Here is a 71,119-nt window from a genome sequence, read left to right as displayed (position 1 = left end):
TCCAACTGGGACGACCTGGTCCAAGCCTTCACCGGCAACTTCCAAGGCACGTACGTGCGCCCTGGGAACTCCTGGGATCTCCGAAGCTGCCGCCAGCAGCCGGGAGAGTCTCTCCAGGACTACATCCGGCGATTCTCGAAGCAGCGCACCGAGCTGCCCAACGTCACCAACTCGGACGTCATCGGCGCGTTCCTCGCTGGCACTTAATCCCGAGAAGTGCGTCTTCGGAGTCCCCCGAGGCATGCTCTTGAGGTTCTGAAAGGGAATTAGGCTTACACCTAGTTCCTAAAGAATTTTGGTGGTTGAATTGCCCAACACAAATAATTGGACTAACTAGTTTGCTCTAGTGTATAAGCTATACAGGTGTAAAAGGTTCACACTTAGCCAATCAAAAGATCAAATATTGGATTCAACAAAGGAGCAAAGGGCCAACCGAAGGCACCCTAGACTGGTGCACCGGACTGTCCGGTGCACCACCGGACATGTTCGGTGCACCAGGGAAGACCGACTGCAAACTCTTCACCTTCGGGAATTTCCAGAGGCAACTCCGCTATAACTCACCGGACTGTCCGGTGTACACCGGACATGTCCGGTGCTCCAAAGAAGAGCTGCCTCAGGAACTCGTCAGCCTCGGGAAATCGGAACGTCTGCTCCGCTATAATTCACCGGACATGTCCGGTGTACACCGGACTGTCCGGTGCATCCACGGAGCAACGGCTACTTCGCGCCAACGGACACCTGCAGGCGCATTCAATGCGCGCCAGAAGCGCGCAGAAGTCAGGCACGCCCATACTGGCGCACCGGACATTGAACAGTACATGTCCGGTGTGCACCGGACACCCAGGCGGGCCCAGAAGACAGAAGCTCCAACGGTCGGAATCCAACGGCTTTGGTGACGTGGCTGTCGCACCGGACATGTCCGGTGTGCACCGGACTGTCCGGTGCGCCATCGAGCAGACAGCCTCACCAAACGGCTAGTTTGGTGGTTGGGGCTATAAATACCCCCAACCACCCACCATTCATTGTATCCAAGTTTTCCACTTCCCAACTACTTACAAGAGCTCTAGCATTCAATTCTAGACACACCAAAGAGATCAAATCCTCTCCAAATTCCACACAACGCCCTAGTGATTAGAGAGAGAGATTTGCTTGTGTTCTTTCGAGCTCTTGCGCTTGGATTGCTTTCTTCTTTCTTGGTTCTTTCATTGCGATCAAAATCACTTGTAATTGAGGCAAGAGACACCAAACTTGTGGTGGTCCTTGTGGGAACTTTGTGTTACAAGTGATTGAGAAGAGAAAGCTCATTCGGTCCGAGGGACCGTTTGAGAGAGGGAAGGGTTGAAAGAGACCCGGCCTTTGTGGCCTCCTCAACGGGGAGTAGGTTTGAGAGAACCGAACCTCGGTAAAACAAATCCGCGTGTCTCACTTCATTATTCGCTTGCGATTTGTTTTGCACCCTCTCTCGCGAACTCTATTATATTTCTAACGCTAACCCGGCTTGTAGTTGTGATTATTTTTGTGAATTTCAGTTTCGCCCTATTCACCCCCCCCCTCTAGGCGACTTTCAATTGGTATCAGAGCCCGGTGCTTCATTAGAGCCTAACCGCTCGAAGTGATGTCGGGAGATCACACCAAGAGGGAGATGGAGACCGGCGACAAGCCCACTACGAGCCAAGGGAGCACTTCATCGGAAGAGTCCCGCACCAAGAGGAAGGAGAAGAAGAAGGACTCCTCCAAACGGAAGGAGAAAAGATCTTCTTCTTCTCACCACAAAGAGAAGAAGGAAAGATCTTCTTCCCACAAGTCGCATCGGAAAGGCGACAAGCACAAGAAGATGAGGAAAGTGGTCTACTACGAGACCGACACTTCATCAACATCGACCTCCGACTCCGATGCACAGTCCGTAACTTCTAAGCGCCAAGAGCGCAAGAAGTTTAGTAAGATCCCCTTACACTATCCTCGTACATCTAGACATACTCCATTACTTTCCGTTCCATTAGGCAAACCGCCAACCTTTAATGGCGAAGATTATGCTATGTGGAGTGATTTAATGAAATTTCATCTAACCTCACTCCACAAAAGTATATGGAATGTTGTTGAGTTTGGAGCACAGGTACCATCCATAGGGGATGAAAATTATGACTCGGACGAAGTGGCACAAATCGAGCACTTCAACTCTCAAGCTACAACCATACTCCTCGCCTCTCTAAGCAAGGAGGAATACAACAAAGTGCAAGGGTTGAAGAATGCAAAGGAGATTTGGGACCTTCTCAAGACCGCGCACGAGGGTGATGAACTCACCAAGATCACCAAGCGGGAAACGATCGAGGGGGAGCTCGGTCGTTTTCGTCTTCGCCAAGGGGAGGAGCCGCAAGATATGTACAACCGGCTCAAAACCTTGGTAAACCAAGTGCGCAACCTCGGGAGCAAGAAATGGGATGACCACGAGGTGGTTAAGGTTATTCTAAGATCTCTCATTTTCCTTAACCCCACTCAAGTTCAATTAATTCGTGGTAATCCTAGATACCCACTAATGACCCCCGAGGAAGTTATCGGGAATTTTGTGAGCTTTGAATGTATGATCAAGGGATCAAGGAAGATCAACGAGCTTGATGAAACCTCCACGTCCGAAGCACAACCGGTGGCATTCAAGGCAACGGAGGAAAAGAAGGAGGAGTCTACACCGAGTAGACAACCAATTGACGCCTCCAAGCTCGACAATGAGGAGATGGCCCTAATCATCAAAAGCTTTCGGCAAATCCTCAAGCAACGGAAGGGGAAGGATTACAAATCCTGTTCCAAGAAGGTTTGCTACAAGTGTGGTAAGCCCGGTCATTTTATTGCAAAATGTCCTATGTCTAGTGACAGTGACAGGGGCGACGACAAGAAGGGAAAGAGGAGAGAAAAGAAGAAGTACTACAAGAAGAAGGGCAGCGATGCCCATGTTTGCCGGGAGTGGGACTCCGACGAGAGCTCCACCGAGTCCTCCTCCGACGAGGACGCCGCCAACATCGCCGTCACCAAGGGACTCCTCTTCCCCAACGTCGGCCACAAGTGCCTCATGGCAAAGGACGGCAAAAGGAAGAAGGTTAAATCTAAATCCTCCACTAAATATGAATCCTCTAGTGATGATAATGATAGTGATGAGGAAAATAATTTGCGAACCCTTTTTGCCGATCTTAACATGCAACAAAAGGAAAAATTAAATGAATTGATTAGTGCTATTCATGAGAAGGATGATCTCTTGGACTCTCAAGAGGACTTCCTTATTAAGGAAAACAAAAAGCATGTTAAGGTTAAAGATGCTTATGCTCTAGAGGTAGAAAAATGTAACAAATTATCTAGTGAGCTAAGTACATGCCATGACACTATAGACAACCTTAGAAATGAAAATGCTAGATTAATTGCTAAGGTTGATTATCATGTTTATGATGCTTCAAATCCCAATCTTAGAAATGATAATGATGATTTGCTTGCTAAGATTAAGGAATTGAATGATTCTCTTGCTAGCCTTAGAATAGAAAATGAAAATTTGATTGCTAAGGCTAAGGATTTTGATGTTTGCAATACTACTATTTCCGACCTTAGAACTAAGAATGATATGTTGCATGCTAAGGTTGTAGAACTAAAATCTTGCAAACCCTCTACATCTAATGTTGAGCATGTTTCTATTTGTACTAGATGTAGAGATATTGATATCAATGCTATTCATGATCACATGGCTTTAATTAAACAACAAAATGATCATATAGCAATGTTAGATGCTAAAATTGCCGAGCATAACTTAGAAAATGAAAAGTTTAAATTTGCTAGAAGTATGCTCTATAATGGGAGACGCCCTGGCATCAAGGATGGCATTGGCTTCCAAAGGGGAGACAATGTCAAACTTAATGCCCCTCCTAAGAACTTGTCTAACTTTGTTAAGGGCAAGGCTCCCCTGCCTCAGGATAACGAGGGTTACATTTTGTACCCTGCCGGTTATCCCGAGAGCAAAATTAGGAGAACTCATTCTAGGAAGTCTCACTCTGGCCCTAACCATGCTTTTATGTATAAGGGTGAGACATCTAGCTCTAGGCAACCAACCCGTGCCAAATCGCCTAGAAAGTAAACTCCTATTGCATCAAATGATCATAGCATTTCATTTAAAACTTTTGATGCATCTTATGTTTTGACTAACAAATCCGGCAAAGTAGTTGCCAAGTTTGTTGGGGGCAAACACAAGGGCTCCAAGACTTGTGTTTGGGTACCCAAAGTTCTTGTTTCTAATGCCAAAGGACCCAAAACCGTTTGGGTACCTAAAGTCAAGAACTAAAATTGTTTTGTAGGTTTATGCATCCGGGGGCTCAAGTTGGATACTCGACAGCGGGTGCACAAACCACATGACAGGGGAGAAGAAGATGTTCTCCTCATATGAGAAAAACCAAGATCCCCAACGAGCTATCACATTCGGGGATGGAAATCAAGGTTTGGTCAAAGGATTGGGTAAAATTGTTATATCACCTGACCATACTATTTCCAATATTTTTCTTGTAGATTCTTTAGATTACAATTTGCTTTCCGTATCCCAATTATGTCAAATGGGCTACAACTGTCTATTTACTGATGTAGGTGTTACTGTCTTTAGAAGAAGTGATGATTCAATAGCATTTAAGGGAGTGTTAGAGGGTCAGCTATACTTGGTAGATTTTGATAGAGCTGAACTCAACACTTGCTTATTGCTAAGACTAACTTGGGTTGGCTCTGGCATCGCCGACTAGCCCATGTTGGAATGAAGAATCTTCATAAGCTTCTAAAGGGAGAGCACATTTTAGGACTAACAAATGTTCATTTTGAGAAAGACAGGATTTGTAGCGCATGCCAAGCCGGGAAGCAAGTTGGCACCCATCATCCACACAAGAACATCATGACTAGTGACAAGCCACTGGAGCTCCTACACATGGATTTATTCGGCCCGATCGCTTACATAAGCATCGGCGGGAGTAAGTATTGTCTAGTTATTGTGGATGACTATTCTCGCTTCACTTGGGTGTTCTTTTTACAGGAAAAATCTCATACCCAAGAGACCTTAAAGGGATTCTTGAGACAGGCTCAAAATGAGTTCGGCTTAAGGATCAAGAAAATTAGAAGCGACAACGGAACGGAGTCCAAGAACTCTCAAATTGAAGGCTTTCTTGAGAAAGAGGGCATCAAGCATGAGTTCTCTTCTCCCTACACCCCACAACAAAATGGTGTAGTGGAGAGGAAGAATCGAACTCTATTGGACATGGCAAGAACCATGCTTGATGAGTACAAGACACCGGATCGGTTTTGGGCCGAGGCGGTCAACACCGCCTGCTACGCCATCAACCGGTTATATTTACACTGAATCCTCAAGAAGACATCCTATGAACTCCTAACCGGTAAAAAGCCCAATATTTCATATTTTAGAGTTTTTGGTAGCAAATGCTTTATTCTTGTTAAAAGAGGTAGAAAATCTAAATTTGCTCCTAAAACTGTAGAAGGCTTTTTACTAGGATATGACTCAAACACAAGGGCATATAGAGTCTTTAACAAGTCCTCAGGGCTAGTTGAAGTTTCTTGTGACGTTGTGTTTGATGAGACTAACGGCTCTCAAGTAGAGCAAGTTGATCTTGATGAGATAGGTGAAGAACAGGCTCCATGCATAGCGCTAAGGAACATGTCCATTAGGGATGTGTGTCCTAAGGAATCCGAAGAGCCTCCACATGCACAAGATCAACCATCCTCCTCCACGCAAGCATCTCCGCCAACCCAAAATGAGGACGAGGCTCAAGTTGATGAAGGAGAAGATCAAAGAGATGAGCCCCCTCAAGATGACGGCAACAATCAAGGGGGAGATGCAAATGATCAAGACAAGGAGGATGAACAACAAAAGCCGCCACACCCAAGAGTCCACCAAGCAATACAACGAGATCACCCCGTCGACACCATCCTCGGCGATATTCATAAGGGGGTAACCACTCGATCTCGTGTTGCACATTTTTGTGAGCATTACTCTTTTGTTTCCTCTATTGAGCCACACAGGGTAGAGGAAGCACTTCAAGATTCGGATTGGGTGATGGCGATGCAAGAGGAGCTCAATAACTTCACAAGGAACGAGGTATGGCATTTAGTTCCACGTCCTAACCAAAATGTTGTAGGAACCAAGTGGGTCTTCCGCAACAAGCAAGATGAGCATGGTGTGGTGACAAGGAACAAAGCTCGACTCGTGGCCAAGGGATATTCACAAGTCGAAGGTTTGGATTTTGGTGAAACCTATGCACCCGTAGCTAGGCTTGAGTCAATTCGTATATTATTGGCCTATGCTACTTACCATGGCTTCAAGCTTTACCAAATGGACGTGAAGAGTGCCTTCCTCAACGGACCAATCAAGGAGGAGGTCTATGTTGAGCAACCTCCCGGCTTTGAAGATAGTGAGTACCCTAACCATGTCTATAGGCTCTCTAAGGCACTTTATGGGCTCAAGCAAGCCCCAAGAGCATGGTATGAATGCCTTAGAGATTTCCTTATTGCTAATGGCTTCAAAGTCGGCAAGGCCGATCCTACTTTATTCACTAAAACTCTTGACAATGATTTGTTTGTATGCCAAATTTATGTTGATGATATTATATTTGGGTCTACTAACGAATCTACATGTGAAGAATTTAGTAGGATCATGACACAGAAATTCGAGATGTCTATGATGGGGGAGTTGAAGTATTTTCTAGGATTCCAAGTCAAGCAACTCCAAGAGGGCACCTTCATTTGCCAAACGAAGTACACTCAAGACATTCTAACCAAGTTTGGAATGAAGGATGCCAAGCCCATCAAGACACCCATGGGAACAAATGGGCATCTCGACCTCGACACGGTAGGTAAATCCGTCGATCAAAAGGTATACCGGTCGATGATTGGTTCATTGCTTTATTTATGCGCATCTCGACCGGACATTATGCTTTCCGTTTGCATGTGTGCAAGATTCCAAGCCGACCCTAAGGAATCACACCTTACGGCTGTAAAACGAATCTTGAGATATTTGGCTTATACTCCTAAGTTTGGGCTTTGGTACCCTCGGGGATCCACATTTGATTTGATTGGTTATTCGGATGCCGATTGGGCGGGGTGTAAGATTAATAGGAAGAGCAATCGGGGACTTGCCAGTTCTTGGGAAGATCCTTGGTGTCTTGGGCTTCAAAGAAGCAAAATTCGGTTGCTCTTTCTACCGCCGAAGCCGAGTATATTGCCGCAAGCCATTGTTGCGCGCAATTGCTTTGGATGAGGCAAACCCTGCGGGACTACGGTTACAAACTAACCAAAGTTCCTCTTCTATGTGATAATGAGAGTGCAATCCGCATGGCGGATAATCCCGTTGAGCATAGCCGCACTAAACACATAGCCATTCGGTATCATTTTCTTCGGGATCACCAACAACAGGGGGATATCGAGATTTCTTACATTAACACTAAAGATCAATTAGCCGATATCTTTACCAAGCCTCTTGATGAACAAACTTTTACCAAACTTAGGCATGAGCTCAATATTCTTGATTCTAGGAACTTCTTTTGCTAATTTGCACACATAGCACACAAGTATACCTTTGATCATATCTCTTTTATATATGCTATGACTAATGTGTTTTCAAGTGTATTTCAAACCAAGTCATAGGTATATTGAAAGGGAATTGGAGTCTTCGGCGAAGACAAAGGCTTCCACTCCACTCTACTACTCATCCTTCGCCGTCACTCCGAGTATCTCTCCAACTTTGGTATAATCTTCACTCATTTATTTTATGACCAAAGGAGGAGAAAGTACTTCGTAGGGCTCTAATGATTCCGTTTTTGGCGATTCATGCCAAAGGGGGAGAAAGCATGAGCCCAAAGCAAAAGGACCGCACCACCACCTAATTTTTAAAATTTGGAGATTTTCAATTGGTCAATTTCAAATTGGTATCTTATTATGTTCTAAAGGGGGAGGAAGTAGTATTTAAAAATGATAAATCAAAACCCTCTTGAACACTAAGAGGAGGATCTCATTTAGGGGGAGTTTTGTTAAGTCAAAGGAAAAGTATTTGAAACAAGTGGAGAAAATTTTCAAAACTTGAAAATGCTTTGCAAAAATCCTATTCATCTACCTTTGACTATGTTGCAAAAGGACTTTAAAAAGGATTTACAAAAAGAATTTGCAAAAACAAAACATGTGGTGCAAGCGTGGTCCAATATGTTAAAAACAAAGAAACAATCCATGAACATCATGTAAGTATTTATATTGGCTAAATTCCAAGCAACCTTTGCACTTACATTATGCAAACTAGTTCAATTTATGCACTTCTATATTTGCTTTGGTTTGTGTTGGCATCAATCACCAAAAAGGGGGAGATTGAAAGGGAATTAGGCTTACACCTAGTTCCTAAAGAATTTTGGTGGTTGAATTGCCCAACACAAATAATTGGACTAACTAGTTTGCTCTAGTGTATAAGCTATACAGGTGTAAAAGGTTCACACTTAGCCAATCAAAAGATCAAATATTGGATTCAACAAAGGAGCAAAGGGCCAACCGAAGGCACCCTGGACTGGTGCACCGGACTGTCCGGTGCACCACCGGACATGTTCGGTGCACCAGGGAAGACCGACTTCAAACTCTTCACCTTCGGGAATTTCCAGAGGCAACTCCGCTATAACTCACCGGACTGTCCGGTGTACACCGGACATGTCCGGTGCTCCAAAGAAGAGCTGCCTCAGGAACTCGTCAGCCTCGGGAAATCGGAACGTCTGCTCCGCTATAATTCACCGGACATGTCCGGTGTACACCGGACTGTCCGGTGCATCCACGGAGCAACGGCTACTTCGCGCCAACGGACACCTGCAGGCGCATTCAATGCGCGCCAGAAGCGCGCAGAAGTCAGGCACGCCCATACTGGCGCACCGGACATTGAACAGTACATGTCCGGTGTGCACCGGACACCCAGGCGGGCCCAGAAGACAGAAGCTCCAACGGTCGGAATCCAACGGCTTTGGTGACGTGGCTGTCGCACCGGACATGTCCGGTGTGCACCGGACTGTCCGGTGTGCACCGGACTGTCCGGTGCGCCATCGAGCAGACAGCCTCACCAAACGGCTAGTTTGGTGGTTGGGGCTATAAATACCCCCAACCACCCACCATTCATTGTATCCAAGTTTTCCACTTCCCAACTACTTACAAGAGCTCTAGCATTCAATTCTAGACACACCAAAGAGATCAAGTCCTCTCCAAATTCCACACAACGCCCTAGTGATTAGAGAGAGAGATTTGCTTGTGTTCTTTCGAGCTCTTGCGCTTGGATTGCTTTCTTCTTTCTTGGTTCTTTCATTGCGATCAAACTCACTTGTAATTGAGGCAAGAGACACCAAACTTGTGGTGGTCCTTGTGGGAACTTTGTGTTACAAGTGATTGAGAAGAGAAAGCTCATTCGGTCCGAGGGACCGTTTGAGAGAGGGAAGGGTTGAAAGAGACCCGGCCTTTGTGGCCTCCTCAACGGGGAGTAGGTTTGAGAGAACCGAACCTCGGTAAAACAAATCCGTGTGTATCACTTCATTATTCGCTTGCGATTTGTTTTGCACCCTCTCTCGCGGACTCTATTATATTTTTAACGCTAACCCGGCTTGTAGTTGTGATTATTTTTGTGAATTTCAGTTTCGCCCTATTCACCCCCCCCCCTCTAGGCGACTTTCAGGTTCATCGTCTCCGAGCGGGGCATCGAGGCCAACCCGGAGAAAATCGCGGCCATCACCAAAATGGGGCCCATCAAGGACTTGAAAGGCGTACAGAGGGTCATGGGATGCCTTGCGGCTCTGAGCCACTTCATCTCGCGCCTCGGCGAAAGAGGCCTACCTCTGTACCGCCTCTTAAGGAAGACCGAGTGCTTCACTTGGACCCCCGAGGCCGAGGAAGCCCTCGGGAACCTGAAGGCGCTCCTTACGAACGCACCCATCTTGGTGCCCCCCGCCGACGGAGAAGCCCTCTTGATCTACGTCGCCGCTACCACTCAGGTGGTCAGCGCTGCGATCGTGGTTGAGAGACGAGAAGAGGGGCATGCATTGCCCGTCCAGAGGCCGGTCTACTTCATCAGTGAGGTACTGTCCGAGACAAAGATCCGCTACCCACAAATTCAGAAGCTGCTGTACGCAGTAATCCTGACGCGGCGGAAGTTGCGACACTACTTCGAGTCTCATCCGGTGACTGTGGTGTCATCCTTCCCCCTGGGGGAGATCATCCAGTGCCGGGAGGCCTCGGGTAGGATTGCAAAGTGGGCGGTGGAAATCATGGGCGAGACAATCTCGTTCGCCCCTCAGAAGGCCATCAAGTCCCAAGTCTTGGCGAACTTTGTGGCTGAATGGGTTGACACCCAGCTTCCAGCAGCTCCGATCCAACCGGAACTCTGGACCATGTTTTTTGACGGGTCGCTGATGAAAACGGGAGCGGGCGTGGGCCTGCTCTTCATCTCGCCCCTCGGGAAGCACCTCCGCTACGCGCTGCGCCTCCATTTCCCGGCGTCCAACAACGTGGCTGAGTACGAGGCTCTGGTCAACGGGTTGCGCATCGCAATCGAGCTAGGGGTCTAACGCCTCGATGCTTGCGGTGACTCGCAGCTTGTCATCGACCAAGTCATGAAGAACTCCCACTGCCGCGACCCGAAGATGGAAGCCTACTGCGACGAGGTTCGGCGCCTGGAAGACAAGTTCTACGGGCTCGAGCTCAACCACGTCGCCCAATGATACAACGAGACTGCGGACGAGCTGGCTAAGATAGCCTCGGGGCGAACAACGGTTCCCCCGGATGTCTTCTCCCGAGACCTACATCAACCCTCAGTCAAGACCGACGACACGCCCGAGCCCGAGAAGGCCTCGGCCCAGCCCGAGGCACCCTCGGCCCCCGAGGGTGAGGCACTGCGCGTCGAGGAAGAGCGGAGCGGGGTCACGCCTAATCGAAACTGGCAGACCCCGTACCTGCAATATCTCCACCGAGGAGAGCTGCCCCTCGACCGAGCCGAAGCTCGGCGACTGGCGCGGCGCGCCAAGTCGTTCGTCTTGCTGGGGGATGGGAAGGAGCTCTACCACCGCAGCCCCTCAGGCATCCTCCAGCGATGCATATCCATCGCCGAAGGCCAGGAGCTCTTACAAGAAATACACTCGGGGGCTTGCGGTCACCACGCAACGCCTCGAGCCCTTGTCGGAAACGCTTTCCGACAAGGTTTCTACTGGCCGACCGCGGTGGTCGACGCCACTAGAATTGTCCGCACCTGCCAAGGGTGTCAATTCTATGCAAGGCAGACCCACCTGCCCGCTCAGGCTCTGCAGACAATATCCATCACCTGGCCGTTTGTTGTGTGGGGTCTGGACCTCGTCGGTCCCTTGCAGAAGGCACCCGGGGGCTACACGCACCTGCTGGTCGCCATCGACAAATTCTCCAAGTGGATCGAGGTCCGACCCCTAAACGGCATCAGGTCCGAATAGGCGGTGGCGTTCTTCACCAACATCATCCATCGCTTTGGGGTCCCGAACTCCATCATCACCGACAACGGCACCCAGTTCACCGGCAGAAAGTTCCTGGACTTCTGCGAGGATCACCACATCCGGGTGGACTAGGCCGCCGTGGCTCACCCCATGATGAATGGGCAAGTAGAGCGTGCCAACGGCATGATTCTGCAAGGACTCAAGCCGAGGATCTACAATGACCTCAACAAGTTCGGCAAGTGATGGATGAAGGAGGTCCCCTAGGTGGCCTGGAGTCTGAGGACGACGCCGAGCCGAGCCACGGGCTTCACATCATTCTTTCTAGTCTATGGGGCCGAGGCCATCATGCCCATAGACTTAGAATACGGTTCCTCGAGGGCGAGGGCCTACGACGACCAAAGCAATCGAACAAACCGAGAAGACTCACTGGACCAGCTGGAAGAGGCTCGAGACATGGCCTTACTACACTCGGCGCGGTACCAGCAGTCCCTGCGACGCTACCACGCCCGAGGGGTTCGGTCCCGAGACCTCCAGGTGGGCGACTTGGTGCTTCGGCTGTGACAAGACGCCCGAGGGCGGCACAAGCTCACGCCTCCTTGGGAAGGGCCGTTCGTCATCGCCAAGGTTCTGAAGCCCGGGACATACAAGCTGGCCAAAAGTCAAGGCGAGGTCTACAACAACGCTTGGAACATCCGACAGCTACGTCGCTTTTACCCTTAAGATGCTTTCAAGTCGTTCGTACACCTCGTTCACATACAAAGTCTAACCATCAAGGAAGGGTCAGCCTTGCCTCGGCAAAGCCCGACCCTCCCTTGGGGGCTAGAAGGGGGGAACCCCCTCCGCGTCAAAATTTTCCTCAGAAAAGGTCTTTTCTGCCAGAACGTCTTTCGTGCCTTTCGACTACTTCGAAAGTGGGATCCTGAAAACGACGGAGTACACGTAAGCAGCCAAGGCTGACCGAGCCGAGGGACTCCTACGCCTCCGAGATACGGATACCTCACTCATCACCTTCTGCGATAAGTAACTCACGCTCGGATAAGCGATTCCGCGGCCCGAACAAGTCTTAGCGCTCGAAAACTCTTCTGCCGAAACGATTTTTCGTGCCTTCTCGACTATATCGATAGTAGAATCCTACGGACGAGTAAGAGTACACGTAAGCGGCGAGGCCGACCGAGCCGAGGGACTCCTACGCCTCCGGGATACGGATACCTCACTCATCACCTTTCGTGAAAAGTAACTCTTGCTCGGACAAACAATTCTGTTACCGACAAATAAGGCCAGATACTCGAAACAAGAGGAAAAGAAATGCAGCTTTACAACACGACGATAGTATGTTTGGGCCTCGGCGGCCGCAGAAAACATACGCACACTACAAGAAGAACCGATCCTACAGGCTCAGACGTCGACAGAGGGGGAGCAGCAGCACCCTCGGTGTCAACTCCACCTTCGGCGAAGTCCGACCGAGCCTCGAACGGCAACACGGTCGGAGGATCTCCGCTCCGAAGGACGACATCGGCACCGCGCCTGGGCCATCGCCGCCAGGGTCTTCTTCAGGAATCCGGCCCGAGCAGACGCCTCGGCCGGCCGCCCCGAAGCCTCAGCTAGCTGTCCCCCGAGGACATCGGCCCGGCTCATGGCCTCGGCAACCCGACTCTGGTGCCGGTCCCGCCAGTGGACGGCCCGGCCTGGCTCCGGCCGACGAAGTCTTCTTTTCGAACCAACTCTGCCTCTGTCCATGCTAACACCGCTGCGTCCGGCTTCGGCTCATCGAAGAGCGGCCGAGGGTTCCTTTAACTAAGCAAGAGAAGCCTCGGGCGGCATGGTCGACCGAGCCGAGGGACTCCTATGCCTCCGGGATACGGATACCTCACTCGTCACCTTCGCACGAGGCAACTCACACTTAGTTAAGTGGTTCAGTTAGCCGACAGGCGAGTCCTAGTGTTCGAAATGAGGAAAAAACACGGCTCCATGCCAAAAATACATACATGTTCAGGCCCCGACAGCCACAATGAACAGACACCGACACTCAAGGTGCCATTACAAACGGAACTTCAGTTCCACCCTCGCAGGTACGAAAAACCCCCCACGCTGGAGGGCCTGCGGGTCGACGAAACCCTAGGCGGCTCACCGACGCCCGAAGAGCAACAGCGACAACGACCTCTGCTCCGAGCGGCCGAACAGCAGCAGCGATGACCTCAGGGCGGATGCTGCTGCCATAAGGCCCTCGCCCACGTCCCCACTCGAGGGGCGAGGACAAGCAGAAGGCCGTAGAGTTGGAGGTCAGTCCGCGGGCGGCACCGACTATCTCGTCGGCGGAGAAACCTCTTCCGGCTGCCTCGGCGGGAGGTGGCACCGGAAGCGGCGTCGAAGCCGCTCGGGCCGGAGAGCCAGACGCGGGGCAGCTGCTAGCGCCACGAACGACGAACACCCTTCCCCCTGATCACTGAGGGAAGGAGCGGGCCGCTGCCCGCGCGGAGATAGGCCCCAACTCGGCGCACTCCCCTCCCCAGCACTGATGATGAACATCCTTGAAGCTGAGAGAGGGGCAGAGGCCGTAGCCCGGTTTGCTTCTCCCCACCCTGGAACTGGTGGTCACCGTCTTGGGTGACCACCGGCGAGGGGATGTGGCCGGGCTGCTTGATGAAAATCCTTAAAGCCGAACGATGGCTGAAAGGTACCAACTTCTGCGAAGTTGCGTTCCTCCGACGACGGCAAGACGAAAGCAACGCGAGTGCTCCCCATCCGGGGGCACGGAAGGTGGAAGGACGCGAGGCATGAAGGGAGCGCGAAGACATGGTTGCCTTTCAAGGGGGTCACCCTCCTTTTAAAGGCAACTCTCCCCACTTGCGTCCTCAGCCGTCGCGGGCTGAGTCTTCTCCAACACACTCCAAGGTCCTCCCCCTACGACACGAGGGCTGGGTCCCACGCGTCATGCAAGCTGGCCCAGGGCAGAAGAAGCCAAACCGCCACGCGCGGTGCGTGCAACTGCCCAGCGGTTGCGAGCATTCCTCCACTTTCGCCTAGACCAGTGGGTGAAAGGGCGGACCGCCATGCAGGCGGCATGCAACCGCACCAAGGGGGCGCACCCTTTCGGCTTCGACGCGTCCAGCATGGAGGCCCAGGCCCACACGTCATGTAACCAGCGCGCCGGTTACTACGTGCGAGAAACTGCACCGCCACTTACGCCAGTACCGTGCCTCCTCGACTGCGGAACCAGTGCCGCAACCCGAGGCGACCCTGCGCACGGCTCAACAGTGCCAACCGAGCACATCGGTCACGGGTCAGTCAGCCGCGGGAGAAGGCGCGACGGTCGATACGGCCAGAAATGGGTCGGCAGTAATGGCGGTGGCAGGCGGGCGGAAGCAGCGGTCAAGTCGTCAGCAAGCTCACGTCCCCTCCTGGGACAGCGAGAGAACCCTCTCCCATGACGTGAAGACGACGCGCCCGTGTTCCGTTCCTCGAACGGCTCGCGCACGCGCAACGGCCGCCACGCGAGCCACCCATCCCATCGCATTAACTCTGCGGCAGGACAAGCGGCACCTTTGGCAGGCGAAGCAGGCGACGCTTCGCTTCCGCCATAATGACCGTGTCAAAAAAGGTGCACCACGTCGTTCGATTTCGTATCCTTTTCCCCTTTCTCTTTCTCTCTCTTACAACAGGGACCGGGAAAGGGGATACTCCGAAAGGGATCCTTCTCCGCGAAGGAAACGGGCCCAGAGCCCCCCTACTGATCAGAGGTTCAAAGGCTGGCCCCTCGGAAGGGTTCAACAGCCGCCTCAGAGCACTCGGGCTCCGCGCCCACTACTGGTCAGAGGTTCGAAGGCCGGCCCCTCGGAAGGGTTCAACGGCCGCCTCAGGCCACTCGGGCTCCGCGCCCACTACTGATCAGGGGTTCGTAGGCTGGCCCCGAAGGGTTCAACAGCCGCCTCAGACGCAGAGCGAGGGATGACCCCGGGTACGTTCGATACATAACCAAGGCTCGGGCTACGCTCCTGAGGTACCCTAGGACATTTCCGAGACCGACGGGAACGATTTTGTAACGGAATCCCACCAGAGGGAGGCATCGAGCCCTTGGACCCCGTCAAAAGGGGACCGGGTCCGGCAAATCACCCGTAGGTACTTTTGGAGCGCGCCTCCGGGCCACTAGCTGACCCCTAACGAATGGGACACGGGCGTCCACTCGGATTACCCGTTAGCAACTCACTGGAGACACCATGTTCGGCGCCCTCCGAGGGCAACATGGCGCTCTCCCCCCTCCTCCTTGCGGAAAGGCGACGCAGGGGCGTATGTAAAAAAGTTGAGTCTATCCTTGACCGTCCTCTCGCTCTGTGCGAAGGCTCGGGGGCTGCTCTCGCAAACCCGGCTCCGGCCAAACCGTTGACAGCGTCAACATACCAGCCCGAGAACTTGTGGCTCGACTGTGCACCCGGGCTACGGCCAGTTCGCATCAGGGAACAACCAGACTGGCCAAAGCATTACGAAACGCGCTAAGACCTCGAAGGAGTCAAACCACTCCTCCGAGGCCTCGGGGGCTACACCCGGCGGGTGCGCTCGCGCGCACCCACCGGAACGAAACGCAACCGAGAAAGGCCGGTCCCCTTGCAAAAAAGTGCGACAAAAGCCTCCAAGCGAGTATCAACACTCCCTTCGAGGCTCGGGGGCTAACATTGTCGGGGACCATAATTAGGGGTACCCCCAAGACGCCTAATCTCAGCTGGTAACCCCCATCAGCACAAAGCTGCAAAGACCTGATGGGTGCGATTAAGTCAAGGCTCGGTCCACTTAAGGGACACGATCTTGCCTCGCCCGAGCCCAGCCTCGGACAAGGGCAGCCGACCCCGGAGGATTCACGTCTCGCCCGAGGCCCCCTCAAGCAACGGGCACACCTTCGGCTCGCCCGAGGCCCAGTCTTCGCCAAGAAGCAACCTTGGCCAGATCGCCACGCTGACCCACCGTATCGCAGAAGATTTAATGCAAGGATGGCCTGACACCTTATCCTGACGCGCGCCCTTCAGTCGACAGAGCCGAAGTGACCGCAGTCACTTCGCCGCTCCACTGACCGGCCTGACAAGAGAACAGCACCGCCTACGTCGCTCCGACTGCTGTGCCACTCGACAGAGTGAGGCTGACAGCAGCCAAGTCCGGCTTCGGGCACCATAGGAAGCTCCGCCTCGCCCGACCCCAGGGCTCGGCCCCCGTCTCGGCCTCGGACGACAAACTCTGCCTCGGCCGACCCAGGGCTCGGACTCGGCCTCGGCTCCGGAAGACGACGAACTCCGCCTCGCCCGACCCAGGGCTCGGACTCGGCCTCGGCTCTGGAAGACGACGAACTCCGCCTCGCCCGACCCCAGGGCTCGGACTCAGCCTCGGCTCCGGAAGACAACGAACTCCGCCTCGCCCGACCCCAGGGCTCGGACTCAGCCTCGGCTCCGGAAGACGACGAACTCCGCCTCGCTCGACCCTAGGGCTCGGACTCAGCCTTGGCCTCAGACGATGGTCTCCGCCTCGCCCGACCCGGGGCTCGGACTCGACCTCGACCTCGGAAGACAGACTCGACCTCGACCTCGGAGGAGCCACCGCCTCGCCCGACCCAGGGCTCGGACCGACCACGTCACAGGGGGCCATCATTACCCTACCCCTAGCTAGCTCAGGCTATGGGGAACAAGACCGGCGTCCCATCTGGCTCGCCCCGGTAAACAAATAATGATGGCGCCCCGCGTGCTCCATGACGACGGCGGCTCTCAGCCCCTTACGGAAGCAAGGAGACGTCAGCAAGGACTCGACAGCCCTGACAGCTGTCCTTCCGCAAGGCTCCAGCGCTCCTCCGACGGCCACGACATCACATGAACAGGGTGTCAAGACCTCTCCGACTGCCACAACGGCATGTACTTAGGGCACTAGCTCCTCTCTGCTAGACACGTTAGCACACTGCTACATCTCCTATTGTACACCTAGGCCCTCTCCTTACGCCTATAAAAGGAAGGTCTAGGGCTCTCGTACGAGAAGGTTGGCCGCGCGGAGAGGACGGGACGGCGCGTACAAGCCTCTCGCTCCCTCCCACGCGGACGCTTGTAACCCCCTACTGCAAGCGCACCCGACCTGGGCGCAGGACAACACGAAGGCCGCGGGTTTCCCCTTTACGTCTGTCTCCCTCTTCCTTGCCCCCCTTCGTGCTCCGTCTCTCGCCGACCCATCTGGGCTGGGACACGCGGCGACAATTTACTCGTCGGTCCAGGGACCCCCCCGGGGTTGAAACGCCGACAAACATATTTGTCTAAGTGCTAGAATCAGAGAAAAGACAACTGGAAAAACTTGGCTCGAGCAGCCAAGGCTCTGCTCAGTCTGGGTGCACCAGACTGTCCGGTGGTGCACCGGACAGTGTCCGGTGCGCCAGGCTGGCGCTGGTCAACTGGCCGCTCTCGGGAACTCATCGGCGGCGTACGGCTAAAAATCACCGGACTGTCCGATGGTGCACCGGACTGTCCGGTGAGCCAACGCTCGGCCGCACAATCCGGGCGTGACGCGTGGCCGGGCCAACAGTGTGAAGGGGGCACCGGACTGTCCGGTGTGCACCGAACAGTGTCCCGGTGCGCCAACGGCTCCAAATCGCCAATGGTCGGCTGCGCCAAAACAGGAAAGAAATCTGCACCGGACAGTGTCCGTTGCACCAGTCGACAGAAGGCAAGATTTGCCTTCCTGGATTGCTCTCAATGGCTCCTAGCTGCCTTGAGGCTATAAAAGGGACCCTAGGCGCATGAAGGAGAAAACCAAGCATACTTTGAGCATTCTTGATCATTCACACTTCGTCTTTGCGCACTCGTTTGACATTCTTAGTGATTTGAGCTCCGTTCTAGTGAGAACTTTGTGATATTCATTTGAGCTCAAGTCTTGGCCGTGTGTGTGTGCGTATTGCTGTGGACTTGTGTGTGTTGCTCATCCCATCCTTACTTCTGTGTTCATTTGTGATCATCTTTTGTAAGGGCGAGAGACTCCAAGTTGTGGAGATTCCTCGCAAACGGGATATAGTGAAAGGAAGAGAAACACTGTGGTATTCAAGTGGGTCTTTGGACCACTTGAAAGGGGTTGAGTGCAACCCTCGTCCGTTGGGATGCCACAACGTGGAGTAGGCAAGTGTTGGACTTGGCCGAACCATGGGATAAACCATTGTGCCTCTCTGTGTTGATCTTTTTGTGGTTATTGTGTTTCGCAAGAACTCCTCTCTAGCCACTTGGCTTTATTGCTCTAACACTTAATCAAGTTTGTGGCTTTAAGATTTAAGTTTTTACAGGATCACCTATTCACCCCCCCCCCCCTCTAGGTGCTCTCAGGCAGCCTCCACTTGAGCTACCTTGCTTGGTAGCGCCTCCTTGCTGCTTGTTGCCTTGAGAGCAACGGGTTGCGGCTCGTAGATGGGCAGCGGACCGTTCAAGGCGTCATCTACATACCTTGCCTCTTTAACCATCATGCGCCCACTTACAAATTTTCCGAGTATCTCTTCGGGTGTCATCTTTGTATACCTGGGATTTTCACGGATAAGATTCACAAGATGGGGATCAATAACTGTAAAGGACCTTAGCATTAGTCAGACGACGTCGTGGTCCGTCCATCTTGTGCTTCCATAGCTTCTAATCTTGTTGACCAGGGTCTTGAGCCTGTTGTATGTTTGTGTTGGCTCCTCTCTCCTGATCATCGCAAATCTCCCCAGCTCGCCTTCCACCAACTCCATTTTGGTGATCATGGTGGCGTCGTTTCCCTCATGAGATATCTTGAGGGTGTCCCAGATTTGCTTGGCGTTGTCCAAGCCGCTCACCTTGTTGTATTCATCCCTGCACAAAGATGCTAGCAAAATAGTGGTAGCTTGTGCATTCTTATGAATTTGTTCATTTATCATCACAGGGTTATCCGTACTATCAAAATGCATTCCATTTTCCACTATTTCCCAAATGCTAGGATGGAGAGAAAATAGATGACTATGCATTTTATGACTCCAAAATGAGTAGTCCTCTCCATCAAAGTGTGGAGGTTTTCCTAGTGGAATAGAAAGTAAATGTGCATTCGAATTGTACGACATGCAAGAATAGTCAAAAGAGTAATTTTGATTAACCGTCTTTTTCTTTGACGAAGAATCGTCATCGTTGTCGTCTCTTGGTGAAGAAGAAGATTCATCGATGTCGTAGTAGACGATCTTCTTGATGCGCCTCTTCTTCTTCCCGTCCTTCTTCTTGTGACTCGAGCTAGAGTCGGTTGGCTTGTCGTCTCTAGGCTCGTTGAGGAAGGACTCCTTTTCCTTGTCGTTGACCACCATCCCCTTTCCCTTAGGATCCATCTCTTCGGGCGGTTAGTCCCCTAGATGAAGAGTACGGCTCTGATACCAATTGAGAGCACCTAGAGGGGGGGTGAATAGGTGATCCTGTAAAATTCAAACACTAATAGCCACAAAACTTAGTTATGAGTGTTAGTACGGTTAAAATGACTTGAAGCGAGTTCTTGTGAACACAAATAATCACAGAGAGATCAACACAAGACACACGATTTTTATCCCGTGGTTCGGCCAAGTAACACTTGCCTACTTCCATGTTGTGGCGTCCCAATGGACGAGGGTTGCACTCAACCCCTTTCAAGTGATCCGATGATCAACTTGAATACCACGGTTTTTCCTTTAGATGATTATTCCCGTTTGCGAGGAATCTCCACAAGATTGGAGTCTCTCGCCCTTACAACAAAGATCACAATGAAAGCATGGAGTAAGGTTAGGATGAGCAACACACACAAGACACAAATCGTAGCACACCCACGCACACAAGAGAAGACTTGAGATCAAATGACAACACAGGGAGTCCTTGACTCGAATAGAGCTCAAATCTCTAACACAACGAAACGAATGCGCGGGAACAGAGTCTGGATGGCTTAGGATGCTTAGTGAATGCTTGTGTAGCTCCTCCATGCGCCTAGGGGTCCCTTTTATAGCCCCAAGGAAGCTAGGAGCGGTTGAAGACAATCTTGGAAGGCTAATCTTGCCTTCTGTCGTGTGGTGCACCGGACAGTCCGGTGCACCACCGGACAGTCCCTATAGCTGTCCGGTGCGCGATTGCCTTCCAAATAAGGCGCAGTCGACCGTTGCAGTTTTGGGCCCGATGGCGCACCGGACACTGTCCGGTGCCCCCTGGCGACCGTTGGTGCGGGCCACGCGTCGCCCGCGGATTGCGTGGCCGACCGTTGCGCTGGCGACCGTTGGCTCACCGGACAGTCCGGTGCACTATTGGACAGTCCGGTGAATTATAGCCGTATGCCGCTGATCTTTTCCCGAGAGTGGCCTTTTCACCGGAGACAGCCTGGCGCACCGGACACTGTCCGGTGCACCACCGGACAGTCCGGTGTGCCAGACTGAGCTGAGTTTTGGCTGCACCGAGCCAAGTCTTTTCGCTTTCTTTTCTTCTTCTTTTCTCACTGTTTCTAGCACTTAGATAACTTCATTAGTATTCAAAAACAAATGTACTAAGTCTAGAAACATGCCTCATGTCTTGATTTTGCACTTTTTCAATCTTTGACACTTTAGGACTTAAAGAATATGTGTTGGGCACTTAATCACTAAAACATTATAGAAATGGCCCAAATGCACATTTCCCTTTCAAATTCCTCGTTGGTCGAACACCACCACCGCAGGGCCGGTGAGTATCTACCCTTCTGATTTGTCATTATCTGTCTGATGTATAGCGCTTTTGTCTCAAAGCTTGAGCCCTGATGCGGGGATCTGGCAAACACCGACGATGTCGTTGCCGTGGTAATGCCCTCGTCGCCGTGGCTTGGGGTCATGTGGGGACGATGGCTTTCGAGCCGTTGATTCCACAGGAACTGTTAGGATTACAATGGAACGTATCGGTTGGGGTAGAGTGGATCTGCATCGCTGGATGGGGATCGAATGTGTATGGTTCTATCTCAGAGATTTTAGATCCTGATCGTCGGTATGGAGTTGAGCGGCTGAGATTTGTTTGCCTTACCGGATTCGGGGTGTGCGCAGATCAGTCGTTGGATCGTGGACGTAGAGTTGGGACCAGATCTTGTGCTCATTAAACCATGGCCCTTGATCTCAGATCCGGTGAGCCATGTTGCATACCGGTTCACGGGGATTAGGTGTCGATCCGTGCTGCCCGCATCAGATCGAACGACTTAGGGTGATCGATACCCCTTCGGCAAGAATATTTGCTAAAGAAACCCTACGCTTTTATATATTCAACATGTGATCCACATAAGTGAATAGACCATCACAGTTTATTCCAAATCTATGCAAAACCGACCATGCCTTTGCGACAAATAGTAACCGTGGTCCAAGAGTTTAAGGGATAAGTTAATTAAGTCAGAAATTGAGTTTTAACATTAAATTAATTCCAGAAAGTTAGAAAATCAATAACTTCCCTGTTTTAGCTCCTTTTTGACCCGTTCTAGTTTCATTAGGTTCATATTAATATTAACTATAATCTAGTAACCTTATTTTATGCAACATGTTTTCAAAATTGAGCACTTAATTGTTTTCACCCATGTCTAACTTATCCAAGCACATAAACATCGAAAACTCATATCTCATTTGTTATAACTCCGATTTTAGTGATTCTCGAACCTACGATCTCGTTACGATGCGTAGATCATTATTATGCATTATAACCTTATGTTTGGTGTGATGTTAATTTCTCCTATGCAATGTTTGTTTGTATTGTTGCGAGTAGACGAGCAAGCAACCGAGGATCCCGGTACTCAACAGGTGGAAAATAATGAGCAGGAGCTCGTTGAAGTCAAGTTGTGCCCTTGATTACTTTTCTTTACTCAATAATGTTCTTGTTAACCATTATGATCTGCATAGGTTAATTCTGATGGGACCCAATAGATCACCCTAGTTTGGTCATCTTTACACCTTGTTTACCACTGAACTTTTGGGTAGTACATGCTATTGCTTTATGTGGTTTTGGGTGTTAAGATACACATTATTCATGATCATGCTTTTTATTGCTAATGAGTTATTTACTGTTCATGACAAGATCATTATGTTAATTGGAACATGGAGCGACCACCCGAGAAAATAGTGCTACCACAAGGGTGGTATGGGATGCCCTTGGCTGACTAATTAGGAAAGCTAGTGGGGGACTACCTTACCCGAAAGGGGCAAGGGCGGTAGGGGAGTTGTCGGTTCAGGGAGGTTCTCAGGTTGATAATGCTGCGATGACTTTTCAAACCGGGGATTCCTATATCGCTCTCCTCAGAAACCGTTGTCGGTTTTCTGAAGCTAGTGGAACTTTATAAAGGCCTCTTAGTGCTACCCTGTCTCGCCTCCTTGGTAGAGGTGTATGGGGTCCATACAACCCCGTGGCTGATGGGTAACACGATTTGTGGGTAAAGATGCGCAACCTCTGCAGAGTGTAAAACTGGTATATCAGTCGTGCTCATGATCATGAGCGGCTCGAACCCTCACATGAGTAACTTATGGAATTAAACTTAATTAGTCATTTGCATCGCATTGTGGTTTGTTTATTATGATCTCTCATTTATTTGGGTTGGTATTTACTTATACTTAGTAACTGGTAATAAAATTTTACCAATTTATTAAAAGCAATGCTTCGCCTTAACCATTATTTGTTGATCAGACTAACACTATACATGAGCCTCCACTTTTGTGAGCTCATGCACACTATTCCCCACACTTGTTGAGCGATGAAATTTTGTGAGCCCACTTTTGCGATAAAAATCTCCCCCACAGGTGAAGAGTAGGTGGTCCCGGAGGAAGATTACTGCGAGGAGTTCGACGAGGTCTAGGAGTCGACTTAATGGTGTCAAGTAAATAATATTAGTTTATTTTATTTATTATCATTTATTTTGTAAGACATTCTCGTTATGTAATAATGTTTGTGACATTTATCTCTATACACTTGGTCATTGTATGTGTTTTTCTTTTTTGGCACACATATGAGACGCACCCGGGTTTATCCCTCGAGTGTGACATTTGCGTACGTCCGGACTCCGTCTAGAGCTCCGACGGTCCTTGATGGTGCAGAGGGTCGTCTTCTTCGCAGCAGAGATCATACGATGTGTCTTGGCGTCGGCAGTCCATCCAATACGCCTCTAGTCGACGTAGAGCCGAAAAGAGCTGAAGGTTCGAAGTCGATGAAGGTTAAACTAGGGCTACTACTAATACAAGATGATCGTGGTGACTTTTGTATGAAAAGGTCAGTCAGGCGAGGCCACATCTTCCTTGAAACTCGAAGGCAGGCAGGCGAGGGTGCTTATATATATACACGTACCAGGCTGCTGTGCCTGTCACTGCCACCCGAGATTTGTTAGGCGTGCCTTCAGCTCCCTGCACTCTAGCTAGGCTCTGAAAATTATTTGACGGACCCACTCGCGTCTTAGAACGTAGTACGGCCGGCGAATCCACCGGACCAGGCCACCCGATATATTGACAACCAGCTGGTCCATCGACGATGGAGTGGGTATATTTGTCCATCTAGCTTGCGCTCAAGGTATAAAATTAAGGCCGCGTGGGATGGTTGAATTGAATGGCATATTGCTGGACGCCGACCGATCGAGGACTGGCATGTTTTTAACCTCTGCCAGCAGGTGGAGAATACAACTAGAGATGGTCCAACTCAAGGCTAGTGCAAACTGCTCATCAAGATGGACATCATGCAAATCATATACGCCGTGTGTACCTGTGTTTCCAGCCAACCAAACCACACTCATGAGTCATCAGTGACCGATATATATCTCGTGTATTTATTGGTTGGATGGGGATTAGCTGACCGGAACCACCTGAATAATAATCACCCATCGGGCCAACGACTCATGCCGCCACTTGCCGCATGACCCGCCGGCGTCGAGGCTAAACTAATCCGCCACCAACTGAGCCGAGCCGAGTCAAAAGCGCGCAGCAGGCGGGAGTCCTCCAGATGCATTGCGCACTCGCGCAGCGGGGCCGAGAAGCATGTAATCGTTGTGTACATGATTTCTGATTCTGTCACGTATATGATGCGCACTCGCGCAGCAGGACCGAGGACTATGAGTCTCTAGTTCACCTCTATGGATCCCCTAAATCAGAAAGGAATGATCCCTTTAGAGATGATTGTGGTTGACCCCTTGAAAGTAAAAGCTTAAATGTAAAGGCTAAATGAAGTTGTTGAATCTGAATCGTTCCTAAGCTACTATATCATATCATTTATAACCTAAAGGAGGATAAAGTGATATATGCATGTTAGACAATATGGGCCCTACGACCTAGGAGAGCTCGACTACGTAGACATGGAGTGATATGCAATGATGTGTCTTAGACGTACCACAATATTGAACATGTCTTGATGGAGTGGCTGCTTTGTCTCGTCATAGTGGAAAGTACAGGAGTGTGTTTCTTTGGGGTACCACATAGTTGCTAATCGGTGTAGGAGTCTGTACTTTATAATCTTTAATTGTTGGTATGCTAGCTTGTTTAAGCGTGGCTATATGGATGATGGTACATATTGAATAGTGATCTAGAGTACACATGGTACCTATGTCGTTGCAACAATGCACCTCTTTAATCGCAATGTCGCCCATTTTATTTAATACGATGGACGAGAGCCTTATTTAGACCTCTAGTGCCACATGAATGTTTAGAGTAGAGATGAACATTGTAATAGGGTCATACCTTTTAGGACCGGCCTACCCTCAAGGTAAGGCTAGCCATATTATTCTGTAGGGTCATACCTTTTAGGACCAGCCTACCCTCGAGGTAAGGCTAGCCATATTATTCTGTCTACAAGAGCTTCCATACTTGATTGGATAAATAGTTTTGGTTTGTATATTAAGGGCCTTGAGACCCGATCATTGGTCAGGAAGGCTTCGAGGCCAGTGGTCTCATAGGTCCGAGGGGGCGGGTCCGATGACTGAGATATCCTAGAAATTTGGTAGCCGTCTCGACTTCTAGAGAGTATCACACTTTTCGGATCTCATTCATTCTGATAGGAGTCGAAGACAGAGAGCCTTAGAGGTTGAGGAAACTTCGAGATCAGGTCCTCTCATGATGGTCCCCTATTTTAGCCAGAGTTGATATAGGTTCTCGAGAGCACAAGTCTCGAAAATGCGTGACTTCTCTAAAGGCTTCTTTGGAACACAGGAAATTCACAAGAATTAATTTATTTTTACAGGAAAAACATATGAAACGGAAAAAAATAATGCAAATTAAAGAAGCCCTAACATTTTTTTATCGGAATCTACGTCTTGATTATATCTTAGAGTATGTTTTTTCTCAACACTTATTATTATTATTTTATTATATAAATTTTATATGTTTTTCATTTAAAAATATTAATAACTTATAGTTTAGAGTGGAACTGGAAGGAGTCCTAAAAAAAGGCAGCAGCACCGATTAACCAAAAAAAATCCTGCAATTCAAAGGAGCCCTAAAACTTTTTTGTGGGAATCTACGTCTTGATTATATATCTTAGAGTATGTTGTTTTCTCAACACTAATTATTATTATTTTATTTTATAAATTAAATATGTTTTTATTTAAAAACATTAATAACTTATAGTTTAGAGTGGAACTGGAACGAGTCCTTAAAAAAAAAGGCAGCAGGACCGATTAACCAACCGCAGTCTTTCCTTACTGCTAGCGCTGAGCGAGCATCAGAAATTCAGCAGTCCAACGCGTCCTCCAATCTTCGCCCCCGGCAAGCAATACCGAAAAAGCCACTCCTTTTCCTTCTCCGCGCAAAGCCCCAAACCGCCGCCTCCCGTTCTCTCGAGTCTCGACCTCTCCTCTCCTCTCCTCTTCTCAGGTCTCACCTGAGTCACACCTCCACAGACACTGAGACACACACATACGCTATCTCTCATCGTCCTCCACTCCCGGCAACGGAAGTTTCACTGCTGCCCTCATCTAACTCCCCGTCTCACTGGTAAGTGTCCGCTCTGGTTCTCCCCCCCCCCCCCCCCCCCCCCCCCCCCCCCCCCCCCCCCCCCCCCCCCCCCCTGAATGGGGTCAGCTTTCAGTAAACCGTGATCTTTCTTTCGAGAGCGATTCACTGCATGTGTATCGCGCCGCTACGTGCTTTGTTCTTGATGTGGTTTTGGTCGCCCGTGCCTCTGTTCTCTGAGGCGGTGTGGACGCGTGATGATTGCCGTTTCATGGTGGGGGTTTATTTGTCGTGTCGCGATCACTACACGAAAACGTTGAAGGAGTGTTTTTTACTTAAAGAGTGTCGGAGGAGTGTTTTTTACTTAAAGAGTGTCGGGGCTTAATCGACGAATAAGATCGTCCATTTTAATAATGTCGACTTATTTCAGTAAGAGTGTAGTTTTTTTGGCCGACACTTTTTGCCTTGTTTCTTATAGTGGATTTTCGCAAAGGGGGCAAGAACAACGCCAGGGATGGTCCAGGTGTTATGGACGGTCGCGTGGGATTGATTGATGCAGGCGTAATGTCTCTATCGTGATTTCTTTTATTCGTTCCGAGTTCTGACGATTTCGTAGACGGATACGGAATACGGTTAGTGAACATTTTATCTTCTTGTTCACAGCTATCCTTGTCTGCCTGAATTTTTATCAGCTCAATCCTCGAGGGAGGAAAGGAAAAGGGGAAAGAAGGATGTTGTGTGATGAATTTTGCGAGAAATGAGACGAATATCAGCTCTCTCTCTCTCTTTTTTTGGCTGGCAACAACTCTTTTTTGCACTAGTCAGAAGGCATAAATGCAGTCGGTTGTTGATGACCTTTAGTTAGTCATACGGTGGACATTCAGGGGCTTTTAAGTGCTCCTGTAGTGTCAGAGATAAATGATAGCTGGCGTTTTTACAATTACTGTATCAGTTCAGCGTTTCTAATCTAACTAGTGATTAGGCGAGAACTGAACTGGTATGACGTATTAGTTTGGGAGCAATTGATGGTCACAATGTTGGATAGACCTTCATCCTCGAACTTCACAGAGAAGAAAATATTCTGTGGTTTTAACTGTAGGGTCGTATATATTCTCTCGTCGAAATGGACAATGATAGTGTTCATTTACCGTTTCTTAACTGAATGCCTTAATCAATTGCTGTCCTGTTCTAACAAATTTGGCGTCGAATGGCTGTAGAGTAGGGAATGGAAGTTGTGTTCACTTGGCAATGTGATCAGAGGAGAATAATTTGTTTAACATGATTGCTGAAACCTCAGCTACGCTTTTACTTGCCACATATTTGTTTATAATTCAGAATGGCTCTGGATGAAAGCCGGTGTTATGTCTTTTCTAATAGTTCTGTCACCGATAAGTAGAGTATGTCCTTGTTTGTATTGCTTGTCCCAACTTTTCATTTTCTCAGAGAAAAATCCAGACATTGAAAAATCCAACCCCCGTTAGAAGATTTAATGCTTAGCTGCCATGAACATGGCAGTGATGTTTGCTGAGGGCCTGAGGGGCACCTGTCAACCTGTCAATGTCAACTGTATGCAGTAAACACGGGAGAGTTCAAATTAGTTGGGCATATTTTTATGTTGTTTATTCAAGTGATTAACCTGTGTTCCAAAAATATATTTCTTCAAGATATTTATGCCCTTAATGATTATTTGATTGTATACTTTTGCATTATTGGCCCATGCATGCAATCTATGAAGAACTGGCAGCTGTTCTTTTAGCATCAATATGTCCTGCCTTTGTATAAAAGGAAACCTTCTGGACAACTACTATTCTCTTTAATCACTAACTGATTTTCTCTTCTGAATGCTGGCATCAGCATATTGTCAACTGTGCGTATTTTCAGTCTGTAGAAGCCATCTTTTAAAGAACATTTTGGGCAGAAATTGCCAGTAGCATTTCTTGTGGTTAACATGGACTTCTCAGCTGGTTCCTACTTCTCATCATGGCCTATCAATTCTGCTTCTGAGAGCTACAGTTTGGCTGATGGTTCAGCGGAATCATATGGAGAAGGAAGCATGCCACCGTCAACCTATTTCATGACAGCTAGATCAGATCACAATTTAAATTTCAGTGTGCATGAACAGGATTCCACTATGCTTCCAAACGAACAGTTGACCTATGCTGGTGCTGGCCAGATTGATCTATTACCTGCTGAGACTCTATCTAGGGATAAGCTTCCTGAAAATCTTCTGGAGCTTCAAGGACTTCAGAATATCAGCAACCTACAGAGTAATTTAGTGGCCCCAGGGGTGTTTCAGCACAATTTAACACCTGGGGTCTTTCATCCACAGTTGAACACTCCTGGACTTTCAGAACTGCCTCATGCCTTATCTAGTTCAATTGACAGTAATGGAAGTGAAGTTTCTGCTTTTCTCGCTGATCTAAACGCTGTTTCTTCAGCGCCAACTTTATGTTCCACATTCCAAAACGCTTCTTCGTTCATGGAACCAGTGAATCTAGAAGCTTTCAGTATTCAAGGCGCACAAAGTGATTGTGTTTTGAACAGAACAAGTCATCCGAATGGGAATATCTCAGTATGTGACAGTGCTGCCTTGGCATCACTACATGTAATTCTCATTACAGTGATAGCTTCTTCCAAAAAAAAGACTACATAGGCAGTGGCTACACTTTTATCTCATTGAATTAAATTAATTTTGGGTTGTTCCTTTTGTAATACAGGATAGCAAGGAGTTTATCAGTGGTAGTCTCCCTTCTTTTGCTAGTGTCCAGGAAACAAACCTAGCTGCTAGTGGCTTCAAGACTCAGAAGCAGGTTATTTATATAAACAGTGCCATTAAAGAGAATATCTGAACTGCATCTTACTGTTAATTTGAACTGTGCCAGTAAAACTCAACTTTCATACTGCAGGAGCAAAATGCAGTGTGCAATATCCCTACTTTCACTGCACGGAATCAAATGTCAGTTGCTGCAATGCAAGGAGCACTTGTCCCTCAAAAGGTTTTTATGTTTCTTAAAAGCATATATTTCTGCACAGTAGTCATGTTCCTTTTATGTTGTCTTTCATCAGGTTCTACCTGACATGGGGTTCTTCTTTCAAATGTTTAGATTCCTTCACGGATCAATGATAATAAAAGTGAGGGTCCTGTTAGCCATCCTTCTGATGTACAAACTCAACCAAATTCAGCTGTTAATGGTGTTGGTGTGAAACCACGAGTAAGGGCTCGTCGTGGACAAGCAACTGATCCTCATAGTATTGCTGAACGGGTGAGGTTTTTATTTATGAGATCAGTCCACTTGAGGGCAAACTGAAGAGTTGCATAATGTTTTTGAATTGTTTGTTTCGCTTGCTTTTATGAAGGCTAAAGTTTGACTATAATTTCCTAATCTGCTGCAGCTTCGCAGAGAGAAAATTTCAGATAGGATGAAAAATCTGCAGGATCTTGTCCCAAATTCCAATAAGGTACTTTTTTTGGAGGGTGGGGGTGGGTTGACTTGTCTGGTGCATACTGCAGGTATTAAATTTGGACATGGAACTAATTATCAAAGCTTTGCTACTTATATACGTAACAAGAACATGTATTTTCTAGTTGTGGCTTGAAAACTGAAGTGACAAATAGAAGGGAGCAGCAATTAAATTTAAGGTTCTTTGGGATTTGCGTGAAAGAGCCTCTAGTTGAGTTGATTAGGTGGTCTGAGTATCTCGGCCGGGGAGGGAAAGACCGTCCTCCTGGTATTATATTAAGAAGAGACCGAAACATGGTCCCGGCCAATAAACCCCCGAACATCATCACTAACGGGTTGATCAACTGCCCACTCTGCAACGGCCCAGATGGAGGGTGGCACGCAGGATATCGATCCCCCGAGAGCGGGCGGGATACAACGAGGAGATTTTTTTAACCAAGTCCAAAATTTGCCCACTCGGAAGCCTTAACCATTACGCTAGAGGCCCTTTCGCAGGTGGTATGAGTAACACTCCTTAGGTTCTGAGTTTGGGCCAACAATAGTCATTACGTATTTTGCCATTGGCTCAGTTCCACCCCGATGAAGCTTCAAAGACAGGTTTTGTGCTTGTTTGTTTGGATTGGATGTATTAAATGCTACATTCCAACGAAACATCATTTATCCAATTCCAAATTCCTTGTTCCTGTTGATGCGGAGCTTGTTTAATGCATGGCTAAAATACCATAGCAAGGAAGACAACAGTCTTACCTTTCATTAAAGAGGTTCATTTGTTTAGTTCTCTTAATAATATGGAGTGGCAAATCTTTTGGTGCAAGCAGGCAGACAAGGCATCCATGCTGGATGAAATTATTGATTATGTGAAGTTTCTTCAGCTTCAGGTCAAGGTATGTCTGGACATTTTTGGAACATAAGCACAGGTGGCTTTTCTGGCTTGGCGAAAGATGATTAACATTCTTCCCTTTTACACGGTTTCATTCAGGTCTTGAGCATGAGTAGGGTAGGAGCTCCAGGAGCAGTTCTTCCCCTTCTCACAGAATCTAAGACTGAGGTGCCAAACCTTCTAATTTTGTATAACTTCTATGAATCCTTGAAAAAAACATTGTTGCTTTGTAACTGGTTGCATACACCTCACATATTTTCCATTTGTGTGTCCAACTGCAATGCCTCAGAATTCAGCTATGATATGGCATAATAGATTATAACAGCAGCAGTGCTTTTCTTTAGTTCCACATGCGCTTCGGCTGAATTTGATACAGATTTGCCTCATGCTTTAACATTGAGATACCAGTAATTCACTTACAACCTGCTTATCCATGCTCTGTCATGATTCATGTAGGGTTACCACGGCCAACCTCTGCCACAAGGATTACTGGACGCACTAGACTCGGAAGACAGCTTCGTCTTCGAGGAAGAGGTCGTGAAGCTAATGGAGACCAGCATCACCAGCGCGATGCAGTACCTTCAGAGCAAGGGGCTCTGCCTGATGCCAGTCGCCCTTGCTTCCGCAATATCCACCCAGAAAGGTGTGTCCGCTGCTGCAGTCCCTCCTGAACGGTGAGATAAAGACACGCTCCTCCCCCATGAGCACGAGGAAACAGCCGCAGATGACAGAACTCAGACGGCTGAAGAATGCAGCAATGCAAAGCCCGTAGAGTGCAGCATAGGAAGTTAGTCTGTGACCAGAGCGCATGGCCTCGTCTACTAATTTCGCTCTCAGAATCAGCTTTTTTTTTCGTACCTATTGCGCATCAGTTGATTTTGCCTTTTTGCCTTCTCTCTTTTCTTTTTGGCCGTATTTCATCAGGTTGCATATAAAAAAAAGTAAAATCTACTGGTTCTGGCGTTCTGCTATATGGGATCTTGTGATCAGGCATCTCCAAAGTGATCCTCTTGCCCGGCTGTCAGTTTGTTAGCTGTAGCCATCTACTACCTCAGTTTGAAAAACTGAGTTTATGAGCTGCCCCAAGAAACCTACTTAGCTTTGCTTTGTTGTCATGGCCATGCAATGAATTTGGCTGCCTCAAACTTTGAACAAACTAGAAGTGTAAGCAATTAGAATGAACAACAACAAAAAAACATTCAACATGTTCCTTGCAAGAAAAAACTTTTACCATGTCATCACTTATCTGTGTGGGTTTTTGATAAATGATAACAGCAGTAAGCACCTGCCAAAAGTCCCCAAGGACAGAAGATTGCCAACTGTTTTTTGACCATCACCCCCATTGGGTAACTGAGCGTGCATGTTGTAGTTTTTTTTAAGTAGGCTTCCACGTCACCAGATAAGCCTAGTCACCTAACCACCACCGGTGTTAGATTAAGGAATATTATCATCAACAGGTGCGGTGATAATGCTTGCGAGGAGGGCCCACCGAGCCCAACGAGTCAACACAAGAGTTGGCGTGCGGCAACAAGAAACCATTAGCTGCATATTGCCCCCCCATGCTTATGATTGTACTTCGACTCTAATTTAGTGAGTGTACCATGCTAAATGAACTCTTTTGAGAACACAACTAAAATCTATCTTTTTGGGGAAAAAACGAAACAAAGTTGAAGTATGTTGGCAAAAAAAGTTGGAGTTGAAGTGCAAGGAAGATTATGTCAACTGTGTTAAGGTTCATATTAAGAACATAGTGTGGATATAGTAGTTAGAAGTTAGCAAACTTCATAGACATTTGTAACATATCCATCTGTATACATGAATGTACGCACACGCGTAAGTTTATATAAACGATCGATTCTACACATACATGTCTCCCTCGACATGTTAGCACTGGTTCGTTAAAATAATCGGTTTCTGGAACTGATACTAAAAACTTTAGAGCATTTAGTTCCGGATGCAGGAAATCCGGTACTGTAGCCGCTTCCCCAATCGGTACCCCTTTCCGCAGCAGCGGTGAGACTGACATCACCAATGATAGTCGTTGGAGTGTGCACCGTGACTATGAATACGATTGACACATTTTGGCTCTTTCCTGCATATGATTGCCATCTCCTGCCCCCATCTATGCTGCTTAGCTCTCTCTCCTCTTTCACCAGCGAAATGATGTGCTACATGTACTACCAACCCATTCATTCTCGAGTCTTATTAAAATAAAATGTGGCTGTAGTAGCCGGTTCACGGCCCCTTTCTGCCATGTCCATCCCCCCTATAAATGCATTCTTTTCAGCCTAGTGGAAGCGGAAGCCCACCATTTGGTTTGGTTGTTTGTTTGGTGGACGCCTTGCTTTTCACTTCACCGGAAACCAAAATGGCAGCCAGCAGGATCCCTCCTTGCCATCTTCACCCTTCTTCTTCTTCCTCCTCCTCCTCCTCCATGGCCACGATCTGCCCAAGGCCAGGCACAAGGCAGTCGTCGGCCTTCAGGTTCAGGGCCTCTGCTCATGGGAGCGGTTCCTCACCAAACCTCTCCTCCTTCACTGCTGTGACAGGCAAGAAGGTTAAGGTACGTATGTGTCTCGCAGCAGCTAGCCCTTTCATTTACATGCATGCCGGAGTACATGTACATGTACATCATCAAGAGGGAGGAGGAGGAGGTATGATGCATAGAGGCTCCCGATCTGATCTGTTCTTGGGATGATGGCTCGTAGGTGTTCGAGGACCAGCTGAGAGGGATCGTGTGCTACAGAGACGAGGACGGGGAGATGGTCTGCGAGGGGTACGACGAAGGCCCCAGGCTCGGAATGCGGCTGCCGGAGAAGGCCTCCTTCCCATGGTGAGCACCTGTGAATGTCTTGGATCCATCGATCGTCTTTGTTTGTTCTTGTTGGGTTAATTGGCTCCTCCTCCTCCTTGTGCTATGATCTTTCGAAATCGTAGGCCTGTGGGGGTTCGGATCACGGACTTCATCCAGCTGGCGACGCTCCAGGTCTTCGACGACGACGTCGATGTTCTTCAGCTCACGGGTGACCAGAACTAAAGCATGTAAGCATAGTGGTGTCGTAGTACAGTACAGTGATGGGTATATGCAAGAATAATGCGTGGTGTTGCTCTTATTTGCTCAGGCTTACTTGTTTGTACATAATCACTTACTGCAAGGATGAGATTGTTGTTTAAAGCACAACCTTTATGTATGCATATATATACTATATGAATTGAGAAAATTGAGATCTGAATACAAGGATGAGATCGCTTGTACTCATACCAATGCGTTTTGACTTTTGAGGATTCACTCGCTGTCTATGGAAACAAATACAATAAACAGGAGACAAATAGTTAGCTGAAAGAATATGCTGTCCTTCGTTAACTCCATGTGAGAGAGCCTGAAGCTGGAGAGGCTCTGTGAATGTCGACATCGTTGGGAACATCAGTGGGCGCTGGATCATCTCATTGTCCTTTCATACCTTGTCAGCATCAACTATGAGGTGTAATCAGAAAGTCGTTTTGGACTTTAGCAATGACTAGAAAACTTTTTTTTTGCTGCAATTCCGTTCCATCGATTAGTCACTGAAACCGACGAAATTGTGTGGGAAGATATTAAAAAAACTAATCATGTTTGCAACTTATAGCTTCATCCTTAAGCTGCAAATAGAGCAATGCATGCCTATTTTACATACTAGCATATAACCCGTGCTAATATTATGATCCCACGATTGGTTTTAACGGTTGGTTTTAATGATGTGTTAAGTATGTGTACGTGTAATTTGTTTGGTGAATTTAATGAAATCTATGGGTGTAGGGATGATTTGATTTGATTGATTTTACAAAATTTAAACATGTGGATCATATGGTGTTATAGAATATTCCAAAAGTGCGAAAATAGAACGAGAACAGTTTCACGAACAACATGTTACACCTTTGAACAACACGTTACACTTTTGCAATGGATATAACAACGTCATCATCATACCAGATCCAGACCCTAAACTCTCCAGTCATTAATAGAGACACGGGAAAGATGTAGAAGACTCGTTTCCTGTTCTCGTTCGGATGATGCTATAAATATAGGGAAACATAAGACAACGATGAAGGATATCTTCCCTTATTTTATTATTCATCATGAGAAATTATATTTCTCTACTAACTATTAAGGGGGCAGTGTAGACTGCCCCCGCTCCCTACCCACACGCGCCAGAGAAAATCCTCCGCAACCGCCTCCCGCACCTCACGCCCCGCCGTCCTCCGCGCGCCGCAGCCGCCGCGAATCCAGCTCCCGCGGGCCGCATCCGCCGCGAATCCAGCTCCCAACGCCCGCGCCAGCGCCTCCCTACTCCCGCCCGCCCGCCGCGATCCGCCCGCCCGCGCGCCGCAATCGCCGCCACGAACGCGCAATCCCCGCCCGCCATGTTCTCGCAGTGGATGTCACCGTACCGCACGAGCGCGACCTTGCCCGCGACGTCGACCCCGCGGGAGGCGAGGTAAGCATAATCCTCGTTGTGGTCGTAGTTGGCGTAGACGACCTCGGCGTTGACGGAGCCGGATCCCGAGTAGGCGAAGTACGTCGGGAGGACCTCCGCGGAGTACCCCCGCACGCGGCCCCGAGCTCAATCCGTCGTCGCAAGCACGAGGCCACGAGGGAAACCGCAGATGGCCCCCGCCGGGGGGCAGCAGCAGCAGCCCATGAAGCGGCCCCGCCCCACTGAATTCTCAGGTCCGTCTGCCCCTTCCCCACCCGCCCTCGATCTGCGCTGCTGTTCGCGGTTGCTGCCTGCCTGGTGCCCGCTCGATCTGTCCGTGGCCGCTGGCGCTTAGGGTTTTAGCGGCTCGCAAGCGACGTTGGTGTCGCGCTTCACGGCAATCCCTTGCGCGGTCTCCTTGTTTTTGCTCGACCCGCCTCTGTCAACGGGGGTGTGGGCGCTGGCTGATGCGTCGAGGACTCGAGGTGATAGGGAAACATCTGTGCTCAATCTGTCCCAGAAGCAGGGGATAGGGAAACATCAGCTCTCTGTCTTGAAATCGTTGCCACGGATCCGCGGGAAGATCATCTCTCTTCTCCCAAGTGCAGAAGCCTAAGACCTCCTTGTCTTCGCTTACCAGCTCTGCTCGCCACGATCTGTCTTAAAGCAATCACTTTAACAGCTCAAACTTTAACAGCTCAAACTTTAAAGCAATCACTTAAAGTGGTTACTTTATGTTCTTGTGCAGGTTCTTGACAAATACCAGCTTCATGAAGCTGTCCAGGAGAAAGAACGAGGAGTAGAGTCGCTTGGTAGGACTCCTTGCTACAAAGGTACTTTGTTTTCTAGAACCCATAGCAAATCAAGGAATTCTGGACGGATTTTTCTATTGGCAGACACACACTGAATATAACATTCTATACATGATAGTATGGGAAAAGCTTTAGAAGTCAACCTATATAGGATCCGACAAGGGGAGGCATGACTTGATTATTAAAAGAATATGAAAAAACACTAGCTACCCCTTCGTAAGCTTTTCCCATTGCTACTTTGCAGTAATTACTAAGGCAATTACTACATGAACAATGGATAAATCATACCTAGAAAAATAATAGCATAAACACATATGAGCGTGGGGAGCGACAGCCACCAGCTAATGTGGCCACCGCTGTCGGCATGTCTGATGCCGTCGAGCAGCAGTCGCCTAAAGATAATGATGCTGACATACAGGAGGACACATTTTTTGTGTTGCTAAATATATGTATGTCAGGCGACAGTCAAAATGAACCCAACCCAGTGCGACCATGTCTTCATCTAAATCGAGGAGTGTCAGGGAGAAAGACGCCTCGCCTCGTCGTCTTCTGCGGTGTACGTTCTTCAAGCTCCAACCCCCATCTGGGGCGTCCATTTCTAAATTGGTGGCAGAGATGGGATCTGGAAGGCCGCGCGTGACGGTGGGTGGCACGCCACTCCCCGCGCTCCGGCATCAGGAGCCCACCCGCCCCTCTATAGACTACATCGCCCGCCCTCTGCAGCAGTATGCCTGCCGTGAGAGTTGGCACTGAGATACTCTATCTGAAAAAATGCAAAAACAAAGCCTACCAGTGCAGTGTTTAGAGCCTCCGAGAGTTTGTACTGAGGCCAGACCTTCTGGCTTGTCGTAGCATAGTAGTAATGCTGCTTTCGATTTTATTCATATGTTCCAGTTAAACCTTTACTATGCATTGGAGCATATAATTTGTCAGCTGTGATGTGTAGCCCCTAAAAAAACACCAAAGAGAAATTGTCCCAGTTTTGCTATGTTCTGGTATGACAATCTGAAGCATAATAATTTCTATATTTTATTCATGTTTTGTGCTGATCCGCCAAGGTATTTATTTAGGACAATTGCATTATTAGTCAATTTAGTCTCAACAATGTTCCAACTATTTGGCACTTCTCCTTGCTTCTAATAGTATGTTCTATGTTCCAGAATTGAGCTAAGCGCATCCTAACATCTTGACTCCAATACTAACTAAGAATTACTAGCATCACACCTCGAAAGACCACTCTGTCGACCAATCCAAGGAAGGCACCTGAAGCTTAGGGAGGACACCTCACAAGTCACAGCTGTCTGTGCTGCTTCTGTGAGATTTGTAATTAGTATGAGCAAATCTATCAGGCGTCAATGCGGGGTTGGGGTAGGTGAGAAGAATATGGCAGCACTCCAATTTGCAGAAACTGATCAATTATTTATGTTACTCATTTGATTCTTCAGTTTCCCTAGAGGGTGAAACATCGTGGGATGCAGGCCCCAAGGAACAACAGATATTTTGAGGTAAATATTTCAGGGCCATTTGTATTTACTTATGAGGTTTAGATCAAATGATAGATGATGTCTTGCATGATTTTGGAATTGCATTTGTATTGTATAAACCTGAATATAAATGCCATTATTAAATTTGTGAAGTAGTCCGATAGCATAAAAAATTTGTGAAGTAGTATGATCGATAGCAACAAAAACTATAATTAATTGAGTCTTATTACTCACACTAGATCTTGTCCCCCACCGCCTGATCTGACTACTTTTGAGCTGATTTGGTCAGGAAAATTTGTGGTGGTCATTTATAGGCAGACCGCGGCGGGGTGCCCAAGGGCAGCGCGTAGTTTTTCTGGATGGTCAAGTTTTAGAACGACGATGTGGCAGAGGAGACACACCCTGGTCTTCGTATGTATATGTTACTTACTCCCACTCTCAACATAGAAGCAGTAAGTGCTTGTTTCTGATGAACTTTTCAATCGATGCTATGCACCACTGTGAGATGTTCTTGTCAAACACTGACATTTGATCTGGTGTCTAATGTATTGTGGCATGTCCTCCATATCAGGGTTCTCCCTGCTTATTTTGACAGTTTTGTGTGCATATGCGAATGGTGGGCGTGCGGTGCGTGGATGCCACTAAGGCCCTGGGCGCTGAGCGCGAGCACCTGGTGGCTGACGTGGGGTCGGTCGGTCGGTCGATCGTCAATGTCAGAATCCCAGGCGATGTTGCCACCATAACGGCCGCCACCGCTACAGGTTCGGCGTTGCAATTCGAGCGAACACTTAACTGTAGTGTGTTGTACATTTCTAGATATATATATATAGCTTTATGATTATCTTATTTTCATTTGCCTTGTGAAATAACCAAAATGATGTGCAGTTTTATTCTCATTGACAACTTCATTAATTTAGTTCTTGAATTAAAATGACAAGGAACTTGCAGGTAGATGAGAAAAAAATGTCCAGATCACATGTTTATTGCTTCTTGTAATGACCTCTTTGGTGCTTTAGTGCCTTATGATACATGGAGCTGAGCGCCCTGCTTTGCATAGCCACTGAATTTGTGCTTCTATAACTGCACAAATAGTATTATATATGCAATCTACACTGTGATGCTTAGAGATGATGACATGTTCTGTTAACTCACTGATTTTGTTTAGTCTGCCCTAATGATGCATGGAACTGAGGGTCAGGGTCCTGCTTTCTGTTGATACCATGATGTGGAATAAGATGCATTGAAGGAAGTGTGTTTTTGGTTCATCACGCTTTGTTTTGATCTTCCTTGGTTAGGTACTCTATCTTCTTTAGGTTGTATCATTGCGGTCATAAGTTATTTTGGGGATAACTTTGGTTGTAGATGATCCGTTCAGCATGTCCTCCCTATCTGGAGTCCCTTGGTACACTTATTTTTTCCTAAAATTCTCAGGAGTCCTTATCTATTGGGAATTATGGATGGAGGGAGTAGTATCTTGGGTTGATGAGAATACTCTGGTTGTTCCTGTTCCATAAATTTTGTTGCATTGTGGTGAGAGTTTGAGAATGTTCTTCTATGTTTGTTCTCTTAAACTAGATGCTAACATATATTAACTATTTGGTTTTAGGAGTAGCTGTTGGAGTAAAAAGATGTTGGGTCCTAATCCCTAGAAACCAGTTCCTAATTTTTTTAGGCCCCAGTTATAGAAGTCCCTCTTGGAAATGCTCTAAGGAGAAGGGTTTTGAGGCTGACACTGAAACTTATCATGTGCTGGTGCAGGGATTTGGGAGGCATAGGAAAAGAAAGAAATGGGAGGCTGTGTTGGATGAAATGCTTGATTTAGAATTTATACCAAATATTGCCTCTTATAATAGGCTACTTGGTGGCTTGCCGCTTGCATAAGTGAAGATCTTTGTGGTTACAATTACAAGAGAGCTTCTCGGGGCATGCGAAAGCACCAGTCTGAAAGTATTTTGCTAGGTGGCGCTACATGGAGATGCCTGATACCAGTGTACGTAGCTGCACAGATATAAGATGGAAAGTGTGAAATGAGGTATTGTTTTGATCATGCACTCCTATTGCATACAACATTATTTTATTGTATTCTGTGCATTATTTTGGTCTTGTTGGATTCACCATATATGCAAAAATTTATCATTGCAATTTCGAAGCTTCCAACATGGCATTTCCGTTAGTCTTGAGACTAATTTGGGGAGAAAATGTTTAATTGCCATGGATGAATTTTGAAGGCTTGTTTGTTTGGAAGCAAGGTTTATGATCAGATTTTTGTATACCAGAGAACACTCAAGTCTCCCAACTGCCCGCCTGCCGAGGTGAGCTCCGAATGCCTGCCCTCCGCCTCTGATCCGTGTTGCGGCTTCGCTCCTGCGCATGCGCGTTTTGGCACTCGGTTTCCGACCAGGGATTCATCACTGCGCCTTCGTTTGTGTCGGGGTTGTGCCGTAGCGATGGGTCTCTGGTGGCGAACTACAGCTCCGCGCTGCGTGGCTCTGGTTCTGGTCTCAGGGAGTTACTTGGGAGGGGTTGGTCTTCACCAGTTTTCTTTAATCTCTTGTTTCAGTTATAGGTGTACACATCAACTGATTTTTCATTTGCTTCTGTTACTAAACTTATTTCACAATCAGCCTTGTAGCACCTTGAGATTCTGTTGTTTATTTTTTGTATTAGATATTCTTCTGAGTACTGGAATAAGGTCAATTTATCATTTTTGGCAGCAAGTTGGTTTTTATACTTGGATCCAGCCTATATTCTTGGCCTATTTTGCTCTTTTTTTCTCTACCTTAATAATACAACGGAGTACAGCCTCTATACTTGGATCCAGCCTCTATTCTCCTGCATGATTCGAGAAGGAGCAGGAGCATGACCCAAAACTGTATTTTAGTCTTTCACTGATATATGCATGAACTGAATTCTAGAATGCTAAGTGTAAGTTTTGAATAATTTTGTTTCCTTGTCATCTGGAACCACAATGCATTGAACTTAAAGCACAGTATAGAAAAGAAGGCACAATATGCCTTTGGATTTTCTTCATTCCAATTGACACCAGAGAGTAGAAAGGATGGAGCCCTATGATACACAGCTGGGGCTCATGGCCTCTGGGCCTTTTCTAGGGTGTGTACATGCCTTATGGTTGTCTCCTTTATCTTTGTATCCAATGTTCTAGATGATAGACTACCTGGAATAAGGCATACTACGTTAAACCGTATGAAACCTGATTTTTTTTGCATGTTTAGTCTAATGAACAGTCATGTACCTGGTGTTAGAACTTCGCAATACAAATAAAAGAGGGGGGGCTCTTCAGTCAGGTCAACAGCTGGCAACACTTACCACAGCACAAAACTTTTGCCTGACTGTTTCTACAGAAATAGGTTCTGTCATACAAGCAACTTTGGTCTAAAAGTGGGCCAATTTCCTGGTCCATTTTCTACAAAGGAAAATTAAACTCATGAAGCTCCAGTAGAAAATGACATAATGAAGCCATAAACTTGGAGCTGCAAGAGCATTCAGATGACAGCTACAACTACAACTAATTGCTTACAATTCACGATAGTACTAATATCGCTAACATTTGAAACTTAACTATCTTAGTTGTAATCATGTGCTTCAACTGTAGAGGGTTAATCAATTTAGTGGAAGTGGATATTGAATATGTTTAAGCATAAGGTTGTGTGTTAGGTTCAGGTAATTGTATGTTTTCCAGTTCACTTTAGTAGGTGCATGCTCACAGTTCCAGAAACAACATGAGGTCTTATGAATATTTCATGTTTCTATGTATAATGAAAATAATAAGCCTTCATCCATTCTTATATATACTCTTTGATCTTGTGGTGTTTGTGCAGGTCCAGAACATCTGCACTAAAACACCTAAAAAGAAGTCCTACAAAGATTTGGTTAGTTGCTTCATGCTTTCTCTATTCCTCTCTTAATACTTAGCTCTATTTGATTGATCTGTGCTATACTGCTATGTGCTATTTTTTATTTTTGTATCTCAACTTAATCTTTGAGAACTGCATGTACCACTATTTCTGTATTTTTATTAATTTTGTTCATACTGCTATGTTCGATCTGTGCTATAGAGCTATGGTAGGACAAGGGTCTCATTCTATTTGCTGAAACATCCCAGCAACAATTTCCATGTCCATAGTACAGTTATTGATTGGTGACTTATGGCCACCAAAATATTCATCCATGTTAGTTGTAATTGCACTCTTAGATGTGCCTCCACTGCATCCACTACTACTCTATATGATAGTCTCAACTCTGACCCTCTTGACCCTCGACATGAGTGTCTTGCTTAAATGGTTTTTTTAGATGCAACTGTGGTCCTCTTGTTACCTCTAGAATGTGTATTTGTACTGCTGTAGAAAAACACCTCATCAGACTATTTCCAATGTTGGTGTATATTTACTTGAACCAGTGTTCTCTCATGGTCAACTACATCATCTACCGTGCCTATTTTTCTAGGACTCTTAATGCCATCAGGCTGGCATTTTGTTCAACTCATTAGGTGCGTCAACACTGAAATTCACTCTTACAGTCATGTTTTGTTATTGCATTAGAGTTTGCAGCATGAATCAGGGACATCCAATGTTGTTAGATCTATTAATACAATGTTCTCTGTCTTATTTTTATCCTACAAGTCATTTCGAGATATGTGGTTGCTGATTAGATGCGGGCAATGTCAATTTTATTATTGTAATTGTTAACTTGACACTCATTCACCTTCTGGACTGAAAACCAAGACAGTACTGCATCTATTTAGTTGACATATATTACTTGGCTGCTAACACAACTAAGAGAAATACTGAAAATCAATCCTTCAGTCTATCGTTTCATAGGATTTTAATTTGTGCATGACAGAGAGTTTTACATGTCATAAATTTATAGATGTCAGGGAGTTCATTGCAGTTCATCTCCTTCATTGCATCTTGCATATTCTCTCTCTTTCAGCTGGTTACAGTAACAAGGAACCACCATTTTGATGCAAAGGTAAGCATCTGCATTTTACTCAGAGTTACATGTCACTGCTACCCCTTAATCTCGGGGTGCCTTTGATTTGCAACATCCAGGAGCAGATGCGACAGGATCACAAGTAGAAGGAGCGGCGACGATGCTGTAGCGAGAGACACGGGTGCCGAGGTTGTTGTGCTGCGGTGGTGGCAGGACAGAAAGGAAACGAAAAAGCAGGAGCCAGGGCTGTTCAACAACGTGACCGAGTCGCTGAGGCGAGGAAGAGTAAGGTGAAGGCACTCGTTGACGCCTTTGAGACTGACAGAGCGTCATCTCGCTGCAGGAAACCAGCAAGCCTGCTGCTGCTCCAGCTATGGAAGTAGGTGTCGTGCCATGAGTGCTTCTTGACCTGCAGTGTGCATGATCACACCTTTCTTGGAATTTTGGACTTTTTTTGGTTGTTAGTGACCATAAAAGTGGTGCTTGTTGAGGTTTGCTCGTTCCCATGTAAACTGATTTTCTCATAGGAGTTTCCATACTTTTGTAGTGCTACGAAAAAAGGAAAGTCTGTACAGGTTTTGTGTCTATGAAAGGCTTGAGAAGTTGGCATTGTACTGATAAGTGATAAGTAAACAAGTTATTGTAATGATTTAAACTAGATTGTTTTGAAAGGAAATGGAATGGATAAAGCAAATTAAACTTTGTATTGTTACTAATTCATGAAAAATGGTACTAAACTTCCATCAACGTTTTCTATGTTTCTCATTTCACTCGCTCTATTTTTCGTTACAACTACATTACATATGCTAGCATATTTGTTCATATAATACTCTTGCTGACATTTCCATTATCACAGCAGCATCTCTACTACTATTTTTGTTTTTTTATATAAATGTATTTTATTATATTGATTTCGTCCATGCAAGAGGATCTCTATCGTGTTTCGCAAGATAGGAGCCGCTAAGCACCTGTTCGGTTTTGTGTAGAACTTCACGCTCCTTCCTATCCCGGATACTTATATCCTTACTCAAATGATGGTGTCTAGCAACATCGATAGTTTGTCATCGACTTGGACGAGGAGCCATAGATCTACCTCAATAACTTATGTGCCGTCGCAACGCACGGGCACCTACCTAGTTTATTATATAGGAAGGTAGAGCCCCTTGTAATATACTTGCTAAGCCCCAAATAAAATCGTTTTAAAGAATTAGTGGATTTATACAATACTTAATATAAGTGTTTTGTATATGTATCTAGATTCATTACCATCCATTTGAACATAGACAGAAAAATAAATAGATAAAAGGACTACTATTTTGAGACGGAGGGGATATCTAGTATTAACCTATATAACTCCTTGTAGTTTTAGGCTTAGATGGGCCATATGAGATGCAAACGGTTGTATTTAAGCCTAGACTACATGTTTATCGACTCCTTTTAGAATTATCTATCCGAGCCTAACTTTTTCTAAAAGGTCTCTAAACTGACCTTCAAGAGCAAACTTTCTTAGAGACACTCTTCATAATTGCATATGAAATTCTTGATACATTTATATTTCAATTTATTTCGTGTAATCTAATATTGAATATACATATCTCTTCGAATACACCAAATGACTATTTTGCCATTCCACGATGATTTTTTTCCCGCACATTTTAGCTGGCTATATACTCGAAACCTCCGCATAGACCTCTTCTACGGTCGACATCTGCATAGGCCTCTTCTGCTGTTGACATCTTATCTCTTTCGTCGGCCATCAGCCATAACTAGGGCTAGACGAAATGCTCGTGGCTCGCTAGCTCGCTCGGTTCATGGTCAGCTCGGTTCGAATCGGCTCGTTTGAATTTTTTCACGAGCTAAGTTGACGTCCTAGCTCGGTTCGTTAACGAGCCAGCTCGTGAACTAAACGAGCTACCATATTCCAGCAAAACGAAACTATATGTATATCATTTACAAAATAATTGATGAACATGTTATATATGTGAGGTGTCTATGGCCTATGAATTAAACTAATGATTAATGAACTATGTCTATGTGCTAATTTGGTCTATGCAAATATAATTATGGGTTAAACAGACGAACATATACATGAATTGTGAATTAATGAGTGATGAATTGTGCTAATTTGATGTTATATTGACGTGGTTTGTGAAACTATGAGTATAATTATTATTTTCTATTGTTAAATTAGTTTAAAATTAACTAAAAATTAATTATTATGTATATTTTTATTTTTTTCTACTCTAGCTCGAGCTCGTAAACGAGCCGAGCTGACTCTGTGGCTCGTTAACTTAACGAGTCGAGCTGAGCTGGCTCGTTAGCTTAACGAGCCAGCTCGAACTCGAACGAGCCGAGCCAAGCTGACTCGTTATCCACCCCTAGCCATAACCGAGAGTCCGAGACGCTCACTTGTTCGTTTGTCCCGGAATACGGCAGGAATAGTTGTAGTGATCAAAACTTATATAATTTAGAGAAGTGATCTAGTTAAGAATTATTCCAAACCATCTTATGGTGTGTTTGGTTTAGGTAATCAACCTATAAATGTGTTTGGCTTGTTTTTTGTTTCGATTTTTGCCCCCTAAAAATAAAAAACTAAACCAAAGGGTTGGATTTAGAAAACATTTTTTTCTAAAAGCCGACTTTATCGCACTGTAAAACTGAAAGCAGCTGTGGACCTGATTTTAGTGGCTTTCGGATAGAATTGTAAAAATATATATGAAAAAACTTTTATCGATTTTAGTGGTTTCCACCAAATAATTTTTACTTTTTTGACAGCTCACGGTCCACAACAGCTTTTCTCACAGGTCACAACCATAATAGTTTTTTTTTCACAGCCACGACCCAATCAAACAGACTTTATACTTCATAAGGTGATACATCATGAGCTTATGCCATAAATTTTGGTGGAATCAACTCATTCTTCATGTATATACTAATTATTACATTACGAGAAATGAGGTGGTAACGAATCAACTTATTCTATTTCACAAACAAAATAAAAAATAAAAGATGAGAAAAAAAAGATAATCTTGTTACTCAAACCAAACACCCGTTATATTCACTTTACTCATGATTATCTTTTATTTCAAACTTTATAAACGCTGTAAAATAGTGTTTTGCTGTGCTGTTGGGTAGCTTACCAAACCAGCTACATCTACGCGCGCCGGACACGGCTACGCTCGAATCTCCAAGCACATCATGCGCCCCCCCGAAAAAAAATTCCCCACGTACTAGACCACCACCCGTTGGCTTTCTCCCCTCGCACCGGGGAACGCGGCTGCCGATCCGCTCCCGATCCCCTGCCCTCCTCCTTCCAGCCGACTGAGATTCCACCAAATCGGCGCCCGTGCAGTCCCCGATTCGATTGGCAAGCACGATTGGCCGCTCCTGATCAGCTACGGGACAGGGCTGGATTTGATTTGATCGGATCCCCAATTGGGTGTCCGGGTCCGCGCGTTCGGGCGGGCGGGCGTGCGGGCGGGGGGATTGCTTTAGGGTTTCAGCGGGTGCGGTCGCTGTGTAGGCGGGTAGGGTTTTGCCATGGCGGAGAAAGGCTGCCTGAAGCGGCTCCAGAAGGAGTACCATGCGCTCTGTAAGGTGAGCTCCCTTTGATTCCTGGCTCGATTGTGGTCGATTGGCGCGCGTTGTTTTGATTGGGCTTCGTCGTGGTTCGTTATCTAATGGTTGATTTTTTTTGCCTTGGATGGATTAAAGGAACCGCCGCCGCAGGTCGTGGCTCGCCCACTGCCCAACGACATATTGGAGTGGCGTAAGTAGCCTCAGCTAACCCTACTACTCGTAGATACGATCCGTCGCCTTTTGATTGGCTAATGTTTGGAGTCAAACGGGGTTTGATTGCGCTTGATTTTGTCGGAAGCAATGGTGTAGGCATAATCATAACGCGCAACGCACAAGATCATGTTGGTTTAGCAATCACTTCATTCGGTTTTGGGAATTTCTATATACATGTGGTTGCTCCGTGTACCGCGTGATGTGCTCAGCTCGTCTGCTCACTGCTTACAGTTTCTGAGCAGTGCGTGCTGCCTGCAATTTATTGTTTAAAGTTTAAATTGTCAGATGTGAGCCTTAGTTCTGTATAGTGAGCTGAATTGAGTATATTGTTCGCTCATATAGACTAGTTCCTCGCAGAGACATTAACAAGATTCCAAATTCTACTGCATGGATTTCAGATCGCCTGATCTTCTGGCCTGGGCGATCAGCAGATTAGTCGTGATTAGCGCGACGTTTAGGGCGATTAGTCGCCCCTAATAGACCCTAGTCGTCCACCTGGTCGCCAGGAGCCCAGGACAGTATAAGTGTATAACACTATATATTGATATATAACATTGTATATAACAGTATATACTTATATAGTATAGAACTACAGAGTATAGATATAGAATATACTTAGAATTAGAGATCACTAGCAACTCAGCATTCAGCAAGTCTGAAACTCGTCCATCACCATGGATCTCTTCAGTGTTCAATCTGGAACTCTGAGATTGAGAGTCAAGGTACCTTCAGAAGAGGTGCTCATCTGTAGCCCCTGGGTAGCCGCCTGTGAGACAGGTCACAGGTGTGTCCAAGCCTCCGAGGACAGCATACTAAACAGAGAATGGGAGGGGGAGAGAGCTAACTAAGCAGAGAACATAGAAGATAGAAGAGGATGGAAATACAGGCGCCTGGGAAGCTGAAGAGGCGACCAGGAATCTGAAGAGGTGCCTAGGAAGCAGAAGTGGCTAATTCATATTGGCTCCAGTGGCGACCAGGAATTTGAAGAGGCGCCTGGGAAGCAGAAGAGACTAATTAATGGCTCCAGGCGCCTGTTGGACTACCCTGACCGGATCTATGTTGTTTGGCTGATCTCCCAATAAGGCGATTAATCGCACCATATCGACGATTAGTCGGACGATAAGGACGATCAGCTCCTCTGATCGAATCGACTCCTGTAATCGAGTGCTTAAAACTGATCAGACCGACTAATCGCGATTAGTCGGACGATCTGAGTCACTGCTACTGCATGTTCAGTGACAATAATTCTAAAAATAGGGAACATGAGTGTACTTGACTATTGTTCTGTTTCAAACTTCCAATCAAGGACATACACATCAAGGTGTTTACATGGCACGCTTGTGGACTTGTGGTACAATATATATGTATTTGATGCATTTGATAGATATTTGCTCAATGAAATGATCATTTGGATATCTGGTTCAGCTGCACCTTATCTTGTCACAGGAGATACAGTGCCTGATCTGTTTATTGTACATGGCTCCTTGATTTTCAAAAGTTTGTCTATATGTATATTTGTCACCATCAGGGTTTGCACTGGCAATATTATATCGTCAAGTGCAACAGTATTAGCTAGCAGTTTAGCACTGTGCATCTTGTAGATGGTGGCTGCTAGTTGTGCGCATCAACCTGTCTACTAGTAATATACAATTACTTTATTAGACATTATAGCGAAAGGGCCTCTAGCTGAATTGGTTAGGTGGTCTGAGTAGCACTCCTCAGGTCCTGGGTTCGACTCCCCGTGGGAGCGAATTTCAGGCTGTGGTTAAAAAAATCCCCTCGCCCGTCCCACGCCAAAGCACAGGTCTAAGGCTCGGCCCTGGTCACGGTCGTTCTCACATGGGCTTCGATGCCGTTGTGTATGAGTGGGGCAGGGGTTTGGGGATTTTCTCGACCTGTGTGAGAAAGCCTTCTTCTTAATACAATACTCGGGGGTTGTCTTACCCCCGCAGGTCGAGTTTTTTATTAGACATTATAGGTTCTTGTTAGGCTATTTATAACAAATCGAGCACCATTGATTGCTACTCATAACCTTCAACTTGCCTCTTGGATGACTGGTGCAAGAAGTTTAGTTTTTTGTTAGTCATTCTACCTTTTATACTTAACGAAAAAGGGTTATAGTAGATTTTTGTGATTGATATATGTGTTCACAGAGAGGTTAATACTATTTAGTTATTATGACTTTCTAAATTCAATTGTAATAGATGGTTTGACATTGTAGGGTCTTGGTGGGATATTAATGACTAATTCACCACCATTGATTTTTATTTAAATCCTGCAACTTGCCACTTGGATTAGTGATGCTAAAAGTATATAGTTTTTAGTTAGTCATTTTATCTTGTGTGCTTTATGGAAATCAGTTAATAGTAAACTATGTGATTGTTATAGGTGTCTATGGAAATGTTAAGGTTTTGTACTTCTGGGGCATTACACCTTCTCTGAATTTGATTGGTCCGATTTTAAATAGTGATGCATTTATCAGTGCAACAGAATATCCCTGGACCTGTATTTTTGCCTCATGTATGCCTTGATGCTGAAGTGCCCTTACTTATTTGAAGCTTTGTTTTATTGTTACAATGTATTTCGTTCTTCAGATTTTATTATGAAGACTCTATTTGTCATGCTTATCGTAATGCAATGGCGACTTTTTTGCTTTCTTTCAATGCTACATTTGCCTATTTGGTACTGATTTATGTGTTTTTCTTCTTTTAATGTCAGACTATGTACTTGAAGGAAGTAAAGGCACACCCTTTGAAGGTAAAGATCATATGTACTATACCACAATATCTACTCCCTCCAATATTTGTATTGTTACTTATAATCTCTAACAAAGTTTTTCACGTTTCAATTTCCCACCTGCAGGTGGATATTACTATGGGAAACTCAAATTTCCACCGGATTATCCTTTTAAGCCTCCAAGTATCAGGTGCGGAAACCTTAAATGTTGTAATACATGAGAAATGTTTGCGTTTTAATGGCATGTTGCTTCTTATTATAGTGTGAAGATTGAAAACTGGAACTAGAGGATTTCTATTAGATGCAGATGAAAATGCTAATTCTTTGTTTCTGTTTCTAACATATTTAATTGTTCAGCATGACAACCCCGAGCGGCAGATTTGCGCCACACAAAAGAATATGCTTGTCAATGAGTGACTGTAAGTTCTGAACTTGTTTGTGGTCTGTAGATCATAGTTGCTTTTGTTACTATTAGCTCTTAAATAAAAAAAAGAAAGGGCAGACCCAGGGCGAGATGCTCCCAAATGAGTGGGGTCTAGGGAAGGGATAAAGGAGGCAAGCCACCCCCCCCACCCACCCACCCCGGCAAATGCGGAGAGGCTGCTTTGAACCTGGGACCTAGTGATTCAGTGAGATAGCTCTTTGAAATAACGCTCATTATTTCATTGCTTTTGCAGTTCATCCTGAATCTTGGAATCCGATGTGGTCTGTTGCAAGGTACACATATACCAATAACTAGCTTATTACATGAACAGTAATGTTTTTTTGGAAGACATAGCATACCTTTAGCACAAATTCTTAATTTACTGCGGCAAATCAATGCTCTCAATCATTTCAACTTCTGTTGCCACGAGATGAGAGAACTGAAATGATAGTCTCATTGTTAGTACTTTAACTGTGCTGTTCTATGGATCCTTCACTATCTAGCAGTCAATATGCTTCAGTTCAAATTGTTTGCATTTTCTTTCCTTTGTTGGTCTGACATGTAAAACTTTATGCTGCAGCATTCTCACTGGGCTTCTGTCCTTCATGGTAAGTTGTTCCTTGCACCTCAGTACCTCACTATGAGTTAACCTTTCCAAAAAAGAATGTCTAGGTTTAGTCATAATTTCTAGCATTGTTGCTCCAGGCTTAGTTGCTCAACATTGCAGCAAGCAATTCTTGGCATTTCCCTTGCCAGAACTTCATTGTTTTAAGGTGTTTTCTCAATGTTGATAATTCTCATACTTGCAGATGGACGATGCACTGACAACTGGAAGCATCAAGACATCAGATGCAGAAAAGAGGCGTTTAGCAAAAGCTTCCCTTGTCTACAATTGTGAGAGGTAGATGCATTTCTCTGCAGGCTATTTCATTCTGACCATTTTCTTTTTGTAGAACTGTTAGAAACTACCCACAGGAACATAATGGTCATTAGCTTCTGAACAAGCAGTGTAGTGTTTATACCTTTACATGAAAGAAACAACTGAATTTTTGGTCGGTGTGCTTCGTTTTTTAATTGCAAACATTGATTGGAGTTCCTATGTAAAGTTGTTAAGTTACTATCACTTCATTTGCTTGAAGTCATGTTCTAAATACCACTTGTTCATTGTGGCAAGTCTGTGTGGCTCAATAGTTCAAGTGTTTGTCTTGCAGCAAAAACTGTCCGCACTTCAGGAAACTTTTCCCAGAGTATGTTGAGAAGTACAATCAACAGCTACAATTGGAGAACACTGCTGCAGAGCCGGTGCCTCAGGAGAATCCTGCACCTGCTCCATCCCCTGCTGTCCAGCAAGCCCCGACCGTGGCCAATAGGGCACAACCACTGGCGGAGGCGCGCCGTGACAAGAACCAGAAGAAGGCGGTGCCCTTCTGGATGGTGCTGGTCATGTTTTCAGTTTTCGGGGCCGTGATGGCGTTGCCCCTAATGCAACTTTGACAATAATAAAGACAATAAGAACGTGTGATGCCAGGGCCGTAATTTTGTATAGTTTTCCATTGGTTTGTCTGAGTGACTCAGTTGGTCCCCTAGACTACCTACCACCTCGGAGTCGTATTGATGAACCTGTGATGGTATATCTGAAGAACTTTTGTTCTCAGTTCTCACTCTTGAGTAGCAGCGCCAGAAGGTCCTTCGTTTTTGCTTTCTGTTTCCGAAATCGTTTTTTTGGGTTGCCTCCCAGTCCGTCTTTGCGATGTGTGCTGACTTCAAGGTTGAGTTCACATTTTCACATCCTCTTTCCAAGTGCGTTTGTTCATTTGAATTTACGGCATGGTGATGCCTTCGCAATCTCTGCCGACTTCTGTGTTGAAATTCAAGCACTAGGAATAGAGCAGTCTTTGCCATATCAATTTTATTTTGAAATAAGGCAAAAGGAATCAGTTATCCGTCGGATAATGTAGCTAACTTTATAATCTCTCCCTGGATTAAGAGTGGGTAGCAAAAGATATAACATGGCCTTCACTAAACTAGTCCGCGTGCGATTTGCGTGTATGAGTATGGCAATTGCGTTTTCATCGCTTGTACTCCGTGCTATTTGGATGGACATGCGGAATCTATCATTAGTTACGCCACCCCCGGATGCCTCAACCTTTCGCCTGGGAAACACGTGTTCGCTGACCAGCTTTTACCACGGCCGACGCACGCACGGACACTGTAACCTCGCCCGTCCCGCCGCCTCCGTTAGAACGTGTCGTTAAACGCGTCGGGTCGGGAGAGTGACGCTTGACCTAAACACCCCTGTCCGACTGACTTGCGCGCAAGGCAACCAGGCAAGGGTGACTGACGCCGTCCTCTCTGATCGTGAGACCCATTGGCCGCCACGACGACTTCCACCGCGGCGCGCATTCGCGCTGCCTGCGTCTCACACGTGGTTGACTGCCGGCTGCTGCTGATGAGGGGGGTCAATCCGCACCGCAGGCCCCGCGAGGCGCCGTCTCCGCCTCGGCGCGGACGCGGTGCCGTGTTCGATCGGCAGTTGACACGACGGCGGTGTAATTAACGGGGAATGGGTGGCTGCCTGGTGCTTGAAGCAATTGGAGCTCTCTGAAACTGTGACGGGAATGTCTCTACGCCTGAAACGCGTGGACCTTGTCCCCCCCTGCACTGCACACTTGCTACTCCGGGCAGTCTACGGTTAAGCTTAATATAAGTTTCCACCTTGTCGGAATGGGATTTTGAGAGGAAATTAGGATAGATGAGATTGGGAGAAAAAAGATAGGACGGGTTTGAAATCGCTAGAGATTAAAATTCCACTCAATTTTCTCTGATCTATATGGATTTACATTAAAATCAACATGTCCTTTAATTACAGAAGTTTTATGGTTGAAACTTAATGTAGATAAAACATAGATATTCAATTTTATGAGAACTCATGAATGTACTAAGATAATTTTATCCTTGTAATACTCACTTTAACCCAAAGACTGGCCTCAGCCACGTTACCATTCGTCCTTCTACAGTTGTACCTTTCCCGTAGACAATCAGCTCCTGCCGTACAGTTAGATCATTTCTAGCAGGAGTATCGTGATCTCGGACTATTCGCTTTCGATTTAAGCGAGCTATTCTACTGATGCAGCTCTAATTTTTAGAGACAAAACTATATAGAATTAATAGTTTGTAGCTGTAATTTATAGAGACAAAACTCCTGGGTACGGGTTAGCCAAATGAAAAAGGCTGCTGAAGGACGTAGTTAGTGAGTGACAGCAACGAGTGACCTATTTTACACGCTCCTTGTAATGTACTGCTCGACGAAATTTCTGAAAGAAGACGAACGTCTTCAAGTGGAACACATGCACCTCGTTGAATGGAAACGTCCTGACCAGGAAGCCAACAAAGTCAAAATTTCAAGAAAAGTTTCTTGGTAAACATATGAACAAATCCACCATTTTTTCCCCCAACAACAACCAACCAGCATCGGTCTTTTCCTCTGTTTACACAGGAACCTTTTGACCGAAAGTTCCTTTTTCGAATCAAGATGTAAAGAAAGAAAGAAAAGCGGGGAACAAAAATGAACGCTTACGCGCGCTCCGGTGATCGGCGAGTCGAGCCAAATGCGACCCGGAGCTCGGGGGGGATCTGAATCAGTCCGACGCCGGAGGCGTCTTGGGCGGGCGGGCGGCCTCGGCTCCTGCGAGCCCCTGCTCGACGTCACCGGCGCCGCGCGGGCTGTAGGAGGTGCCGACCACGGCCTGCTTGCCTCTGCTCAGCAGCCGGCGCAGCGACCGCAGCCTGGCGGAGACCGGGGACCGCGTCTCGTCGGCGCTCCCAGGCACCCGGCTCGCCGGCAGCGGGGAGTTGAAGGGCGGCGTGGTGGTCAGGGCCACGGGCCGCGTCGGGATGTCGATGACCAGGTTCTCCTTCCTGCGCCCGGAGGCCGAGGAGCTCGCGGAGACGGCGCTGGCGACGGGCGGCGGCGGGGGCGGGGGCGTGGCGAGGCCGGCGTTGGCGACCTCGTCGTGGGTGCCCCAGAACAGGACGTTGGTGGGGAACTCGAGCGACGCGCCGAAGGGCTCCTCCCGCGGCAGCGCGTCGAGGTCGCCGCCGACGGGGGCGCGGCAGAGCGGGCAGGTGTCGTGGGAGTGGAACCACATGTCGATGCACTCCACGTGGAACGCGTGCCCGCACTTGGGCAGCGTCCGCACCTTCTCGCCGTCGGCCACCTCGGACAGGCACACGGCGCACTCCAGCGCCTCCTTGCTGCTCTTGGTGCCCGGGCCGCCGCCGCCGTAGACCGCGACGGGGAGGGAGCGCAGGGCGGAGGCGGGCAGGCCGCGCTGCGGGAGCGGGGACGCGGCCACGAAGAGGAACCGCGAGGACGGCGACGCCACGAGCGGGTTCCCGGCGCCCAGGTACCGCTTGGCGTAGAGGTAGAGGAGGAAGACGAACACGACGACCATGAAGAGGAAGATGACCGCCGCGAGGAGCACCCCGTTGCTGATGACCACCTGCTGATGTCCCGAGCTGCCCGAGGCCTGGAACGCCGCCGCGTCGCTGCCGCTCGGCCACGCCGGCGGCGCGCCCGCGGTGGGCGCCGCCGCCGCCGCCGACGAAGAGACCGAGGACGTCCTTGGAATCATGGCTGCCTGTCAAGGAACGAGCTTCTCGTGACGCTTTGCTTTTTTGCCGGCTGACGCCGCCGCCCTCCCGCTGATGGGAGAAGGGGACGACGGGACACGAGAAGGGAGGAGCGACGAGCTGGAAGGAACGGACACTCTCCCGTATTTGAAGGTGCGCGTGGTGTGGCCTAGGCGGCTGGGCGTCGTGGCAGCTGTGGGATCCTCTGCGGCGTAGCATGCTGCTAGTGGGCCATGGTATGTCCTTGCCCTACCACCTGCCTCCCTGGCGCAGAGGATCCGGGGACGCGTGGCGGACTTTGTCAATTAGTGGTTGGGGTCTTTTGAGGCCCCGTTTGGTTACCCTCTCCTAAAGTTTAGTGACTAAATTTTAGTTACTTTTAGTCACTAAACTAGCAAACAGGGTGACTAAATGTCTTCTCCTAAACTTTAGTCCTTTAGTCACTAAGAGGTAGCTAAAAGTGACTAAATTTGGACTTTTACTGTTTGCCCCTCCTGTATTTCCCTTTGCTGGCGCCTGCTCCCCCTGGCTACTCCCCTCGCCTCGCATCCTCCGCCGATCCCCTCCAGTGGATCCGCGAGCGCCTCGCCAGCGCCTCGCCGTCCCCTCCACTCGTCGTCCCCTCCAGTGGATCCGCCATCCCTCCACTCGCGAGCCACTCGCCAGCGCCTCACTCGCCGTCCCTCCACTCGCCGCCCCCTCCAGTGGATCCGGCATCCCCTCCACTCGCGAGCCACTCGCAGCGCCTCCACTCGCCAGCGCCTCCACTCGTCGTCCCCTCCACTCGCCAGCGCCTCCCTCGCCATCCCCTTGCCAGCTGCCGAGGTTGAAGGTCCACCCGAGATTCTCCACTCGTCGTCAAACAGGAGACACAGCAGGTTCATCTTCCCCCGCTGCCGAGGTCGATCCACTGTCGCCCCATATTCTATCGTCGATTCAAGGTTCGCCCGAGATCCTCGCTATTGCTTCCTCCCCGTAGTAGTCTCCTACTCTCCAGCGACCACAACCATGGCAAACCAAGGGCAAGGGTATCGAGATTATTTCTCTCAAGCTGCATCTTCTTCGGCTGATCGCTCCTTCTCGCCTCCCCCCACAGCCCCCAACACCGATGAGCTTGGCCTCTTTTCCCAGTCGGTGGTGGGCACCAGACCCTTGGCTCCTTTGGTGACCATGGAAAACCTAGACCTCAACTCTCATATTGACAGCTTCTCGTTCCTTAGCACCTACTCGGGGTACATGCAGCCAGAAGGAGGTACCAGCGAGCAAGGGGTTCCTCCTGTGGCCCCTGGTGGTACATCTCGCCACAGCGCATTCCATCCTCCTCGCCCTAACGAAAGTAGAAGCAAAAATAGCCATGGTCCTAACTCATTGAACAATGGAGCGGGATACAGCCGACAGTCATTACAATCCGGTCCCCAGGTTCCTGCTCCAGGGATTGGAGGCAGACGACACTCACCAGGATCTGGTCCCCAGGTTCCTGCTCCGGGGATGGGAGGTAGCCGACAGTCACTGGGATCTGGTCCCCAGGTTCCTGCTCTAGGAATTGGAGGCAGCCGACACTCACTGAGGTCCGGTCCCCAGGTTCCTGCTCCGAGGATGGAAGTAGGAGGTCGTGGGAGATCGAGGAACATCTCATTTCCTACAGAAGACATCGACACCCATGATGGAACAGAGGAAGATGATAACGCCTCCCAGTTGGTAATATCCAATTTCATGATCCAGTACAATATTTTGCAACTATTTCATAATATTTTCTTGTCCAATGAGAACATATTGTGATTGACAATGAGATTATATTGTGATTTTGAATTGGAGTTTCAGTCATGCTCTCGTGTTCTTTTAGGATTGTTTTTGTAGCTATTGGTCATAATTCAGTTTAGATTTCTTTTATGTTCGAAAACAATACCATATGTTTATATTTGAGTTGCTATTCAGATTTCAGTTTGTTCAGATTTGAGATTTTAGCTGCTCCAACAATCCTAGAGCAAATTGTGATTTCAGTTTGTTTAGATTTCAGTTTGTTTGCTGTTCAGATTTCAGTTTGTTTAGATTCAGTTTATTTTATGTAGCTATTGTGATTTCAGTTTGTTTAGATTTGAGTTTAGATTTCAGTTTGTTCAGATTTCAGTGGATCTTTTTTTGTTGTTGTTCAGATTTTATTTATGCTTACTGCTATTATGTTTTCTGAAATAGAAATGCAATGGCAAGGCAAATTGGACCGAAGCAAACACATATGTATTCTGTGAACTTGCAGTTGAACAAATTAGGGCAGGGAATTGCCCCAATGGGACAATGTCAAATAGAGGTTACAAGATTATAGCACAAAAATTTTTTGAAAAGAGTGGCCTCTGGCATTCTACCAAACAATTCAAAAATAGATGGACTCAATGCAAAACTATGTACACTTTCCATGTGTGGTCACAAGCTGAAACAGGATTAGGCCGAAACCCAGATGGTACAATCTCAGCACCTGACAGTTGGTGGAAAAAACACACAGAGGTATTGTTATGTAATTTTTCTTCATTATAAGCATGTCATCATATCTTTTATTTTTTATTATGTAATATTTATCTGATTTTTAACTTTATTTTCTGGATTGTAGAAAAGGCAAGAGTGCAAGAAGTTCCGACACTACATACCTTTGTACCTGGAATACCTTCGGGAGATGTTCCATGGTTTTACTGTTGATGGACGCTCATCATGTATCCCTGGAGAAGCTACCTTTTCAATAGATGGAGATGCACAGGATAACATTCAAGACGTAGATGCAGATGCAGATAGCTTCCTGAACAGTCCGATGAGTACAAACAGTCATAAAAGGACGAGGAACACCTCCGATACCGCTTTAAATCCACCCAAGAAGAGCAAGAATCTAATGGTCAATATGATGAAGGGCTTGATAGACACCTTACAAGTTAATGGCACCGCCCAGAGACAAACCTTTGTTGAGATGACTAAACTTAAGGTAGAGGAGCAGAAAGTAGAAAAGCAACAGGTGAAAGAGGAGATAGAAAAATGTTTGAGACTGGTTGTGGATTGTGGAGCAACAGAAGAGTCAGAAGAGTATTGGGTGGCTACTAAGTTGCTTGAAAAAGAATACAACCGTACAGTATTTTCTAACTTCACAACAAATGAAGGAAAGTTGGCTTGGTTGAAGCGATGGTGCCAGGAATTCCGTGAATTCTAATGGAGTGGGTGAAGCTGTACAGGAATTTTGTGGTTTCATGAACGTTTATCTGTTTGTGTGAACCTTCTTATCTGTGGCTGTTATGCTCAAGCGCTTATGTGTGAACCTTGTTGTTTGTCTGCAACGTTTATGTGTGAACCTTGCTGTTTGTCTACAACGTTTATGTGTCAACCTTGCTGTTTGTGGTTGTGCTGTAGTGTTTATATTTGTGCTGCAAGAAGAACAAGTTTGTGCTACTTATATTTTATTGTGTGTCATATTTTAATGTGTATCATATCTGTGTACACAGGAAGATGGTGCTGAGGAGGAGATGCATTATCTGTGGACCTGTCAACAAATGAATAGCAACTACGCTATTGTTGGTGGCATACTTGGTATGTACCACTTTGACACATACATGAACAAATCAGAATATAGAGTACCAACAGAATCTGGTTATGAATGGGTAATGAAAACACTAGAAAATAGGACATCTTGCTTTAACATGTTTAGGATGAATAGGGATGTGTTCTATAAGTTACATAATGTGCTTGTAGAGTCATATGGCTTGAAGTCCACTAAGAAGATGTCATCAGTAGAGGCTTTAGGTCAATTTTTATGGATCTGTGGTGCTCCTCAAAGCATGAGACAAGCTGAAAATCGATTTACTAGGTCCACCAACACATGTAGTAGGAAGTTTGGTAAAGTATTGTGTAGTGTTAGTAAGCTTGCAGCTGATATTATTAGGCCAGTAGACCCTCAATTTAGGACAGTGCATCATAGGCTACAATCTCCTCGGTTTTCTCCATATTTTGATAATTGCATTGGAGCAATAGATGGGACACATGTACCTGTCATAGTGCCAACAACAGCTGTAGTACAACATACGGGAAGACATGGATACACGAGTCAGAATGTGTTGGTCGTATGTGACTTTAATATGAGATTTACTTTTGTCGTGGCGGGATGGCCTGGCTCAGTTCATGATATGAGGGTGTTTAAGGATGCACTTGACAAGTATGGCGACAAGTTTCCACATCCACCTCAAGGTACCATAATGTTATTTTCTCTTATTTCACATAGCTTTAAATGTTTCCGGTTAACTGACAAATTTATTTTAATGTGAAGGCAAGTTCTATCTTGTGGACTCAGGATATCCAAACCGACCGGGTTACCTTGCACCTTATAAAGGAACAAAATATCATCTTCCGGAGTATAGACAAGGACCAATGCCTAGAGGTAAGAAAGAACTCTTCAATTATGCCCACTCTTCACTTAGAAATGTCATCGAGAGATCTTTTGGAGTTCTCAAAATGAAGTGGAGGATTTTGCTACAATTACCAAGTTATCCGATAGCAAAGCAAAGCCAAATAATTATCGCTTGCATGGCACTTCATAACTTTATTAGAGAGAGTGCTATGATGGATGAGGACTTCGATATGTGTGACCATGATGAAAACTACATTCCATTGTCGGGAGCATCATCTTCTCAAGGAAATAGAGATAATCCACGTGATGGGGATGAAGATCAAAATATGAACCAGTTTAGAGATTGGATCGCCGATGGTTTGTTTAGTAGAGCATAGATTACTACTCATTTTATATGAATTGTAATAAAATAGTATTGTACTGCATGAGATCAAAATATGTATCAGTTTAGAGATTGAATTTTATATGAATTTGTAATAAAATAGTATTGTACTGCATGAGGATTACTACTCATTTTATATGAATTGTGTGCTCGTTTCAGACTGTTTTTCCAGAATGTTTTTTTAAAACTGTGCTTCAAACAGTGCGGTTAAACAGTGTTCGGATGGCAGCTAGACTGTATTGAGATTTTGGGCATTGAACAGGGGCAATTCAGTCTTTATGTCCAGTAATAATAGCTGTGTGCAAAGTTTTAGTCACCGGAACCAAACGGTAGATTTTAGTGACTAAAATTTAGTCACTAAAGTTTAGTCCAACTAAACTTTAGTAGTACCGAATCCAAACAGGGCCTGAATCCTTGGGTCGCTGTTACCGTGCTGACCCGATCTATGATCCCGCACAAATTTGGTTTGATACAGGTCCGGTATGATTGGCTTGGCATCGTGTTCACGCTGCTGACACGATAGCTATATCATAATTTGGTTGGGAGGGCGGCACGTCGTATTTACTCTAACGCTGTAGCAACTTCTGTCTTCGATTTCAAACTCTACTATATAAACGGTGCATTCCGCAGTGTAAAAGTTTATTATATACGATCATATGCACGGTTTGCAAAAGACCTTGTAATATATGTCGTATTTGAGAAGCAACAAAAATTTTAGAGTCCGGACAGTGCATATTACCAAAGAAAATCCAACAAAACGTTGATAATTGAGACTATATCTTGCAATACATTATTCAAGATAGAGAAACCGAAGCGTTTGGATTTGTAATAGATAAAATTTGCCTAATCACGAGAATTTCTAAGTAACCAAACGCGGCCATAGTTCGTTATAACAATGTGTATGATGGTGGTCCGACTCTAGCTCCCTAGGTATTTAACCTCCTTTAGTCATCTCTAACCTAATCTTTATTTCTCTTGCATTGCGCAAGTACTCTCTCGTTCATGCTCTTACCCCTAACCATAGATCCTAAATTTACCCTTTCACTATCCAACTTGGCACGAAGGTCTTCACCATGTGGCAGGGTTCGAGCTCAGACTTGGTTAGACCGAGCCATTAGTTGAGCCCCATAATTTCTATCGTGTGTTGTAGGAATCTGGGACTTGGTTTGTTGATGACTTTGGCTCTTCTATGAGTATTCTTTCTCATGTTGGAGTTGGTTCAACTGAGGGCTTGGGATGGCCATGACTCGGCATTAGAGAAGCCAGAGCCTCATCGCACATTGCTGCATAGGCTAGCATATTGTTGATCTCATTCAAGTCTTCATGGGCCTGCGTGTTGTCCTTTGACAGCAATGGTGTGAGACAGTCAAACAGTAGCTTTACTAACATAATATTCTACATCACCATTGCATAAACATTACAGGAAAACATTGGCTAAATTAAGAACTTCGATTTCCTTACAGTTGTACAGGTGGAGCGACATACTTATCTAGCTTAAGTACATGAGCTGGTCGGTGGACCACCATACTTAAGGTTAAGTACGTCGGTGTGGTTGTTGCCCGACATACTTATTTGGTTAAGTACACCGAAGTAAATACGTCGGCAAATAAGTACATCGGTTCCCCCCACGTACTTAACATAAGTATGTTGGCCTATTAGAGTAAGAACATCGGTTCATGGTCGACGTTCTTTAATTGTTTTTCTGTAGTGAAACTGGATGGTCATGGTAATCAACCATTTGGATCTGGTTGAACAAATCTTCCAGGCTCTCTTAGATCATCATTAACCCTTTGGTTACTGGCTACTACCTCATAAGCATCGTCTTATTCATGGTTATAAAGATGACCATTGTCGGTAGAATCAGCCATGAACACAAAAGCAGTCTTTTAGTAGACCAGTTAGTTGCCCGAGCATTGACGCGGTTTATATATCTTTCCTTTTTACATCACACAAACGAACGTGTAATGTGGTGGTACAAGCTGCACTCTTTAGGATGAGATGAGAGGAGCAGGGTTCGACTCCCTGCACACACTCCTTGTTTTTGTATACGGGAATTCCGCTAGAAGCAGTGGCGGATCCAAGATTCGTAAAGAGCATGGGCTAGGTTAGGAATGACCAATAACCATGAACAACTAAACACACAGATACATGTTAGAATTTTAGAATTTCGTCTTAGTATATATATCAATAGTGAACATCTTTTAATTAGGCAAGTAATTAGTTATTAAGCTCTTTACAATGAGGTTCCATGTCCAGATCCCACATCACTTGATGTGCCTGTTTGTTTCGGCTTTTCGCAGCTTCTGGCCACCAAAAGCTGCTGCGGACTGCCAAACACTCAGCTTTTCAGCCAGCTTTTATAAAATCCGTTTGGGTAAAAAAACATTCAAAACCAACATAAATATATAATCGGTTGAGTCGTCGCAATAGTAGTAATCCGTCACTTTATAGATCCTGATGATACTTAGATTCTCTACACAGCCAGATTCTCCTCACCGCTAGATTCTCGAAAAAAATTGTCAGAAAAAAGCTGAACCAAACAGGCCCGATGTCCATCAGTCCATATGGAAAAAAAAACTTTGGGATTTGTGGCCGAGTGCCTCCCTTGTTTGCTCGGTCCAAACGGAGAGACGACACGTCGTCTGGGAGTCAGAACCTCCAGGCACGTACTACGTAGTAGCTAGGTTCGTGACAGAATGACGGCGGCAAAATCTCCGCGCCACAGTGCCGCACTGTAGCACGAACGAACGCGCACACTAGTGTACAAAGTGGCACAAAGTTCACGGGAAGCCGCGCACACTGAAGCTGGGGAGTGTGGACAGTCGCAAGACACGACATGGCTATACAAGTCGCCGACTAGCGGTACACCGTCCCATGCTCCGCAGTGTTGTACTTGTACAGTCACAAATCTACTGGAGGCTCGGCGAGGTCCAACTCCAACTGTCTGTTGCGCTTGCGCAGCAGGTACCCGACGTGCCCAGGTACAAGGCACGCAGGGAAGGCTGGTGGGCAGTTGCGGACCCAGGAACTGATGACAGCCTAGGCGAGAATACGGTGTGATCCCCACGCCTGTGCTCGTGCCACGTGCTGCTTGCTTCCGTGCACTGTGCTCGCGCCTTGCCCTCCATTGCAGCCGGCGAGCTAGCCCAGGCCACCGCCTGCGGTGCCTGGGTGGTGAGTCCGCCCCTGCTGGTGGGTGAGCTCACTTCACTGACGCACTGACCGCGGTGAAGTGAAGAAGCGGATGTGGACAGGTTCTCGGGATCGAGATTTTGCCGGGCCCGGGCGAGCGAGTTGCGGGCGGACGGGACACAAAAGCGCAGGGAAAGGCACCGAGGTGTCATGGGGACTGGAGTGCGCGCGCGGGAGGGGAGGGGCGGACCACACCGGCCGCGGGAGACGCGGAGCGAGCCACACACGGGCACACGGCGCACGGTCACCGCGGAATGTCGGGGCTTTTGCGCGGCATCTCGGGCACCCGCTGCTTCGGGTTCGTGGCGCTGTGCCAGACCTCATCCTCATGTATACATGTACATGTGGGCCGGTCTGGCCCGGCACGGCACAGGCCCACAAAAACATGGCCCACAAAGGCACGGCCCACAAAAGCACATATCTAATTATGGGCCGTGCCGTGCCAGCACGTGTGCCCAGTCATCGGCCCACGGCACGGCCCACAATTAGTTATGTGTGCCAGGCCGGCCCAAATAGCCCAAAATGCCTTAATGTGCCAGACCGGCCCATATACATACAACAGTAATACATAAACAAAAAGTATAGAATATATATATGACCAAAATAATACTGAGATGTTTTGTGGATGCACATTAAAAACCTTTGGTCAAAAAGAAAAAATATTACAACTAGCTCAGAAATAATATTCAGTTCTATGTTCAGTATTTAATTGAGTACTATACAACCATACAGAATACATATACAATGATCATCATCACTATTCACTATCCACGTCTAGGTATTGGTTCTCGAGGATTTATTGAAGCTCTAGATTCTCCAAGATGTGCTAGTCATGTGGGTTTTGACGGGCCTTAGTTAAATACTGAGTCTATATTTAGTGGGCCTCGATGGGCCTTAGTTAAATGGGCTGTGCCAGGCCGGCCCATGGGCTTGACTTGAGGCCCAGGCACGACCCACATATTGAGCCGTGCCGGCCCAGGCCCACAATTAGATTGGGCCGTGCCGGCCCAGGCCCACAATTAGATTGGGCCGTGCCAGACTTGGGCCGTGCCAAAAATTGTGTGCTTTGGGCCGACCTATTAGGCACAACACAAATGTACACCTATATCCTCATGGCAGCACAGGCACAGCGAACGCTCGGTCGTCGGTCCTCCGGAACCCCCGGAGCCAGCCACGACGAGGCTGAAAGCCTGATGATGACGCAGTTTCCGCGCTTCCGGGCGGGCGGCGTCAGAGTCAGGCCGCAGGCACATAGTCACGCCTGCCGGGCCGACGGGTCAGCCGCGGGATGGGCCTTGTCCGACTACACCATTTTAACTCTGTGGACTACTTTCATAGGCACAGAGTCAGCTCACCTGCCGGGCCGCCGAATCAGGCGCGAGATGGGCCTTGTTGGGGACCTTCGGCTTACGAAGGTCCTCAAAAATAGGATTTAACAGTATTTCTGGAGTATAATGTGTGAACAGGTATCTTCGGACTCGAGTCGGTATCACAGTAGGAGAAGCCCAAGATAATACGAAGGTTGATACAGCGCCGAAGATGTGAGCGGGAAAGCTTCGGCGTGGTAGCAGAAAATGAAACCGACTTAAAGATGAAAGGGCTATTCAGACCTCGGTGGATTACTATAGAATTATTATCAAATGTAAAGGGCATGAATGTAATTTTGTATGGGCTGTGTCCCGTGCCTATAAATAGGTGAACAGTACCCCCGTACTGTTCACGCTGATTTGGCATTTGCTTTTGTGTCACACCTGTACTTTCATCCCCTTCCAAGCTGAAGGTACATTTGTAATTCAATGTCATTTCTGTTTCTTCATAATAATAATGCAAAAATAAGTTGATAATAATATATAATTGTCCATATTATCCTTCATACTCCTTATGATTCATTCTTCGTCATTGTATGCTGCGTTTATGAAGGTACGCCCTTCATAACCTTCGTCTGAAAATCATTATATCCTAAGGGAAATAATGTTTCGAAGGACGAAGGACTTTACCGATTAACATTTTCTGTGTTGCCTTGTTCTTAACTCATAGCATTTGAGAATAAGTCCCCAACAGGCCTTGTTCGAGAGTTCACTCTCTAGGCTATTAACAATGTTCGTGCGTTGCTACAATCTTTACACATCACATGTATACACTTTATTTTTAATAAAACCCCAAAAAATGTTTCTTTTATTGATTGTCTGGATATAAATATGGAGCCAATAACTAACTAACTAAGGTTCGGAACCCCCAATCACCCCTTGTATATAATCTTACTTTATTTTTTATAAAACTGGAAAAGAAAGGGTGACACACGACGACTGTGGAACTGTGAAAACCAGTGCTTTATATAGTAGAGATAGCCAGATCTACAATTTTGACATGGAACATACCATATCATATCATTTCTCTGCCGGCGACCGTGACCTCCTACGCCTTCTACTCCCTCCTCTACGTCCTCCTTGGCCATCCGCTCCGCGAGCTTCGAAATGACCACATGAAATTCTCCCCACATAGCTGAAAGTCGCCTAGAGGGGGAGGGGTGAATAGGCGAAACCTGTAAATTATAAAGTTTGAACACGAACTTCACCTCGGGTTAGGATTAGAAATAAATTATAATGAATACGGAGTGCGTAAGAGAGTTTTTCTTGCTATGTGTTGCTCAATCAACGTGGATAACTTTGGGAGCTAACTCAAAAGATTGTGAGTAAGAGAACTTAGACAGAAGAGAGAGAAATACTCAAATCATAAGGTAATGATCAACACAAATGAACACAACGATTTGTTTCCCGAGGTTCAGTTCTAATGAACCTACTCCCCGTTGAGGAGGCCACAAAGGTCAGGTCTTTTTCAACCCTTTCCCTGTTGGGGGCCTTCGGCTTCCGAAGGTCCTCAAAAACATGATTTGACAATGTTTTCCAAGTGAAATATGTGAACAGGTATCTTCAGAATCGGGTCATGAGTATACAAGAGCATGGTCAGGACGAAGCTTGAGTGAGACGAAAGGTGATTATGACGAAAGATAAGGTGATCACGAAGCTGTGCGTAGAAAAGCTTCGGCATAACAGCAGAGAAGGGGAACCGACTTAAAGATGAAAAGGCAAATTAGACCTCGAAGAATTACTATAGAGTTATTGATAAATGTAAAGGGCATGAATGTAATTCTACATGGGCTGCATCCCTTGCCTATAAATAGATGAACAGTACTCCCGTACTGTACACGCTGACTGAGCAATCGCCCTCGCATTACGCTTGTACCCTTGCTTTCCCTTAAACCGAAGGTACATTTGTAATTTGTTATCATTTGTACAAATGTTATAAATAGAAATAAATTGATAATAATGTTTAAACTGATTATGCCATTTTTCCATATTCTGTATATAAATCTTTCTTCATCACTTATTATGCTTATGAAGGTATGTCCTTCATAACCTTCGTCCAAAAATCATTATATCCGAAGGGAGATAATGCTTTGCGGAACGAAGGAATTTAATGTTTAACACTTTTTATGTTGCCTTGTTCTTAACTATTAGCTTCTGAGAACAAGTCCCCAACATTGGCGCCCACCTCCGGTGAACTCACTTCCATTTTTTGAGTTTTGAACACCTTCGGCAAGCATCACCTTCGTCATGCCGCCGAAGAAAGCTTCAGCAACAGGGGCTGCCACTCTGCAGCCGCTGGACCCCAATCAGGATGTCCTTTCTCTTAGGGAGGCCCGAAGCCAGAAGAGGAAGGCCACCAGTCCAACGTCTCCGGAGGACGACTTGGATCAAGAAATCCAAAACTTGGAGATGCTCCATCAACAGGTCCAACGGAAGAAGGAAAAGATGGCTCGTCTAGCTGACCTGCAAAGGCAGACAGACGAAGCCTCTGAAGAAGTTCGTCATTTCGCTCAAGATGACCAGAACCGAAGGCCTCCGCATAGAGAGCTTCATCAGGAGGGCTTCTACAACGAGGACGACTGGTATGAAGATTTCCATCATGGAAATTTTGCTTTTGATGATACTTCTCCTTTGTCAACAGAACTGCAGGCTACACCTTGGCCCCAGTCTTACAAGCCACCTCAGCTCCCCATGTACGACGGTCATTCAGACCCGAAGCAATTCTTGATGAGTTATGAAGCAACCATATCTTCGTATGGTGGCAATACTGCAGTCATGGCAAAGTCTTTCGTCATGGCCGTCAAGAGTGTTGCACAAACCTGGTACTCCTCTCTTCGGCCAGGAACAATCACCTCATGGCAAAAGCTGAAGGACATGCTGATAACCAGCTTCCAAGGGTTTCAAACGAAGCCGGTCACTGCTCAAGATTTATTTCAGTGCACCCAGGACCACGAAGAATACCTTCAGGCGGATGTCCGAAGGTTCCTGCGTCTAAGGGCACAGGCACCAACAGTACCCAATGAAATTGTCATTGAGGCCATGATTAAGGGGCTTCGGTCGGGACCTTCAGCCCAATACTTTGCCAGGAAGCCTCCTCAAACTTTGGAGAAGCTGCTCCAAAAGATGGACGAGTATATTCGAGTTGACAATGACTTCCACCAAAGAAGGGAGGAAGCATACAGGTTCTCTGAAATGACCAGGGGCTTCGGAGGAAGATTCCATCCGAGGCACGTCAGGTCAATTCACAACTCTACTCAGAGTGATGATAGAGGGAGTCAACAGCAAAGGCCATAGTACTCCTCGCAAGCTTTGGGGCAGCATCAAAGCTCTTTCCGGCCGCCAGCTCCAAGGGGCAGAGGCGCCAGGGGCTTTGGAGGAAGATTTGGGGATCAACCAAGGAAAATCTATTGTCTATTCTGTGGTGAGGACAAGATCCATACCACCAGGATGTGCCATGTTACCATCCAGAAGCAAAAGGAGATAGCAGAAGCTGCAGCACAACAGAGTCAGCCGAAGCAAGTCATGCATACTGCTTCGTACCATTCGCCTTACATTCCAGAATATGTAGGCAACCACCCTGCAGCTTCCGTTGCTTCGGCAAGCCAACCCCAAGCATCTTGGCAACAGCCTCCACCTCCACCACCAACGCAACGAGGCCAGCAGCCAGAAGGAAGTCAACACACTCACCTTCAACGGGACTTCAGAGAAGAGTCCGAAGCTCGCACAGTCAATAGCACTGTGCCAGAGTCGAAGCATATTTACTGACAAATATCCTACCCCGACAACAGCTTTTCGTATTCAGTATTATTTTCTTCTTAATAAGGAACAATTATGGGAGGCTTAAGTCCTTTTTGTCGTTTTTAATTTCTTGTAACAGTTTCGCTTTTTACCATAATGAAAGAATATATCTTCTCCTTAGGCTTAAGTTACCGAAGCATAAGAATTTATGGTGGCAAGGAGGACCTTCGTATTATCAAAAATTTGTTCTAAGGAACACAGTGTAATTTCTTCGAAGCAGCGAAAAGTCGTTCCTAAGGGAGCGCAGTGTAAGTTTTTTGCTCAAAAGTCGTTCCAAAGGGAATGCAGAGCTTACACCGAAAAATAAACGCTGATTCCGCTGAAAGTAAAAGGCGAAGAAGCTCCTAAGGGAGGCTTACAGCGAAAAATAAAACGCTGATTCCGCTGAAAGTAAAAGGCGAAGAAGCTCCTAAGGGAGGCTTACAGCGAAAAATAAACGCTGATTCCGCTGAAGTAAAAGGCGAAGAAGCTCCTAAGGGAGGCTTGCAATAAAAAAAATGTCGACCTTCGGCAAATATCATATTGCATAACATCACATCATTACATCATTTGCATAGCATAACATCATACATCATATTGCATCAACAACGCAAGAAGGGGGTTTCAGTATTGATATTCGAAGATTGTTTCGAAGAAATAGTGACAAGGCACAAAAAATAGCTATTGAAGAGTTATACCTTCGTCAAACTCTGAAATGGAAAGATCTATTGGTTATTGATTTTACAAGGATTGGATACTGATCTTATGAGAACACGGATATTATTTATGAAGCATGAAAAGAAGGGAAGGTGTTTTTTCGCCGAAGGCTAAAAAACGGTATGTATAAGAAGTTTCATGCATCATAAAGAATAGAACCAAAAACAGCTAATATGTTACATTCGAAGTTACAAGATATTATACATGTTTCTCAACAAATGTTACATTCTAAATGTTTTTACAATGACATCTAATCTTCCCTTAGAATTATTTCTGCAGCTTCGTTTAGTAGCTGATCAACAACCTTATCCATGATGGCTTCGGCCATTTTTCTAATTTCGTCGTCCCCCTTCGCGTGGGGGTTCGCCGATGGCCCGGTAGGTTCTGAGGGAGGAGAAAGTACGGCCTTATTACAAAACGTAACCAAGTCTGAAATTAAAAATTACAACAAAGAGCCGAAAACCACTAGTCAGTACCTAATTCCTCTTCGGGATCCGCACTTTTTTCAGTAGTCTCTGCTACTTTCCTAGCGTCATGAATGCCTTTCTCGCTTTTTCTAATAATTTCTTGGGCCATTTTCCGACCACCATTGTCCCAGATGTCGGTGAAAATTTTCCACCGACCAGGCTTGCTTCGGCCGAGGGGTTTTTATATCTTCGGAGGATAAGGCGGCTTCAGATTGTGCCAAGAATTTCACATGCTCACAGCCTTTCCTCTCCAAAATGGTAGCAATCCCCCTGGCACCCGAAAAGGCACATATGTCTCCGCGGCTATTCAAAATTTCTTCAAAGGCCTCAGCTTCGTGACTGATCCATTCGATTGGGCCTTCGGGGTCACCCCTTATGAAGTTCTCTTCACATGAAAAAGCGCCAACGCTAGCGAAGCTGGTTTTTACTTTTTTAACACATTCTATAAATTTTTCATAGCATCTTTTCTTAGATGCACGAAGCTCTTCAACGCTTTTTTCCAAATGGTTGGCCCATTGTTCACTGATTTCTCGTTTTATTTCTTCAAGTGTGCGTTCCTCTTTAGCTCTGGCTAGTTGTTTTCGCAGATCTTCAATTTCACGCCTCTGAGCCTCAGCTTGAACTTTAAAAGTAGCTTCGTCTTCTTTTATTCTATTTATCAATGAATGCAATATTTTATCTTTTTCGAGACCTTCGTTCCTTAGTTCAATTACTTCGGAACGAAGGTTGCTCAGGGCCATAACACACCCTTCGTCTTCGGCATCTTTTTGGGCCCTGAGGGCATTGCTAAGTATAATACCCTGCAAAAAAGTTTGGTTTCAATAAGTTTAAACAAATGAAAAATTTTGATTCCAAGAAATAATAACAAAAAACCTTATTTTCGCACCTTTAAGCTATTGTACGCCAAGCTGTCGGCTAGATTGTCTTTTGGTAACACTGAGAGCCCGTTTTCTAGTATTGGGAATCCGAAGCTCTTGTTCATCTCCCGACAGACAGAAATCTCCTTGCTGTCAGGGAGTCAATACAAAAAGTCTTCTTCTCCACTGCCGTTGAATATCAACGCCCCCTTTGGATATTTCAATTTTTGAGCGTAAAACTAGGCCTCTTGCTTTTCTTTTTCAGTCAATTTTTTCTCCGAAGCATGACGTAAAATATAATCGAAGGCTTCGGAAGATGCTTCGGGGGGGGGGGGGGGCAGTACCAGTTTCTTCAGCCGAAATTTGTTCTGCTGTTTCTATTTCTTCGGCTTCCAAGGATTTCACCTTGATGGACTCTTAAGGCCCAGCTTCAGTCTCAGATTGATGTTTTGAAGCTTCAGCATCAAATGCTACAATATGGACTTCAGAAGATTCAACAAGTTTCTTTGGAGTTGTGCTTGAAGAGTTTATTGTCTCCAAAACATCCAGCACATTAACCATCCTTTTTCTTTTGGGGGTCACTGCTGGACCCTTTTGGCTTTTTGGTGCCTCAATTTTTGCTGAAGGACTTAGAACTTCCGATGTCTTTGTTTCTTCAGCCCTCGGTTCTTTTATTTTTTCCGTCGCCGGCACTTCGGCCAGCCCTTCAATATTCGGCAGAGGAGTTGGTTCTTTAGCTTCGGTGGCCGAAGAGGTCTCACCGACAAACTCAGGCACTGTGGCCGGTTCAATATAACGTGGCCGGTGTGTGAGAACCTTTACCCTTTTCCTCTTCGGCGTCGGCTCGCTAGGAGCGGCTGAAGCAACTTCCTTCGCAGAAGATGTATTCTTTCTTTTTTGACCCCGCGTTGGATAATGGTAGTCGGGGTAGACAAACCCAATTGCATCAAATACTCGGTTGAGTCTCTTCTTCTTTCGGCCTCCGAAGGCCGCTGATAATGCAGTATCTTCGGCCTTCGAGTATAATCCAAGCAATTCATCACTTATGGCCTCAATGCTTTTTAGCCAGTCGTCATCTGGCTCGACGAATTTATCTCCATATTGGAATGTGTATTTTAGCCTAACTAATCCACCTTCGTCAGTTTCTCTAACGGTCTCCTTCGGTATTTCCCACTTTTCTACAAGTGGCCATATTCTGAAGGCAATGTGTTCTTTGGACCAAAGCCCTTGTCCCAATAAAAGAGCAAACCACGCCGAAGGCTCTCTGGCATTCTTCGGCTGCTTCATTCATTTCCACCTTCGGCCTTCGGAGGCCGAAGCGTTGCCAGATAGGGCGCATAATGATATCTTTAATATCTTCCCGTGTTTTCAAGTCATTCTTCACATAAAACCATTCCGTCATCCAGTCGCCGGGCCACCTCTTTCGAAAGGTTGGCACGGGACAGCTTGACCCAGACCGGGCGCCGAAGCTGTAGCAGCCAAAATTGTTGTGATACTGCTCTTTACCCCAGGGTTTTGTCTCATACAATAGCTCATGTATGTTGCAGAAACTTTTTGCATTTGGTTCTAAACCTTGGCTCCTCACGGCCTAGACGAAGATGCCCATCCTTATGATTGCTTCGGGAGTAAGTTGATGAAGGCAGATTTCAAATATCTTCAGTACTTCCACGACAAAACTGCTCAAGGGAAACCGCAGTCCAGCCTTTAAGAAGCTTCGGAATATCACCACTTCATTCTCCTCGGGGGTCGGACAAGTTTTCTCTCCTTCGTCAGCCCTCACAATAGACAAGTCCCAAAAATATCTACCCCTCATATTGACAAGATGACTTTGTTTAATACTTGATTTACCAAAAACCGCATGGCTTGGTCGCCAAGGTCGATCTTCGGAATCTTCACCACCACTATCCACATCATAACTGTCACTGTCACCAGTGTCTTCAGATAAACCCTCCAAAATCTCCCTAGTGATCTTCTCTGTATTGGTCTTCGCTATTGATTGAAG

General features: G+C 46.6%; 3 protein-coding genes and 1 long non-coding RNA gene across 7 annotated transcripts; 3 read left to right on the top strand and 1 right to left on the bottom strand.

The window, feature by feature from the left end:
* The first annotated feature begins 26,122 nt into the window (after nucleotides 1-26,122).
* LOC100192577 (uncharacterized) lies at nucleotides 26,123-31,672 on the top strand. Of its 4 annotated transcripts, XM_008649109.4 has the most exons (10): nucleotides 26,123-26,400; nucleotides 26,837-26,990; nucleotides 28,213-28,963; nucleotides 29,076-29,168; nucleotides 29,265-29,354; nucleotides 29,463-29,621; nucleotides 29,752-29,817; nucleotides 30,638-30,703; nucleotides 30,799-30,867; nucleotides 31,156-31,670. In XM_008649109.4, the coding sequence occupies exons 3-10, from the start codon at nucleotides 28,307-28,309 to the stop codon at nucleotides 31,375-31,377; spliced, it is 1,422 nt and encodes a 473-aa protein (XP_008647331.1). In that variant the 5' UTR covers nucleotides 26,123-26,400; nucleotides 26,837-26,990; nucleotides 28,213-28,306; the 3' UTR covers nucleotides 31,378-31,670. The 4 variants fall into 4 exon arrangements, with proteins under 4 accessions (XP_008647331.1, XP_008647333.1, XP_008647330.1 ...); XM_008649111.3 differs by lacking the exon at nucleotides 26,837-26,990 and having other exon boundaries at nucleotides 26,132-26,400; nucleotides 28,213-28,930; nucleotides 31,156-31,672; XM_008649108.4 differs by lacking the exon at nucleotides 26,837-26,990 and having other exon boundaries at nucleotides 26,140-26,400; nucleotides 31,156-31,672.
* Nucleotides 31,673-39,210: 7,538 nt separating this feature from the next.
* LOC103629868 (uncharacterized) lies at nucleotides 39,211-43,075 on the top strand. Its single transcript, XR_554684.3, has 3 exons — nucleotides 39,211-41,956; nucleotides 42,400-42,438; nucleotides 42,519-43,075. It is a non-coding gene; the product is annotated as an uncharacterized lncRNA (long non-coding RNA).
* A 2,596-nt stretch (nucleotides 43,076-45,671) lies between these two features.
* LOC100193789 (uncharacterized) lies at nucleotides 45,672-51,004 on the top strand. Its single transcript, NM_001138874.1, has 9 exons — nucleotides 45,672-45,996; nucleotides 46,114-46,168; nucleotides 48,910-48,948; nucleotides 49,054-49,117; nucleotides 49,285-49,346; nucleotides 49,605-49,644; nucleotides 49,932-49,959; nucleotides 50,161-50,252; nucleotides 50,563-51,004. The coding sequence occupies exons 1-9, from the start codon at nucleotides 45,940-45,942 to the stop codon at nucleotides 50,843-50,845; spliced, it is 720 nt and encodes a 239-aa protein (NP_001132346.1). The 5' UTR covers nucleotides 45,672-45,939; the 3' UTR covers nucleotides 50,846-51,004.
* Nucleotides 51,005-52,724: 1,720 nt separating this feature from the next.
* Nucleotides 52,725-54,120, bottom strand: LOC103629867 (RING-H2 finger protein ATL3). Its single transcript, XM_023300369.2, has one exon. It carries the CDS (start codon nucleotides 53,983-53,985, stop codon nucleotides 52,990-52,992), a length of 996 nt encoding a protein of 331 aa, XP_023156137.1. The 5' UTR covers nucleotides 53,986-54,120; the 3' UTR covers nucleotides 52,725-52,989.
* Nucleotides 54,121-71,119: the final 16,999 nt, after the last annotated feature.

Source organism: Zea mays, chromosome 6 (assembly GCF_902167145.1).
Source record: "Zea mays cultivar B73 chromosome 6, Zm-B73-REFERENCE-NAM-5.0, whole genome shotgun sequence".
NCBI lineage: Eukaryota > Viridiplantae > Streptophyta > Magnoliopsida > Poales > Poaceae > Zea > Zea mays.
Note: the sequence above shows the minus strand (reverse complement) of the source record. Positions and strands in the feature narration are given on the sequence as shown.

What these genes read in the sequence shown, in the direction of transcription:
- LOC103629867 (XM_023300369.2), bottom strand. Translation starts at nt 53,985, where the DNA reads ATGATTCCAAGGACGTCCTCGGTCTCTTCGTCGGCGGCGGCGGCGGCG.
- LOC100192577 (XM_008649108.4), top strand. Translation starts at nt 28,307, where the DNA reads ATGGACTTCTCAGCTGGTTCCTACTTCTCATCATGGCCTATCAATTCT. An exon ending in GAGCACTTGTCCCTCAAAAG is followed by an intron (nt 29,355 to 29,462) that starts GTTTTTATGTTT and finishes TCAAATGTTTAG; the next exon opens with ATTCCTTCACGGATCAATGA. An exon ending in CTCATAGTATTGCTGAACGG is followed by an intron (nt 29,622 to 29,751) that starts GTGAGGTTTTTA and finishes AATCTGCTGCAG; the next exon opens with CTTCGCAGAGAGAAAATTTC.
- LOC100193789 (NM_001138874.1), top strand. Translation starts at nt 45,940, where the DNA reads ATGGCGGAGAAAGGCTGCCTGAAGCGGCTCCAGAAGGAGTACCATGCG. An exon ending in TAAAGGCACACCCTTTGAAG is followed by an intron (nt 48,949 to 49,053) that starts GTAAAGATCATA and finishes TCCCACCTGCAG; the next exon opens with GTGGATATTACTATGGGAAA. An exon ending in CTGGGCTTCTGTCCTTCATG is followed by an intron (nt 49,960 to 50,160) that starts GTAAGTTGTTCC and finishes TCATACTTGCAG; the next exon opens with ATGGACGATGCACTGACAAC.